The sequence below is a fragment of the Zingiber officinale genome, chromosome 4A (assembly GCF_018446385.1).
Source record: "Zingiber officinale cultivar Zhangliang chromosome 4A, Zo_v1.1, whole genome shotgun sequence".
NCBI lineage: Eukaryota > Viridiplantae > Streptophyta > Magnoliopsida > Zingiberales > Zingiberaceae > Zingiber > Zingiber officinale.
Window position 1 is genome coordinate 8,917,734 of NC_055992.1, and position 54,627 is coordinate 8,972,360.

Genomic DNA, 54,627 nt, shown 5'->3' on the forward strand with positions numbered 1-54,627 from the left:
AGCCAAGCTCGATGTGAAGGCCCGGGTATATGGTTTTGAGCCAAGTGCTCGACGACGAAGGCCGGCCGTTCGGGGGTGTGTAGTCTCACTTGGAGACCGACGAGCACCGTCGTTAAAAATCGAGAGTCGGGGACGACTATAAACCTCCGGCGACCGACCAAGAGTCGGGCAGCGGGCCGCGATTATAAACCTCCCGGTGAAGACTGCTGCGGACCAGATATCATATATTCTATCTCCTCGTTAAATCGAGTTATCGACGAAGGCCTCGAGCCGTTCGGTAGGAGGTTTATATCCGAGCCATAGGCTCGAGCGAAAGCCCCGAGCCGATCGGCCGGAGGTTTATATCCGAGCAGGGCTCGAACTCAAAGCCCCGAGCCGATCAGTGGGAGGTTTATATCGAGCCACGGGCTCGAACTCAAGGCCCCAGGCCGATCGGCCGAGGTTTATATCCGAGCCACGGGCTCGGGCCGAAGATCGGCTGGGAGGTTTATATCCGAGCCACGGGCTCGGAGCCGACCGTAGGTTTATCCGAGCCACGCTCAAGGCCCCCGAGCCGATCGGTAGGGAGGTTTATATCCGAGCCGGGGCTCGCTCGAAGACCCCAGGCCGTTCGGTCGGGTTTATATCGAGCCACGGGCTCGGTCAAGGCCCCGGCGATCGGGGGAGGTTTATATCCGAGCCACGGGCTCGGTGAGCCCCCGAGCCGATCGGCAGGAGGTTTATATCCGAGCCAGGGGCTCGAACTCAAGGCCCCCCGTTCGGTAGGAGGTGTATATCGAGCCGGGGCTCGATGGCGAACCCGGAGGCGGTAGGAGGATTATACTCTGAGCCGGGGCTCGATGGCGAACCCCGGCGAGCAGGGAGGATTATATCTGAGCCGTGGTGCTACGGGCTTGATATAAACCCCGAGCCGGAGGTTTATATCCGAGCCACTCGGCCGAAAAGGCCCCGGCCGTTCGGTAGGAGGTTTATATCGAGCCGGGGCTCGATGGTGAAACCCCGAGGCGGTAGGGAGGATTATATCGAGCGGGGCTCGATGGCGAAGACCCCCGAGCCGAGCACGGGAGGATTATATACGAGCCGGGGCTCGATGTGAGAACCCGAGCCGGGAGGATTATATACGAGCCAGGGGCTTGATGGCGAAGACCCCCGAGCCGAGCAGCCGGGAGGATTATATACGAGCCAGGGGCTCAATGGCGAAGACCCCCGAGCCGATCGGCCGGGAGGTTTATATTCGAGCCGATCATCACTGGTTTTGGACCAGTTCAGCGGACCAGCACATCATATATCTATATCCCCCGTTCGGGGTTGAGCGGCCTTCACTGGTCACAGACCAGTTTCATGACTATCTATCTCCCCCGTTCGGGGTTGAGCAGTCGTCCGTCCGGCATTTATCCGATCGATCGACGTCATTCCGGTCGCACGCGCGGTATCGTCCGCCCAGCATTTGTCCGACCGATCGACATCATTCCGGTCGCACGCGCGGTATCGTCCGCCCAGCATTTGTCCGACCGATCGACATCATTCCGGTCGCACGCGCGGTATCGTCCGCCCAGCATTTGTCCGACCGATCGACATCATTCCGGTCGCACGCGCGGTATCGTCCGCCCGACATTTATCCGACCGATCGACATCATTCCGGTCGCACGGTCATTTCGATCGCACGCGCGGCATCGTCCGCCCGACATTTATCCATCCGATCGACATCATTTCGATCGCACGCACGGTATCGTCCGCTCGGCATTTATCCGACCGATCGACATCATTTCGATCGCACGCGCGGCATCGTCCGCCCGGCATCTATCCATCCGATCGGCGTCATTTCGATCGCTCGCGCGACAGCGTCCGTATAGCATCTATCCATCCGATCGGCATCATTTCGATCGCTCGCACGACAGCGTTCGCTTAGCATCTATCCATCCGATCGACAACACTTCGATCGTCCGGTCGGTATCTTCGCGGCTGCGCACTTGGCATTGGTCCAGTTTCCGACTTAGTCTGCTCGATATCGTGACCATCTCCTGCGATACCATTATTATCGCGATCGCTCGAGGGACATTATATTATTGGTTCAGCAATTTGGCTTTGACATCGAGAGTGGTTCAAATCTTTGCAATAGACTGTCCAGTCAGTCGGACTCACGCCTCCTTCGACTAGACTTGAAGGGGAGGCTTGTGATCCGAATATGTGAAGAGGTCAAAGGTAATTAAGAGGAAGAAGAAGGGCATTTTTGTAAATGGGATGTTTAGGTTTCTTTGGGTGATTAAGGCAAGGACGTGAGAGAGAAAGGGGAGGGCTCATGTTTTTGTGGCGGCCGCCGCCAGGGAGAAACGGGGAGCCCGCCGCCAACCAAGGAGAAGCAGGGATTTACCCCTCTCACGCCCTTCGTCGGCGATCGACGAAGCCGCCGGAGTTATCCTCCTCCTCTCTTTTATCATCTCGGCACTCCCGCTCCGTCATCAGGAGGGAGGGGACGGGTGCGTGCAGGGAGCCGCCGCCAGCCAAGGGGTGCCGGCAGCTCTCCTCCACCCCTTTCCTCAGGTCTCATACCATCAACATCGCCTAGGAGAGGGCATTTTCACCGCTGCCAGGGGGAGAACCGAGCACCGCCGTCGCGTATGGCGTCCAGCGCCGCCTCCCCCTCCTGTGTCGCCTCCTCCAGCAGCAGCCGGCGTATCCAGCCGCCACGGCCGCCTCCGGCGACTGCCACAGCCGTCGCCGACGTCTCTAGAAACCTCCTACACCTCCGACACTGCCGCCTGCACTTCCCGTGGTGGGTGCCGGCGATCATGGCGAATACCACCTCCAAACCACCGCCATAGCCGCCCTTGGCAGCCCGCCGATGTGGATCCGGCCATCGTGCCGGTGTATTTCATTGTTCGTACCATTATTATGCTCGTTAGTCATTCGTATTATCCGGCCTGCGTGCCGTGTGCCGGCTTGTGAGCCGCTGTATTGTTCCGGACCGCTGCGACTTGATTATCGACACGACCAGCTCACTCATCCATCCGAGGGCGCCCCCCTGGGCCAGGGTACGTCATTACACTCATTTCATACTTATTTTATTATCATGTTATTATGCGGTTACTTATATGTCTGTGGGACTCGCCTCAAGCACCGAGGTACCAGAGACCGGGGGAACCCGGTCGCTGGATATAGGTACAGATGACCGGAGGAGGACTTCTGACGATCTGGTCAACATAGAGGACAGCTCATCGACCGGGTCATGGGGATGCGGTCAACCTTCCAGACACGTCATACCGGTAGGTTCGTTTTCTCAGCTTCCAGACAGGATCAAAGGCTATCATCAAGTGCCGCTCGCCCGTGAAGATAGAGAAAAAGTCAGCTTCGTGACGGCCGACGGCACCTATTGCTATAATGTGATGCCGTTCGGATTGAAGAATGCGGTATCCACATATCAGCGCTTGATGAATAAAGTATTCAGAGAGCAGATCGGGCGAAATCTGGAAGTGTACGTGGACGACATTCTCATCAAGTCCGTCAGAGCGGCCTATCTCTTCAAAGACATGGAGGAAATCTTTCGAACGTTACGCAAATATGGAGTCAAGCTAAATCCCCAGAAGTGCATGTTCGGAGCAAAAGGAGGGCGTTTCTTGGGGTACATAGTGACCGAGCGGGGCATCGAAGCAAATTCCAGCAAGACATGCCGCCTCCAAGAAATACAAGGGAAGTGCAGCGTTTGACCGGTCGGATAACTGCTCTGTCCAGATTCATCTCCAAAACCGCCGACCGGAGCCTTCCTTTTTTCAAAATCTTGCGCAAGGCCAATAAGTTTCATTGGGACGAAGAATGTGATCGGGCGTTCGAAGATTTGAAGGCATATCTGAGCTCTCTCCCGGTATTAGCCAAGTCGACTGCGGGTGAGCCACTTTATCTGTACTTGTCTTCAACCGAGCAAGCAATTGGCTCGGCACTAGTGAGGGTGAGTGGAGAAGAGCCTGTGTATTTCCTTAGTCATATTTTAAAGATCTTGAATCTCGCTACTGGGCTCAACGTCCCGCTCTGCTCCTCGCTCATCGCCGGTCATACTTCCTGGCGCATACCATCATTGTCAAAACCAATAGCCCGCTCGGGCGTGATTCTGAATCCAGAAGCGTCCGGGTGGCTCATCAAATGGACGACGGAGTTAAGTGAATTTGACATCCAATACCAGCCTTGCTCGGCAATCAAAGCGCATCCTTGGCGGATTTTGTGACTGACGCAGAGCCGAAGCTATGTGGACAATATTTGTGGACGGATCATCCACTCGGCTCGGGAGCGGATGGAATATTGTTGCTCTCCCTCAAGAAGAAAAGATGCACTTATCCGTCGCTGGATTATAAAGTTACAAACAACGAAGCAGAGTATGAGGCCCTCAGGCAGCACGGCATGTGGGTGCCAATCGGATAACGCTTCATTCGGTTGGTGCTCGTGCTCTCCGTACCTTGAAATCAACGATTGCTCGCTCAAGCTCTCGCTGAAGCCTTTGAGAAGCTTAAAGCCAATTTTAGAGAAGTCATTGCGAAGATACCCAGAGCGGAAAATCAAGCGGTAGATGAGTTAGCCAAACTCGCAAGCTCAATAACGCCGATCGCCATTCAGCAGCCAATTGAACAAGTATTGTTGGTGGCGCACGTCGACCGTATGGAAGGCCTTACGTTTCCAAGCGACTGGAGGACACCCATCACGGAGTTTCTGCGCTTGGGCGCAACACCGTCCGATCAGAATGAAGCACAGCTGCTAAGGAGGAGAGCCGGTCGGTTCACACTCATCGGCGATCAGCTTTACAAGAAGGCTTTCTCACGCCCGCTGTTGAAATGCGTGAGCTCGGAGGACTCGACTTACATCTTCCAAGAAGTACATCAAGGATCCTGCGGAGGACATCCGGGCGGACGATCGCTGGCTAAGAAGATCCTGTTGGCCGGGTACTTTTGGCCAACCTTACAAGCAGACGCCGCTCGGACCGTGTCGACGTGCCTTTCGTGCCAGAAGTACCATAACTTCCATCACCGACCGACAGAGGAAATGAAGGCATCAACAATCTCATGTCCGTTCGATCAGTGGGGAATGGATATCGTTGGTCCATTTCCTATGGCGACCGGATAGCGAAAATTTCTGCTAGTGGCGGTCGATTATTTTTCCAAGTGGTTGGAGGCCGAGCCGCTAGCCAGGATCACCGAACAGATGGTCAAAAAGTTCATATGACAGCACATCATCTGTCGATTCGGCATCCCTCGCCGACTGATTTCCGACAACGGACGGCAGTTCACCGGAAAGTTGCTCGAAGATTGGTGCCAAAGCTATGGCATCGAGCAACACTTCACGTCCGTAGCATACCCCCAAAGCAATGGTCAAGCTGAAGTAGCTAATCGGGAAATTCTTCGTATTCTGCGTGCTCGGCTCGACCATTTGGGAGGAAGTTGGGTGGATGAAGTGCCGGGCGTTTTATGGGCCATCCGAACGACCCCGAAGGAAGGAACTGGAGTCACGCCCTTCCATCTGGTGTATGGCGGCGAAGCAGTTATTCCTGTCGAAGTTGGCGTCGAGTTCGCTCGGATCCAGAATTATGACAACGCAGCGAGGGGAACATGCCGGATTTGGTGAAGAAGAAAGAGCCAAGGCATCCGGTGATGGCGTCGTCAAAGGATGAAGCGAATTACAACCGTAGCGTAATCCCAAGATCATTCGGTCGGCGATCTTATGCGGAAGAAAGTGAAGCCGGTCGGCGACGTCAGTGGCACCGTTGGCGGGCCCCTTCAAGGTTATCGAAAAGCTCCGCTCGGGCGCTTACTATTTGGAGGATGAAGAAGGACGACAGCTGGATCGGCCATGGAGCGCGAATCATCTCCAGCCTTATCGAGCTGGATGAGAGGTGCACCGATGCAACTCATTTTGGTGTATATGCTAGTCGCCTATGTCCTTGTAATGCAGGAAGCAAAAATGATTCCAAGGATGGCTAGTGTGTCCGCCGAGCGGCTGTATTAAAAGTAGCCTTAAAGACCGTCGAGCTCCGACGTTAAATATCGAGGCAATGGCGTCTATAAATAATCGGCGGAAGACGTCGAGCTCGGCGTTAAATATCGAGGCGAGGCGTCTATAAGCGTCCGGCGGAAGATCGTCGAGCTCGGCGTTAAATATCGAGAGGAGCCGGCGGCTATAAACGTCCGAGCGGAAGACCGTCGAGCTCCGACGCTAAAGACGAAGCGGCGTCTATAAACCCTCCGGCGGAAGACCGTCGAGCTCCGGCGTTAAATATCGAGGGACGAGCCGATAAATAATCGAGCGGAAGACCGTCGAGCTCCGGCGTTAAATATCGAGAGACGAGGCGTCTATAAATAATCCGGCGGAAGACCGTCGAGCTCCGGCGTTAAATATCGAGAGGCAGAGGCGTTTATAAACGTCCGGCGGAAAATCGACTCAGGCGTTAAATATCGAGGCAGCGAAGTCTATAAACCCTCGGCGGAAGACCGTCGAGCTCAGGCGTTAAATATCGAGACAGGCTGGCGTCTATAAACCCTCAGAGCGGAAGACCGTCGAGCTCCGACGTTAAATATCGAGAGACGAGCCGGCGTCTATAAACCCTCCGAGCGGAAGACCGTCGAGCTCCGACGTTAAATATCGAGAGACGAGCCGGCGTCTATAAACCCTCCGAGCGGAAGAGGTCAATAAAAAGAATGCAATTGTCCAAGAAACTCGCCGTCAATATCGTTCGATCGTCTCTACGTTCCGCTCGGCCCAGTACCCAAAGGTACTTCATCAGTGTCTAATGAGCGATCTCTGCTATCAAAGCGGAATGTTGCATATTGGAAATATTACATATTTAGTCGAGCGGAAGCGCAACGCCAAATACTTGCATCTCATAATAGGCGACCGGACAACACACATTAACTAGCAAAAGGACAAAGTACGCGAAAGGGAAATGTTGCATTAAAATTAAAACTTTAGGCCGAGTGGCGTAAGTACAAAAAAGGATCACTTTTTGGCCTAGCGGCCCAACTACATCCACCGACGTCTACTCAATGTAATCATAAAGGGTCTTGGGGATGTTATCCAGAAGCACCACTTGATCGCCGGCCGGAATAGTAGTGGACTCCGGAAGAAGGCCCTGAGACTTCAGATATGTCATGGTGGCGGTCATAGCCAAGTCGAAAGCTGTGTACATCCGCTCGCAGATTTTCTCTGAGAATTCGGGCGAGCGGATGTAGCCCTGTCTCAGAGCAGCAACTCGACTCGGCTCGGACTCTTGGTACTCTTTGAAAGCCAATTGAGATGCAGCGAGGGATTCCTGCAAGGTGGTCAGCTCGTCCTTATGCTTGGTGGCGTCAGCCGAGCGGCTCACCTTCTCCCTGTAGAGCTGCTCTGTCAACTCCTTTATCTTCAGCTACAGGCCCCGAGCCTCCACGTTCTTTTTATCCAGATCGGAGATAGCGGTATTTTTCCAAGTGGTGGCCAATGTTATTTTTGTGTTGAGCGACTTGACTTGTCGCTCGGACTCGGCCAAGGCATGGGCCTGATCGGCCGTCTTTTTTTGATCGGCCGCCAACAAAGCTTGAGCTTTCTTCAGCTCCTTTTGCAGCTCAGAATATGAAGGGCCGTGAGAGCCGGACGGACCGACTGCCGCCTTTAGTTGTCTCAGTTCTTCATCCACCATGGCTAGGCAGTTGGAGACTGCAATCTCCTCCACCCATCTCTGGCAAAAGAAAATTAAATTTGTTAGTGGCCGATCGGAAAGAATACATACAAAACTTCGGAAAAAGCGAACTTACCCCCGTGGCCTCTTGCATGTGGCTATTGGCCAATTTTCGAAGGGGGATCAACGCGATGCGCGCCCGAGCATCGGCCCACATCTCAGCTAGGGGCCCTTTCAAGGTAATGGTGTGCTCGGGCGCGGTTGGTCGGTCGGCCTCTGGCAGCAGCTCTTCAGTCGGGAGATGAAGGGTTACCCGAATCGTGCGGCCATGACTAGGGGTCGTCCGACCGGCGGTCGGAAGGGGATCAGAAGCCGGCGCAGAAAACTGGGAATGAATGGTTGAGCGCTGGACTGAGTGACGAGCGGGCGGAAGGGTGCTGACCGGAGTAGCCTCAATTGGAGCAGCCGGCTATGGCTTCGACCTCTGGCGCCTTGCCCCGAGCAGTCGCAGTGACCCGCTCGGATGGTTGGACCGCGGAGGTAGCCGACCGAAGGGGAGTCTCCACTCGGCGCCTCTTTTGTAAAGGATGTTCTTCCTCCCGAGCGGAACCTTCCTCGGGGGCAGTTGGTTCTCCGGGAGGTGGCTCCGTTGGCCACGTTTTGTTGAGAAGCTTGAGCAGCCGACTCAGCCTGAGTGCCGCTCTCTCCTTCATGGGATCCGACCGGCTGGATACCCAGCGCTTCCATTTCTTTGGCCGTCGTGGCTTCCAGAGCTGCCTCCTTTCTCTTCAAAACGCCGGTCATCACCGAATCCATGACGATGTCCGCTGCAAAGGAAAGAAAAGAAATCAGTTAGCAATCAAAGCAAATGCCAAAGTAAAATTCTTACCGAAGACGGTCGGAAGAGGAGTCCGTATGGGACTCAGGCCGAAGATGTACATCACTCCTTCGTGAAGAAGCTTATTGATGTCAAGGCGCAGACCGGCTAGCATATTTGCAGCATGGAGGTAGTCCGGTCGGGTCTTGAATTTCTTCAGCTCGGGAGTGGGGGGTAGGCTGACCTACCACTGGGTCGGGAAGTTGGCCCGATCGGGCATACGGATGTAGAAAAAATAATCCTTCCAATGTTTATTGGAAGAGGGTAGTTTGTTGAAGAAGACTAAGCCGGGCCGAGCTTGGAACATGAAAGTACCCGGCTCAGCTTGTTTGGGATAATAGAAATAAAAAAAGACCTCCGGTCGGAGGGGGATGTTGTGAATCTTGAACAAAACAACAACACCACAGAGGAGACGAAAGGTGTTGGGTACCAGACTGCCGAGCGGCACATCGAAAAAATTACAAACATCTATGATGAATGGATGTACAGGGAAACGCAGACCGGCGGTAAACTGGTCGCGGAAGACACAGAAAGCTCCGCGCGGCGGCTAAACGAATTTCGAAATCATCTGGGATCTCAAAATTGTCTGTCAGAACATCGAAGTCCCGCTGTTCGAATCGGGACTGCATGGTAGTGTATCATGGACCGAGGGACTGGTCTTCAGGATGAGAAGAACTAGCCATGATCCGAGCGGGAGAAATCAAAAAGGAAGAGGTAGAAGAAAGACGGTATCAAGTGAAAAGAGCACCCTGGAAGCGAAAACTGGGGAAAGAAATGCGAAGAAAGTACCGGAGACGAGAAAGAAAAGGAGAGAATCTTACGGGAAAAAAGGAGGATCGAGGGAAGAACACCGAGGATCAACGAAAGCAGGAGAACATGATCGCCGGAGCTCTAGAACGAGACGAATAACTGGGGGCAAGCGCAAGGAGTAGTGAGGCAACGGTGGAGCAAACGAAGATTTTATAGGGTGGAGGCCGGGCGGCCTCCACCGTTGGATCCAGGTCACGGGAATCAAAGCACACATCGCGCCGTCCATTTTGAACCGCCTCGATCCCATCAAAGCACCACATCGCCGCCGCCGTACGACGACGACAGTTCGCCACGTGGCGTTTGGTCATTCGATGCATTTAATGAGCGCATGCTCAGCCTTAATGTTGAAGATTGGCACGGGTTACGAGGAGATCCGAGGAAGGTTGCTGTTGACCAACCTTACAAGGCCATCCCTGCGGGAAGCCGATCGGAAGAGGAGTGCCTGAAGATGCCACTCGGCTAGGCTAGTAGTCCAGTCAGTCGGACTAATCGCCTCCTTCGACTAGACTTGAAGGGGAGGCAAGTGATCCGGTTGTAAGAACAGGGGCCCCCGTCCGGAGGAGTCAACGCCACGTGGAAGTCAAAGTAGCAGATGGCCGGGCGGAGAGGGGCGGGTTCGACCGGCCGGGCGCCCGGCCGGTGTCTAGTTGATGGTTGAAGGTGTCTCGCCGAAAGTCAGGGTTCTGGCGCTCAGCGGACAAGATCGCAGGGCCGATCGGATTGCACGCTCGGCCATGCGACATCCGGCCGGTCGGACTCTCTCCAGGGAGTAAGGACAAAAGGACAAGGGACATCTTTTTCTGACAGCGGGTATGTTCCACATGTAGGCCATACTGCAAATCTTATGACAGAGGATTCCGCTGTCCCATCGAGGACATGCTTGGACTGTAGCAGTATGGGTCAGGTAAGCTCACTGACAAGTCCTTACTGGGGTATGGGCCGCTGACACGTGTACACCTCGGTAGGTGTACACTCGCTTCTCCACCGCTCTATATAAAGAGCCTTATACTTCGCCGGAGGTACGCGTTGGACACCTTTGGAGCCACTTTTTTCATTATTTGCTTGCCTGACTTGATCGTCGGAGGGTCGCCGCCGGGAACCCCTTCCCGGCCCGACTTCTGTGCAGGATCGCCGGAGGTTCGTGCAACCAGTCGAAGATCCACATCAGCCACCGGAGAGCGCCACGTGCCCAGCGTCCGTTGATTCAGCATTCGGACGGGATCAGTCAGTATAAAAGAAACGACCTCTAATGGTCCTACTCAATACACTCTAAGTGTACTAGTGTAATTATATAGTTAAGATAAACTAATATCCAATTACACTACGACCTTCCAATAGTTTGTTCCTTTCCATCTTAGTCGTGAGCTACTGTTTATAATTTATAAGGTACTGATAACATTATCTTCTGCATGTGACACCACATACTATGTTATCTACAATATAAATTAATTGAACAACTACAAATAAATGTAGATAATTTGACCAAATGTGGTTCTTTATTCAAAATAAATGTTTACAAAAGCTTAGGCTTTCAGTATACACTCTAACACGGTGGACCTGCAACAAAGTCGGACCGGGAAGGGGGTTCCCGGCGATGACCCTTCGATGCTCAAGTCAGGCAACGACGAGATGAAGCAGAGGCAAAATAACGAGACTGTGGCTACAGTAGATGAGAAAACACATACCTCCGCCGAAGTCTGGAGGTCTTTATATAAGACCCCGAAGAGGCACGTGCACGCTTCTCGAGGTGTGCACGCTCCTCAAAGCATACCTTAGAATGGTTATGTCAAAAAAGCGTGTCTGACGCCATACCTTAACCGTCCGAGCATATCTCTGTCATGACAGTGGAAACTTCCACTGTACGATCCTCGGTACGACCCGACCGCCGACCATGCTGTTTGTCGGCGACAGGTATCTCAAGAATGATATCACTAGCTGTCCTTTTTGTCCTCTTCTAAGTCTTTTGTCTCTTATTGGGCCGGACGGGATGGTCGCTCGGCCTCCAGGGCGCTCGGGTGTGTATGCGCATCGGACCGGGCGAGAAGGCCGCTTGGTCACATACTCAGACGGGAGTATGAGCTGGTTGATTTGCAGTTCGGCCGAGCGGATCGGCCGCTCGGCACAACGGTTCCTCTATAAGGGAAACTCGTGAGCAATATGTTAATTTCTAATGATTTATTGGATTATTATTGTGTTCACTTTCAATTGTGAACGATGAACTAGTATCAGTAATTACCCACTTTTACCATCCATGTTGTCCGCATCTGTAATACTGTCTTCCAGGATTCTTAGTTGATCTAGAAACACATACAATTATTATTTGTCCGTAGTCCCTACATGTTACATGTTAAAATATCGTATTGTCGATGTTGCTATAACTTGATGATGCCATGAAATAGCAACCTAATAATCAAATTTTCATTAATTGGATTATATCTCAATAGCTAACATTCTGATCTATTGTATTTCAATAGTTAACATTTTGAAACGAAAGAGGAGAAGAGAAGCTACGAAACTTTGAAACCATACATTACAACAACATAAATTCAATGCTCGAGATTGCCATACACCCGACGACACATCCATTAAATTTGCAAGGGAGAATAAGTAATATTCATCAAACAACTAGTTGATCAGAAGAAGCTAAGTTTCACAAAGATTTAAAAATAAATAAATTTGCAAGGGAGAATCCCTCAGCTCAATCTCGAACTGGCACTCTTTTTGATTTAAATCATCTATAAAATATATCACACAAAATAGAAAATATGATTGAAATAAACAAAGAATAGAGATAATCCAAACATGAAGTATGTCACAAAAGAATAGATAACAAAATTGGAGATTTTACAAGAGAGAAGGATTTTCTAGCGAAAAACCTAAAAAAAAAACCATCACTCATCAGAAAGTATATCGGAGAAGAATTTTCATCAACAAGTGATACGTTGGTTTAGCGGAGAGGGATGCCCTAGTTTGTCAGTAAGTGATGAGAGACGGGAAGGAGAGGACTTGCGTCGAGGGAGAGCTCGCTGACCGGGAGAGGACTTGCGGTGAGCGAGAGCTCGAAGGGGTCTCGCTGTGAGAGAAAGCTCGCTTCCGAGCTTCGGCGAGAGAGGGGGGGGGGGTCGGAGAGGGAGGCGGTGACGCTTCGTCTAGGGTTTTGCGGAGAGGATCGCGTTCCTTCACCCTTGGCCGTCTATGGTAAGCGGAGAGGAAGGAAGTTTGAGGAGGAGAGGAACGCGAGGAGAGGGAGGCGACACTTCGACTAGGGTTTGTGGAGAGGAAGGAAGGAGAGGAGAAGTTTGAGGGTATGCTGTGCTTTATTTTTTTTTAAATTTTCTTTTACACACACGCTGTTGATGTGGAATTGTATTTTTTTTGCCAACGCTACTGATGTGAAATTCTTCGCCGCACAGAACCGTAAGTTAAGCACCGCAGCATATGCTTCCTGTATATATACCCTGGGTGTCGAATTTGGACGACCAAGGTAGACTACCCTCATAGCCAAAACACTTGGGATTCAAATTAGGCACCCAAGATAACAAATTCACACACACATATATCCGTTACATCGCTTACCTCGTGAGCACTAAAAATATTTTTTTATTCTATTTTTTTTTAGTATTTAATGTTATAACTTAATTCTTAAAAACAAAATCTGATTAATATAATTAGAGATAAAAAAAAACAAACAGAAAACAAAATTAAAAAAATTATAATGATATGCAGGCGCGGTCTGTGCCGACGCCCAACATGTGTGTATATAATCCAAGTATCCAACTCGAAAGAATTAATCTGGGAGGTGATTGACCCGATCATAAAAAAGTTTTTCACTAATCATTAGACTAAATTAAGAAGCACTTATAGAAACTCATCCAAGTGATCGGTATTTTTAGAGTTATTATTCCACTAAATAAAAATTCTTACAATGTACCATAGCTAAGATACGACCCTTGGATATCTGATTTAAAGATTTTAATCATTGCACCATTGCTTGGGTGACCCGACCAGAATGTTTATAGATTTATACGGTACATTATTATTGTGGAGCGTCTAGATCAAGTTCATCAGACCAATAGACCATGGGCCTTGGCCCATAAGAGATTGTGCTAGACCTGGCTCTGGTTCGGCCTAATATAACTACGACCGGACCGGTTGTACGGCGAACCATGCCACTGGACCAACCTCTCATTCCTCCACCAGTTTGAGCTGATTCTGCTCGAGTTCTACTTTCCTTGACGAGATCTACCTAAAACCTATCCCTAAACCCTCAATCTTGTTCACGCACAGGAAAAAAAGGAGGAGGAAGAAGAAGAAGAAGAAGAAGACGCGAGGAAGAGGAGGTGGGCAAGAAAGGATGTACCTCTACAGCTTGATGCTGCAGCGGGCTGGCGGGATTGTATGTGCCACTTATGGCAATTTCGTCGGCGGAAAGACGCAGGAAATCATTGTGGCTCGGGGCAAAAATCTGGATCTTCTTCGTCCCGATGACTCAGGTAAGCTGCAGACCTTCTCTCCGTCGACGTCTTAGGCGCCACCCGCTCGCTGGCTCAGTTCCGCCTCACCGGCGAAAGACTACGTTGTGGTTGGCTCTGAATCTGGACGCCTCGTTATCCTCGAGTATTCACGCGAGCACAACCTTTTCCACAAGGTTAACCAAGATACATCGGATAATCTGGCTGCCGCCGCATCGTCCCTGGCCAGTTCCTCGCCGTCGACCCCAAGGGTCGCGCTGTCATGGTCTCTTTACGTCCTCAATCGTGATGCTGCAGCCCGCCTCACGATCTCCTCTCCTCTCGAGGCCCACAAGTCCAACACTGTCACCTACTCGGTTGTCGGGGTTGACTGCGGCTTTGATAACCCCATATTTGCCTCCATCGAGTTAGATTACTCTGAGTCTGATCTTGACCCGACCGGACAGGCTGCCGCCGACGCTCAGAAGCACCTTACTTTCTATGAGCTCGACCTCGGTCTCAACCATGTCTCCCGCAAGTGGTCTGAACCTGTCGATGATGGTGCGAATCTCCTCGTTACTGTCCCTGGAGGTGATGACGGCCCCAGTGGTGTCCTTGTCTGTGCCGAGAATTTTGTTATCTACAAGAACCAAGGCCATCCAGATGTTCATGCTGTTATTCCTCGACGTGCTGACCTCCCCGCTGAGCGTGGTGTACTTGTGGTTTCTGCTGCCACCCACCGCCAGAAGTCCAGACACAGTACGAGGACATCTTCAAGGTCACACTTGAGCACGAGGGAGACAGGGTTATTGAGCTCAAGATCAAGTATTTTGACACCATCCCTGTCACTACATCCCTGTCTGTCCTGAAGACTGGCTTTCTATTTGCAGCTTCTGAGTTTGGCAACCACGCCCTTTATCAGTTCCAGGCCATTGGTGAGGCTGAAGATATTGAAGCATCATCTGCTACACTGATGGAGACTGAGGGAGGATTCCAACCGGTCTTCTTCCAACCACATGGCTTAAAGAACCTTGTCAGGATTGATCTTATCGAAAGTCTCATGCCCATCATGGACATGAAGATACTGAATCTCTTTGAGGAAGAGACTCCTCAGATCTTCACACTCTGTGGTAGGGGTCCTCGTTCAACACTTTGGATTTTATGACCAGGTTTGGCGATCAATGAGATGGCAGTGTCACAACTTCCAGGCACACCCAGTGCAGTCTGGACTGTGAAGAAGAATGCCAATGATGAATTTGATGCTTACATTGTTGTGTCTTTTGTGAATGCCACACTTGTGCTTTCAATTGGCGAGACTATTGGGGAAGTCAGTGACAGTGGGTTTCTTGACACCACACCTTCACTTTCTGTCTCTTTGCTTGGAGATGATTCTCTAATGCAAGTCCATCCCAATGGAATTAGGCATATCAGGGAGGATGGTCGTATAATGAGTAGAAGACACCTGGTAAGACGACCATTGTGAAGGTTGCCTCCAACAGGCTCCTGGTGGTTATTGCTCTGAGTGGAGGGGAACTTTTCTATTTTGAGATGGACCTGACGGGATAGTTGATGGAGGTGGAGAAGCATGAAATGCCTGGGGATGTGGCGTGCTTAGATATTGCACCAGTTCCAGAGGGGAGCAGAGGTCTCGCTTCCTTGCTGTGGGATCTTATGATAACACAATAAGGATTCTGTCATTGGATCCTGATGATTGTATGCAGATCTTGAGTGTCCAAAGTGTATCTTCACCACCTGAGTCACTCCTATTGCTCGCTTCCACTGGAGGGGAGGAAGGAGCAGAACATCCTGCTAGTGTTTTTCTTAATGCTGGTTTGCAGAATGGTGTCCTGTTCCGGACAGTTGTTGATAGCGTCACTGGTCAACTCTCTGAGACCCAGCCCCAATTCTTAGGACTAAAAGCTCGTAAGCTATTCTCAGCCACCGTAAGAGGCCGACAGGCAATGCTTTGTTTGTCCAGCAGGCCCTGGCTTGGTTATATACATCAAGGACACTTTTTGCTAACTCCTCTCTCTTATGAGGCACTTGAATATGTTGCCTCTTTTTCTTCAGACCAATGTGCTGAATGAGTTGTTGCAGTGGCTAATGAAGCCCTGAGAATTTTCACAGTTGAACGATTGGGAGAGACATTCAATGAAACAGTTGTAGCTTTACGATATACTCCTAGGAAATTTGTGCTGCAGCCCAAGTGTAAACATTTAATTATCATTGAGAGTGATCAAGGGACATTTACTGCAGAAGAGCGAGAAGCTGCTCAGAAGGAATGCTTGGAAGCTGCTGGGATTGGTGAAAATGGAAATGCAAGCAATGGTGAACAGATGGAAAATGGTGATGGTGATGATGAGAAGGAGGATGCTCTGCCGGATGAGCAATATGGTTATCCAAAAGCAGAGTCAGATAGGTGGGTTTCTTGCATCAGAATTCTTGATCCAAAAACAGGAAATACAACTTGCCTGTTGGAGCTTCAAGACAATGAAGCAGCATTCAGCATTTGTATAGTGAATTTCCATGATAAGGAGTATGGGACTCTTTTGGCTGTTGGTACTGCAAAAGAATTACAGTTCTGGCCTAAGAGAAGTGTTGCTACTGGGTTCATTTACATATATAGGTTTACTGAGGAAGGAGAGTCTCTTTAGCTTGTTCACAAGACACAAGAGGGGGTTCCACTTGCTTTGTGTCAGTTTCAGGGGAGGCTTCTGTTGACAACTTGGCTTCTGTTACAATACAAGTTGTCAGAGATTTTGGGAAAATGCTGAATTTATAAACTAAATTCAAACTTATCTGTTGAGAGACTTGAACTGATAATTTCAAGCTGTCGGTTGAGGGCCGAGTCCTTTTTGGCGAGTCCTCTATTAAGAATCCCGAGTGCCTAGTGACCGAGTCCAACTGCCAAGTGGCCGAGTTGGGGAAGCAAGTCGACCGAGTAGGGAAGCATGTAGCCGAGTCGATCAAATGTCCGACTGAGTAGTCGGGATTCCAAATAGAGTGCCTGTGTAGAGTGCACAGGAATTGAGGAGCCGAGGTCTGCGTTTAATGCAGATTCCTTAAAACAGATTCGTCCCACCTCCACGGTGCTTTGAGGTTTTTGTGGGTCATCCGTTTCCCAAGATACAACGGCTAAACCGCAATCTCCACCAAGCACAGGTAGTTGCGGCGAACTGAAAAATACCCGAATGCTATCACCAGTATTTGTCAAGCGAGAGATGCCAGATAGAGAGGAAGAGAGAGGGGGAAAGGTGGATGGAGTATTTTACCTTTTCTCCTTATTCATTTTCCTCTCATGCTCAAGGCCTTTTATAGGATGCCTTGCATGAGGTTACTTTTATAGGTGGCAAAAATGTTGGTTAATTTGTTTGGGCATGCATAAGTCGTGCTCGCACACGAGTTAACTTGATTCAGTGCAATCCGGGTCTTGGATCTATATCCCCTTGCGCACCGACACACAAGAGAAAACTTCTACTCAAGCATTTGTTCACAATATACATGCTTGAGAAATAATATAAACCAACCATTAAGCCTTGAAACTTCCAATCTGGGACTAAAGTTCCATGCACAATGAAGCCTCCTTCATCCACTCCACCACTTTCCATTCACATTTTTTTTTTCCAACAGCTTCTTGTAGGTATTGGTTCAGTACTCAGATTGTACGATCTAGGGAAAAGAAGGTTGCTCAGAAAATGTGAGAACAAGCTCTTTCACCATTCTATTGTTTCTATCCATACATATCGTGATAGGATTTATGTTGGTGATATCCAAGAGGTATGCTTTATTTTGTGTTTTTACTACTTTTATGCATTGTGAAATAATTATTTATTTGTCTCTTCTGTTTTTTGGATACTGATCATGAAGGAACTCTTGCAAATTGTGGTTTGACTAAGAAAATCATTTAGCTACCATCGAGTTTTTCTTTCTTTTTTTTGGGGGTTGAACCATCAAGGCTTTTTTTAATGGCTTAATCATGCTCACTTTTGAGCCTTTGTTAGAAGATTTTTTCTGTTTATACTTAATGATCCTGTCCGAATCGCTGAATCAACGGACGCTGGGCACGTGACGCTCTCCGCGTTGCTGACATAGATCCCCGACCAATCGTATGGTCCTCCGGCGAACCTGCAAGGAAGTCGGGCCGGGAAGGGGTTCCTGGCGACGATCCTCCGACGCTCAAGTCAGGCAAGCGGACAATAAAGAAGTGGCTCTCAATATCGGAGAATGCGTACCTCCGGCGAAGGGTGAGGACCCTTTATATAGAGCTGTGAAGAGGCTCGGGTACACATACCGAGGTGCATACGTGTCCTCTGTCCATACCTCGGTATGAGCTTGTCAGAAGAGCTTACCTGACATCATACTGCTACAGTCCGAGCACATCTATGATGGGACAGCGGGATCCTCTGTTGTAAGATCTTGCGTATGGCCTGGTCGTTGAACATACCCGCTGTCAGGAGATGTTCCCCCGATGTTTCCTTTGTCCTTTTGTCTCTTCTGTTCCCGCGCCGAGCGGCCAGTCGCTCGATAGGCATAGGTCCGACCGGGTGTAGGTATCGGTCCGACCGGGTGTTCGGCTGAGAGTGTTCCACAGCAACGATGCTTTATGCTTCGGCCGAGCGGGCTATCCGCTCGGCCAGGTGACCCTTTTCACTATGAGCGTCGGAAACCCGCCCATGGTCGGGTTGTCTTCTGTCCGGCCCGGGAAGCTCCTGACCGAATGTCAGGTCGGCTCGGCATCCTTCCGTTCGACCCTGCATCCTTCCGTTCGGCCCTGCATCCTTCGTTCGGCAGGGCATCCTTCTGTTCGGCCCGGCATCCTTCCGTTCGGCCCGGCATCCTCCGTTCCGCCCGGCATCCTCCGTTCGGCGCGAACTTGGGGTTGACCTCCACGTGTCTTTAACCCTCCGCCCATGAGGGTCCCCCGTCCTTACCACCGGATCACTTAATCATGCTTGGCAATTTTGGATTGATGACTCTTGTTTCTGCACTTCCAGTAGCTGTAATATTAGAACATGTATTTGACAACATCTTCATCATACGCTCCTTTTGTTTTATAGTGCCCAGAAAACTAGAAATGAATTTAAAGTAACTTCATTTCAAACTGAAGCTGAATGTGTGGAAAAAACTTGGCTTGATTTTCACATTGAGGTCTAATGCCAAATATTTGGCCTAAAATGAGTGGGTGCGAGGCTATTTGCTCACTCTGTTGCCAGCATATTGCTTCAGATAGTTGTTTCCAATTCTGGCTGATTTCCAATACTAGGCTATGCAAATGCGTTAGATAAGTAATTCTGGAGATTTACAAATGTTTCGAGAAGTACTTTAGGTTATTGGCTGTTCTGCAAGCAACTTCGTGAATTTATTTTACAATGTCTACTGTTGAAGGTAGTATCTGTTTAATGGACCATTATGAAGCCCTGTAGTTTTGTTTACATATTTGGCAAATAAATTTATTAAGCACCCAGTTGTGTAACTTGGTATATTTCTTTCTGAAATAGAACTTGTCACTGTACCAGACTATGTCTTGACATACACATATCATAGTTAATTATAATCTCCGCAGTCTTAGATAAATGAGTAATCAAGGTATCGTTAAGGCAATATTATGCGCTATGACTTTTTTTCCTTCCAAATAATCCTTCATATCACTGAGTTTTAAATTGCTTGTCAACTGCTTGCTTCATGTGAGTTTTAATTTCAAACTTTTGCAAGAATTTATATGTTATTCTTGCTCGATTTATTCCAATCGAACATAGTTACTGCAAACCTATCTTGGTGATGGTGTTCTTTCTTCTTATACTCTCTTGTGACATGATTTTCACTCTGCTATTGAAGTTTCTCTTGCTGTGTGTGCCATTTTATTTCTAGGATGGACCCCAGTGTTTGGCCATTGTGAATTTAGTTTCGAGTATAATGGAGCAATTTTCTTGCAAGCCATGGACTTGGCCATGCCCATGTAAGTATACGTTCCTGTGATGTACTCTCTTTACATGTTTTTTTTTTTTACATCAACTAATTTGCTTGTATTCTATATAGCCTACGTAAACATGGTCATGAATCAGTAATGGAGCTGAGTTTGTTGCTCACCTTTATATGTGCAACTATATACGAACATGTTTGAGCATTTAATATTGTATTTCTATGCATGAATGCCAATTGCACATGGTTATACTCAATTCAAGCATGAATTTTTCCTTCAATTACGATTATTTTGCCAACTTATTGTCATTTGAATCTTCTCTTGCAGTCTTTTCATTAGGGCAAGTACATAAGGGATGAAAAATCAACTTTACATATTTGCGGATGATTCTGTCCCAAGGTGGCTCACTGCAGCACATCATATAGATTTTGGCACCGTGGCTGGAGCCGACAAGTTCGGAAACATATACTTTGTTCGATTGCTACAAGATGTGTCAGATGAGATCGAGGAAGATCCAACAGGGGTAAAATAAAGTGGGAGCAAGGGAAGCTGAACCAGAGATCCTCACTCATTCTAGGTTCTTCATCAACACAGTTGTATGTTACTAATCTTAAGTATACTGGGGCAAAATTTCAATGAGTTGATGGTTCAGCAGCCAAAGTTGAGAGTTGTGGATTTTGGCATGATTCGATCAAATCTTTTTTCCTATTAATCTTAAATGGATTTTTCCCCATTAATTGAATAAAATTAATATTCTTCTTTTAATATATTTGTGAAAAAAGGAAAAGGGGGCAAGTAGGTGAGCCGAGAGGGGGTGGGTAGTGGGTTAGGTAACAAAGAGGGTATTATCAATTTAAAAGTGCCTTTTCCTTCTTCGTGGATCTCCCTATTTCTCACTCTGCGCCAGCGTACTTTCTCTTCTTCCTCCGTTCGAGATGGGCGGACGCGGTCTGTGCCGTCTCGGCCAATGCATCTCCCGCCGCCTCGCCCGATCTAATCCCCGCCTCTTTGCCACCGCTCCCTTCCTTGAGCCGGCGGAACTCAAGAAGACGGCCCTCCACGACTTCCACGTCGAGCACGGCGGCAAGATGGTGCCTTTCGCCGGGTGGAGCATGCCTCTCCAGTACAGGGACTCGATCATGGAATCCACCCTCCACTGCCGTGCCTCCGCCGGCCTCTTCGACGTGTCCCACATGTGCGGCCTCAGCCTCCGCGGCCGCGACTGCGTTCCCTTCCTCGAGACTCTCGTCGTCGCCGATGTGGCTGGCCTGCAGCCTGGCACCGGGACGCTCACGATCTTCACCAACGAGCGCGGCGGCGCCATCGATGATTCTGTGGTCGCCAAGGTGGGGGACGATCACATCTATCTGGTGGTGAACGCCGGATGTAGGGATAAAGATCTGGCGCACATTGGCGCGCACATGGAGGCATTCAAGTCCAAGGGAGGGTCTGTGGAGTGGCACATTCATGATGAGAGATCGCTGCTTGCCCTTCAGGTATCTGATATCTTCTTTTTTTTTGGTATAATATTGGTACAGATTGTCATGGAGAATCTTGTTTAGTAAACATTTATTTCTAGAAACATTATATGAGGAATGGTCTCACAGAAAGAATAGTTCAGATGTTACCTGATCCGGGCATGTTTCTATACAATTGACTAATGTTTAAAAATGGGAAGCTTTCTGTTGTTCTTGAAGGCGTTTTCAACCAAAGAACGATCAGTACCTAGTGTGCTGAAGAGTATCCAGATTATAAAAGTATGGATAATGGAATTTTATACCATAAGACTGTGCAAGTAAGATGTTCCGTTTCGGCTTCTAGCAACGGTATAGAAAGCTGTTAATTCGATGGTCTAAGTGATATCAAAAGGGCCTTATTTTGGGGGATAAGGATATGCATGGAATGCAGGGAAAATGTTAATCTAAATAGTTGTTTAACCAATTTTGAGTTACCAGCAGAATAAATAGAAAATAAGATAGGAGATGTTTGCAAAATAGAGAAATACATGTTCAATTCCATGCTACTATTGTTGGCTGCTGTTGCTGGTTTTCTAGTTTCCACTCACGACATAAATCAAACTCGAATACCTTTTCCTTGTTCTAGAAGTTTTCTTCTTATGCTGATTACTTTAATACTAATTTGAGATTCACTATTTCATTCTCATGCTTTGTTCCCCCTTTTTTTTAGTAAGATAAACTTATTTCATCCAAATAAACTCTTTCGAGTAACTACAACTTAAGAATTGATTAGTTGATGGGTAGAACCTCCTTTCCCTGTTAAGTGGACTTTTGATGGGTAGTTTAAATTGATTTTCATAAAATTTGAACCATGTTCCTTCACACAAGCTTCAATTTATCACCAAATTTGAGAACTTTTGCTGAGTAGGCTTCCTCTCCAGTTTTTTCCATTAAATAAAAAATAATTCTTTCCGTGAGTTGGCTTCCTCTCCACTTGCTGAGTAGGCTTCCTTCTCCTTTGACTTTCTTTTCTTCTAGAATACTTGGGACTATAGAAAACGTAATGGTTAAGCTAATTCATTATTTCTGACAAGGTTTTCATTGCGACTGAACTCAGGGCCCCATGTCTGCACCGGTTCTCCAATTGTTAACAAAGGAGAACCTAAGTAAATTTTATTTTGGCGAGTTCCGCACTACCAACATCAATGGATCTCTTTGTTTCCTCACAAGAACTGGGTATGTCTTTATTAGTTAATTGTGTTTTGGACAATATTTTTTCCAATTTCTAATGTCTTGGATTTGTTAATGGATATAATTTTTCAAAGTTTATTAGACTTCAATGATTGGCTAAGTGTCCATCAACATAAAAGAAAATCAAGTTAACTCTTGTTAATTTTATATACTCTAACATGGAAGATGACATTGATTAAAAGTTACATTCTTTCTTTTGTCCTTTCTCTTACTAGTGCCTTAGCTCCCTCGAGTATGGTAACTAACTAGTGAAGTTTTGATAGCAAATAACTGTATTTTGATCCTTTTACTACAAATATTTATGCACATCAACATTGAGACAAGTAATGCAAGCTTCTAATGCAATGCATATGAAGATATTTAACTTAAATGTAATTAATTATTTTCACTTCTTAGAAACCTAGTTCACTCAAATCTTAGGATACCATTTGTAGAAGGCAAATTAGTTCTTGACATGAATCTTTTCTTTTATAGGTAACCTCTTTGATCTGATTGACAATTTGTTTGCATGGAAAACAATTAGGTCGGGTATCCTTTGTCGAACCACCTGCCAATTGACAATTTATTTGCATAAGAAACCAGTAAACTTGGGGATGCATCTTTAGTTGAGCCACTTTTTCTATCTCATTAAATCATTTGTTGTTGATTTAGATAATTGGGGTGGTTTATTATTTTAAAAATTGTCAGATGATGCAGCATAATTGTGCTGATTTCTATCATTTGTGTGTATATCAAAGATAAGCTTCATGGGAAACATGGAAGAATAATAATTATCAGTACTGTGGCACTGAGTCGAACTTCATTATATTCAAGATAGCAATTTGATCCTAGATTGATTTTTTGACATGATCTACCTCTATCTCCTACTAAGGAAAGATGTACATTATGTTATGCTAAGTTATGTTTTCATGATTCATCAAAGTTTTTGTCCTTTCATCCATTACTTTATAAATGATACATTTAGTTGAGCCTCAGTGATATTGACATAAGATTCGGTTGGATAATTTTAATCTTAATTTGAAGGATTGGAAAAGAAAGATCAACCTAATATGTAATGCTCCTGGATCATAATGACACTCTACTTGTTCAGCTTGTTGAACTAACAATTGCTTGAGTTTCTGATCTCCCTCTAATTGTCAGTTATACAGGTGAGGATGGTTTTGAAATATCAGTTCCATCTGAGGATGCTTTAGATCTTACAAAGGCAATTCTGGAGAAATCCGAAGGTAAGGTTAAGTTGACAGGTTTAGGTGCTCGAGACAGTCTCCGCCTTGAAGCTGGCCTTTGTCTGTATGGCAACGACATGGAGCAAAACATTACACCTGTTGAAGCTGGCCTTTCATGGGCAATTGGCAAGAGAAGAAGAGCAGAAGGTGGTTTCCTGGGCTCAGAGGTGATCTTAAAGCAACTCCAAGAAGGTCCAGCCATCCGGCGCGTCGGCTTCTTCTCGACAGGCCCTCCCCCTCGAAGTCACAGTGAAATCTTTAGCAGCTCTGGGGAAAAGATCGGAGAGGTGACCAGCGGAGGCTTCAGTCCCTGCCTAAAGAAAAACATAGCAATGGGCTATGTGAAATCAGGTTTCCACAAGGTTGGGACCGAAGCGAAGATAGTTATTCGAGGAAAGTCCAACGATGGAGTTGTAACAAAGATGCCGTTCGTGCCGACCAAGTATTACAAACCATCCTAGATCACTGGATCATTATGCGTTTGCAATTTGCTTGATTTGCCCATTTTTCAACTGTTGCCAGCAAGCTTTATGGATAGCTGGTATAAGAATTCCAAGTTCATGGCCTGCTGAAATATGCTTAGTGCTTGTATTTGTGCGACCTCTCTAAACTTGTGAGGAGCAGGAGTCAATAACTCAATCTCAATGAAGAGGCGCTGCGGTCTTCTCTGCTTAATGCAAATCTCATTTTAGGGGGACAAAAAAATGAATGTTTGTAACTTTTAAAAATTAGTTATCGGACTCCGGTTTCACTTCTATTTACCCGAATCGCCCAAGTCTTTCCACTGCCGCGTGACATTATAGATCGTATCTATATCAGTGAAATTTCTTACACCTCAAATTGGGATGTAAGAAAGAGGAAAAAAAAATTATTTCAATTTTATCCTTATTTATTTTTTCATATGCAAATTTATTAAAAAAATAAAAGGATATTTTTATAAATTTATATATTTAACCTTCATTTCTATCTCTTTCTTCTCAAATGAACTTTTCCTCCCTTCCAAACAAGGATAAGATAAATATATTATTTTCCTTTCCTTTTCTTTCCTTCCCTTTTTATTAATGAACCTTGTCTCAGAGGGTTAGAGGTTGTAGGGCAGTATGATTTGGATAGACAGGTAGGAAAAAATTATTATTATGTGATTAAAAGATTACGAATTCGAATCTTAAAAATAATTTTTTTATAAAAAATAAGGTAAGATTGTATATCATGAATCTTTCTTCGAAATCCCGCATGATAGAAATTTCGTGTAAGTTTTTTTTCTCTATAAATTTTTTCTGATATTTTGGCTCTGTAGATTACTCAGCAGGTTAATTAAGAATATGCTCAACTCTATCCAATTTTTATCAAATTAAAATCGATTTGAAAATTTCATTATTGATTTCGTACGAAAAATTAAAAATCGTACCTGGTGGGCCAACCATATCAAATCTCTACCTTCTTACCGGCCTGCCTGCCTGCCCATCGATTTCGGCCTTCCCCCTCTTCACTGCTTTCCTCCGGCGTTTCCTCCCGCAGGTTGATTCCGGCCGAAGAAAGGGATTAGGTGGTGTTTCCTCTCTTCCAAAGGTTCTCGTTCGTTTCTTTTCCTTGTTTGCCGTTTCCTTTTTAGCCTCTGAGTTGCTGATCTTGCCTTTCGGTACCCTTTCCCCTTTCTCGGATCGACTTGGTTCCAGAAGTTTCTCTGTTTGTCTTTTTTCCCCCCTTTTTTATTTAGTTGATTTATCTTGTCAAAATTCCTTATTTGTTTTCTGGTTAGCTTCTCCTAAGAAATGTATTCTCTTGATCGAGATCTCGTTGGTTGACGTTGATGCAGGTGAGAATTCGATAGCATGGAAGGGATTATTGTTCGGAGAGTGATCCCTTCGGATAACAGCTGTCTGTTCAATGCTGTGGGGTGGGTTTCTGCTATCTAAATTCCTTTTTTTTTATTCTTTGAACAAAAAATTCATTGTTGTTCTAGATCTGTGAAGAAATAAATATTTTTACAGGTATGTTATGGAACATGACAGACACAAAGCTCCATATTTGAGACAGGTTTTTCTTCTTTTTATTCAATTTTAGTCATTTTTTCTTTTATCTCGTTTTCTGAACTACATTTTCGACTAAAAGTATTTTTTGCCTGTTAGATTTCCTACCATATTAGATTTCCTATCACAAGGAGCTAAGATTCCATGTCAAGACTGACCTTGAATGTTATCCGTGTTCAGTATATTGAATGCGTTTGAGAAGATTTTATTGTGGTTCTCTGCAAGTGTCCACGCCTTCCATCATGCATTTTTTATGTAATCAGAATGGTTTCTAATCGTCTGGCGTAGGCTCTTTAGTCAGATGCTCTCTGTGACTTTAGGCATACCTTTCTCATTAATTTTTTTATAAGGAGATAGTCAACGTCCAACAGTTAAGACTTTCATGATTTTTGTTAAGCATTAACATCATAGTTAGAACTGGATTCTTCATGATTCTTATTGTATAAATAGTATGATTTACATGTAAGATGATATGGAGATTTGATATGCTAAACGACACTTTGTGCGCGACCGTGAGCGAAATCCAATGTAGGCTATCTGACGCGACCAAAATCCAATTTTTTAATCTCTCTCTCATTTGCATGCAACAACTTTTCTCGCGCATTTGCATGCAGCAACTATAAAATTCTCATTTCTCTCTCATCTGATTGCATGCAACAATCACTATGCTGCTAAGTTTTAAAGGTGATGTAGTTGCTACAACGTTGTAGCAGCTACTACACAATAGCTGCAACACCTTGTAGCAGCTTCTGTATAGTAGCTGCTATAACGTGTAGCAGTGTTATTGTGTAGCTACTATGTTGTAGCAGCTACTGCAATGTTGTCGCAGCTTCTGCACCATTATAGCATCTTCTGCACTGTTGTAGTCGCTTCTGTACCGTTGTAACAACTACTGCACCGTTGTAGCAACTACTGCACCGTTGTAGAAGCTTCTGCACAGTTGTAGCAGCTACAACGATAGCAGTTACTGCACCGTTGTATCAACTACTGCACCGTTGTAGCAGCTTCTGCACCGTTGTAGCTGCTCGTTGTAGCAGCTTCTGCACTGTTGTAACAGCTACTGCATACTAACTGCTACAAGTTGTAGCAGCTACTGCATAGTAGTAGCTACAACGCTGTATCATCATTACCACGATAATTTTTTGCATGTAATAATAGGAGAGAGAAGATAAAATTTCATTTTAATTTAAAAAGAATGAGAGAAAAGTTGTTGCATGCAGATGAGAAAGAGATTAAAAAAATTAGATTTTAGCCGTGTCAGATAGCCTACGTCGGATTTCGCTCATGGTCGTGCACAAAGCGTCGCTTAGCATATCAAATCTTAGATGATATGTATCCTAAATATGAATTTCGATTTTAAATCTTATTTCTTATGATTCTAAAAGTAAGTTGGAAATTAGATCAAAAGATGAATCCAACATCCATTGCCTAGTAAGTCATTAAACTAAACCAACAGATTAAAAATTAAATAGATTTTCAATAAAAGGAGAAAGGATTAATCTTATGGTATAAACTATAAGTAGAAAGGCTAGATAGTGGAATCTCAAATTAAATGATAACATAGAAGAATAAAAATCTTAACATGGAGATACAGTTGAAGACAGTCAAGTTACACAACACCAAAAAAAATTGGAACATATCCTCTAGTTTCAAAGGAATTCTATGACTAGAAATTTAAAACGGATGGATTTGATTCAAGTCATAATCTATATTGGATTTCCTAATTTCTTAATAGAGGATCAAACAGAAGACATTGAAGAATTATAGATGAATATACAGTTGAGGTAAGCTGAGTTGTAGATAACACAGAAGTCGTATTTTGTGGTGTAGGAAGCTGAATTTAGACTGTAAATGATTTTATAGTCCTTTTCAGGGTTTGATATAACACCTATGATGTTAGTTGTGCATGGCTTGGAATAAAGGTGAGATGCTAACCCATCAAGTAGGCACTGCAGTTGTGCACGACATGGACAGCTCTGCAGTTCTAGTTCAAGATAGTGAAGAGTCACATTTTCCCTTCAGTTTGTTGCAATCATCTTAAATCTATGGCAGCTGCATTGTGTATGGTATATAACAGCTAGTCTATAATTAAAAATTTCACCACAAAATATGTATCATCGGAAAAACAAGGCTAATATCCTCTATGCTGTTGTAGCTTTGATATTGTATCGATATACACTATCAAATATGCAATCAAATCCAATGCTAAGAATTACTGTCATGTTGCTGATGGGATTTTCTGATATTATTGCTTAATTAGATTTAATATTGCATCAACCTTTTGGATTGGTTATGTTTCTTTTGCATTTTTAGTAACAGTGTCAGATGTGGTGAAGGTAGAATAGAAAAGGAAAAAAAAAATTATAAGATTTAAAGCTGATGGGAGTCCTGGTCTGGCACGGTGTCAACACACGATACATGTTGGCACTAATCAAGAGTGTGGATCTGGGAGAGGAGGAGCTCTTTGCTTTAATTTTGGAATTCTTATGTAAAAGTGATGCTTGTGTTCACTTGCTATAAAATTTGGCTCACTATTGCTCCAAAAACTCCTCTCATTTAGTCACACTCATCCTTTACTTGAATAGAATTAAGCTTGGTGCATAAACATTTATGAACACCCTTTTTGAAAATCTATTCAGTAATAATTGGAAATTTTAAGGAAAGGTTGGTGCAATGATAGTATATTAAACTTTTTCTTCCTATGTTTAGTGTTTTGATATTGATTATATTTAGCGAATCAGTTTATAAAGAATGGTTAATGTGGTATTCTGAATCAGCAACTTTTCTGTATGGGGATCTATGGGCTATAAAAACAAATGATGAAACTATTAGACTGTCCATTCAAATAGTTTATTGATATCTGCATCATCATCATTGTAATTACGAGCCTAACCTTCAATCTCTTTCTTCTTTTTCTGTTTCGTTGTAGGTCATAGCTGCAGTTGTGGGAAGTGATCCAGGAAAATACACTGAAGCCTTTTTGGGAAAGCCAAATGATGCATATTGTTCATGGATTCAAGATCCTGATAAATGGGGTGGTGAGTGCTTGTGATGTTCTTAATCAAAATAAAGTACTGCAAGCTACAAATGACCAAATATCTATCATCTTTTGATGTTCTCCCACTATCTTTTTCATATTTCATTCAGATTTTGCAACTTTGATAGCATTTTATATCATATAAACAGTCTTGCTAAACCAAGGAATGCTCTATTGATTCAATTTTGTAGTTGATTCAACTCCTGGGGTATTCTACACAGAGGGCATGGGATATTTGATGATTTTGAAACTCTAGTAGCTTTGGTTGAATATTTCCCTATTTTTTTTATCCATATAGCTTTGGAGTAGACACTTCCTTGAGATCTTGCATTGATAGGAGCTTCATGCACGGGACTACCCTTTATAGCTTTTGGAGTAGCTTTCCAAAAAATAAATATATAGCCCTTTTAGTAAATTTTGTGCTCCTTTTTGACCTTCTTCCTCAATGCCTTGTTTGGCATGAACAACATGCATCTAGTGTATTATTATTATAAGATTTTAATACTTAAAATGTTCCTATGTAAGATGTCCCGCTTTTCACTACAGGTGCTATAGAATTATCCATTCTCTCTGAGTTCTATGGACGTGAAATTGCAGCTTATGATATCCAAACAACTCGGTGTGATGTGTATGGCCAGGTAATGTATCATCATAAGATTTTAATCTACTACTTTTTCTTTTCTGTAGCCAAGGGATTTTATGTTTTCCCCCTTTCTTTGTGACTGGGAAACAGGGGAAGAACTACAGTGAAAGGGTGATGCTGATATACGATGGCCTACATTATGACGCATTAGCTGTATGTCAATTTTGTGGTCGTCTCAGAAAAAGACTGTCACTTTCCACATTTCAGCATAATAGCTAACCTAACCTGCTTTGTTGTAATTCAATATATGTGTCTTGCAGATGTCTCCATATGATGGGGCGCCCGAAGAGTTTGATCAAACTGTTTTTTCTGTTAGAAGTGACCGTTCCATTGGACCTGTGGAGAACTTTGCACTTAATCTGGTTAAAGATGCCCAAAAGTAAGTGTTTTCTGTAAAGTGATCATCTTCTTCTCTTCAGCTGCAACAAAATTGGCCTTAGATGAGCATATCAAAATCACTGTGCTTCTGTTGTAATATTATAGCTACTTGAGGTGGATACTCAATTTGCATCATTTAGGCAAGCATAAATAAATTCATTTGAAGCTACAATAACCTAAATAATATGTACTGAAAGCCACAAGATGCACAATTTTGTTAGCATTCTCAAAGCTTGCTATAGCGATCAAAATACTAATGTTTTATTTTAGTTTCTTTTGTTTGAGAGAGGAATAGATTTAAACTCAAGGCTTTGACGACTTCAATGGCTAAGATGGACTAGGCTAGTTGACACCTTTAAACTTTTCACTGTATATTTGATAGATTTTCTTATCTAGTTCAAAAGTTATCCATTGTTTTCTTTCATTGGGAACTTTTCATGCACCAGCATAATGCGTGTAAATGATAATATTCTGAGGGTTTTGGCCACTTTGTATCGACTCCAAGTGGATGGGTTTGCCTTTTAATAGAGCACATTCAATATGAAATGAGAAATGGGTTGATCTAATTTTTTAGATCGACTGATAGTAACAATGAATTCCTAAATAGCTACCTGTGGATTGTCCACCACTTTAACTCAGCAAACATTTGATTGACTTTGGGACTTTACAATTAACTGAGTTTGATCATAACTTCATGATTCTTCTAGATTTTTCTGTGATATATTTCATTACTTCCTAGCATCTGATTTCTGTAAGCAAATATTTATCTTCCAGGAAGAGGAGTTACACAGACACTGCCCACTTTACCTTACGCTGTGGAGTATGCCAAGCTGGTTTGGTTGGCCAAAAGGTTACTTATCAACGAAAAAGTCACTTTATTTCAGAAATTACCATTATTTTTCTAATGAGTTGTTTTGGAATATCCAGGAAGCTGTTGAGCACGCTCAAGCTACGGGCCATGTAAATTTCCAAGAGTATCGGTAGAACTTTGCATAAAGGCATTTGTAAACTAGAGTTGCTTTCAAATTATTCCTCCCCATTGTTTTATTAGATGTCTTAGTAAAATGTATGCCATTTGCGCTGGTCAAAATCAAGAAGATTGTAAGATTAATACATTTACTGTAATCTGTTTGATAACTCATTACTGTATATTTGTAACAATTTTATTGTGTAATCAGATGAATTATTTTCTGAAAAACGATATTAGTATTGCTGTCTGTCAATCATTTGCTTTTGGTGGTGTAGGTAATATTAATCTGTAGCTACATCATTTAGCACATCTCCACAGATGGTGATGGCTTCTCTTTAGGAGCACAAATATGGTGTTTGTTCTATGCCTACTCTGCCTCTTCTTGCTATTTATGCATTACCTTAGCATTGGTCCTTTTTTTTTTATACATAAAAAGGCATATCTGGTTAACTTGAGATTTCAGTTTGGAATTTAGTACTGCAAGATCGTTTGCAGTAGATTGATGATGTTATTGCTGGCACCTCTTTTCCAGATTTGTATCCAGTTTGTGAATAATAAGAGTGTCGAATTGCATGATCTGACACTTGATCTTAGTTACATTAAAAGTACAAGGGAGGTCTTTTAAAAAATTATTGAGTCCTTAAAGCAAGTTTAGCTTGGCAATCTGTTAAGATCACAGCAGAAAACACCACACCAAGTTCAGATACGAAAACAATTGATATTAAGGTGCATGACGTTGGCATGCAAACCTAGTTTTCTGACTTAGAACACAGGTTACAATAGCATCCGAAACACAGTTTCTTATGGTAATTGCCTTTTGAGCAAGAACCACATCATTATGGTCGCATCTAGTTGGGACATGGAGCAGGAATATAGACATCTTCCAGATTCGGGTCCAGGGCACACAGTTTGATGACTTGGTCCATGTTATTGCGCAACAACAAATGTTTAGAGCCCGCCTTCAGATTCAGCCTCCACCGATGATACAATCTGCAAAAAGATTTTGGTAGCTTATTGACACCGGTGTCAGGAAACTCCAGATATCGAAGATGCCTCAAATGAACAATTGCGTCAGGCAAATTCCCTGGGAGTTCAGAAAGCATCAACAGCCGCAAACGACTCGAATCTTTCAAAACCTCCCGGAGAGAATCCATGAATTCAGAGTTTGAGATGTGCGAGGACAATCTGCCATCGACGACGAGGCTGCGAAGAATTTTCCGCTTTCGTAAAACCTTTGAAAACCTGACGAAGTTGTCTGCAGTGACATACACATGGTGAGCCTTCGTTGGGATTTCTATTTCCTCGTCGGCATCCTCCTCGAGCCGGAAAAACTCACCATCACAGATATGATCTGCAAGCTCATGCATCATGGCATGGATCACAAACTTGTTTTTCTTTCTCCACGCGTCCACGAAAAACGATCTGCTCGAGAGATCGTCGACGAGGTTGTAGGAGGAGGAGGATCCGTTCCTAGGAGTAAGACCCAGCGCCATCCAAAATCTCAGCAACTGGTTTTTGTCGAAGCAATAGTTCTTGGGAAACAGAGCACATGAAACGTAGCACTGTTTCAGGTGCTCGGGCAGCTGCTGGTAGCTTTGTCCGAGGACTGACATGAGGTCGCCATCTCGCGCGACCAACGAAGTCTCCGCCGGCGGCCAGTTTCCCCTGCCAAAGCGATCCTTCAGAAAGTCTCTGATCCTCACTGCCGCCAACGGCAGGCCTCCCAGCTGCCGTGCTATGTCGCAGCACATTTGCTCCATGTCTGGCTGCAGGAAGGTCCTTTCCACGCCGAATGCGCTGTCTTTGAGTAACTCCAAGTACTCCTCTTCCTCTAAGCCATCAAGTTTTATCATCACTTTCGTCTCCAGCATCCTCGCGATTTCTTCGAGCCTGGTCGTCACGACAACTTTGCTTCCTTCTTTTCCACAATTCAGGGGCGTCAAAAGGTATCTCCATGCGGTGGTGGACTCCTCCCACACATCGTCCAAGACGATCAGGAACCTCTTGCCCTGCATTCCCGCAGTCAGAATCTTCCTCAACTCTCCCAGGCTAATTATTTCGCGAAGATCGCTGGGTCTCTTCATGGAAGCGGACTCTATAATTTTGATCGTAAGCTTCTTGAGGTCGAACTGAGTGGACACGCAGACCCACGCCATGATATCGAAGTGTCTCTTCACCACTTTGTTGTGAAAGGCAAGCTGCGCGAGGACCGTCTTCCCGATCCCCCCCGGCCCGACGATAGAGAGAACAGAGAACTTGCTGCAGTTCAGAAAGGATTCCCCGTGAGCCGTCGTCGTCTCGAGTAAGGCCTGCAACATCGTCTCCTCTTCCGCAGTTCGTCCTCTGATCGGTATGACGCCGGTAGGGTGCGACATCCCTGCCCCAAAGGGGGGGATCGACCATCTCTTCAGTCCGCCAGATGCTTCGTGTCGCTCCACCACTTTAAGAACATCGCCGATTTCATGGATGAGGTCGGCGAAAGTCTTGGCGACCTCGCCCAGCTGTCTGATGTCGCCTCGGTCGATCTTTCGTCGCGCGGGGAAGAGGATCGTCGCTCTCATGATTCATGAAGTTATCAGATTCGTCGTTTGTGCCAGCAAACAGCAAAGCTTTCTGGATGAACTTTCTAACAACCTCTGGCATCAGACAAGACGAAGCGGGAGAACTGACCTCGTACTTGTTCCCAGAAAGTTGGAGCTCCAAGCTGTCGATCACGTCCTCGGCCACGCAAACCGCTTCCTTGAAGCGCCACAGCCAGTCCCTCAAGCTTTGGCTCTCGAACTGCAGCTTCTCCAGTTCAGCGATGGTTCTAACTTTGCTGAGATTGATCTGCAGTTTCTTTAACTTCTGCTTCACGCTGGTTTGCAGGTAGTGATCGATGGCCAATTTCGTCAAGCGAGTGATGAGAGGAGATGCTAGCCATCCTGCTACTGTTATCTCTGGACCCATCAGGGCTGAGATCAGGAACAGAGATGCAATAGTTGTTCTAATCTAAAACAAGTTCTAATCTGAAGTGAAGTGAAATACATGGTCTACTAATTTCTGTCAATTTTAGAAATTTAAAGACGCGTTTTTTTTTGGAAAGAACAATCTGAAGGTGGCACATCACGAGCAGTCCTAACGTTACTCCGGCAACTTGAATTAGTCAGAGTTGACTGACTTGTGCTTTCTATGGAAAGGGATCCTCCCTGACTACGTTGACTTGAGTTTACTTTAATGATTAATGGATGGAGGAGATAAGCAAGTCATTTTGTGACGCATAGAATGCAAATTTACACAATTTGCCATTCGATTAGATTTCAGCAATTTCTAAAATCGCACGCAAGGTTGAGATATGTCCAAAAAAAAACAAAGAATATCTTTTTCGCTTTTTATTTTCTTTCTCCTTTACGTAATATCTTTCCTCTTAAATTAAATTAAATTAAATTAAATTAAATTTTAATAGATAATTTTCTAAATTTATTTATTTTAAAATTTACAACTTTAATAAAATTTTTTAAAAATATATAAAAGTAGATTTATAAAAAAATCAAAAGTAAAATTTTTTTCTTCTATTTTTTAATATCTAATTAATAAAACAATAAAAATATTAAATTAAATCAATAATGATAACTAATTTTATTAATAAAAAATAATAATAAATTGCTTGGGTGTTTGGTTTTTAAAAAATAAGTACCAAAGTTTAAATACTAACATTGTAACATATCAATAGATAATAAATATGTAGGATAGATAATAGAGATTAAAACTATTAAAATGGGACCTAATTGAATTTATTTAGAATAATAATAATAATATAATTAATAATTACTATGGAAATAAATTTATAAGCATATATAGAATTTTAATATATTTTTTAGAATTTAAAATAAACTTATGGATATTTATTAGGTTCTATTTGGGTTATATTATTTAAGTTAAGAGTTGATTGAATTGATTTACTTAAATTTTAATTAAAACCTTAAGTTCTTGTTACGACCACTGTCATCCCCTCCTTGCCTCAACCACGTCACCACATCCTCATAGTCGCATATCCTCGCCTCCTCCTTGCTCCGACGCTCTCTATATCCTTGATGTGGGATCAATAGCGCAATCTTTCTGAAGTCATAATTTTTTGACTCGAAATTCAGAATCAGGCTTTATCAGTGGTTATGCGTGTAGAATTTAAAAATCTACGTTTTGGACCCAAAATCCATAATTAAAGCCCTCATCGAGCCTCCAAACATATTTTTACTATTTTTGATAGTTTTCACTTTTATGACATTTAGGGTATTTTTGGTATTTCTTGTATATATGGGTTATGATTTGTGTATAATGCGTCCTGTTTTGTTAATTAGATTTCTGTTAAATTTTTTTGGGTAAGTTTTCTTTGCTTTCTATAAAAGATTTTTTTTTCTTATTTTTGAGTCTTAGGGTATGAGGTCTATATAAGTATCATGTTTCATGTTTTGTGTGAGTTTTTTATTAATGTTATTTTTAGTTGATGTCACCTCTTTGGAACGTGATGTTTTTCCTATTTCTTGGTATTCTCCTTCGAATCATTAGGCTATAGAAGCTCGTTTTCGGTATTTGTAAGTGAATCAACGGATTCTATATATATTCATGTGTGAATCGATGGCACTGATAGTTGTCTATTGTGTCAGTCACCAACGTTGACGCCTATCGTAGTCGTACTATCACCCAGTCTAAGCAGCTACACACTGTTGCCTTTCACCTATGCATCTATGTGTCTTTGCGCCCATCACTGTGCCGATTGCTGCAGCACGGGTGTTGAATTTCCCTCTCCTCGCTCGACACTGATCGTTGACATTTTTTGACCCACTCGAATAGGCTGCCACCACTTGCTTCATGTTCCCTCTACTAAGCAAATGTTGTTGTGCCATCTTCACCCCCAAGTTCCTCATTGTGGCATCATCGTGTTGTCGCAGAAGATGGGTACTGTAAGCATCGCCGATCCACACTACTTTCGACGCTGTCATTGTTGCCGCCTCCGCCCTTATTGGTTGCTGGTCACCCGCTGCCACCGCTGAAGAGAAAAATTGGGTAACGATTATTCGTCGATGAAGTTAACGTTAAAAGTAATTAGATATTGATGCAACATATACTATCTATGTCACGCCCCGGGGGAGTCCCTGCTAGAATAAATTTCGGCAGCATCTCCCCTGTATGAGTGACAATATGAAACTTTACTACATTATCCAGATACCTCGGCCAACACGGCCGAAACATACATATAACATAAAAGTAAAATAAGCAAGCATCCATGCAGTTAATAGTAAAAAACTAAACAAATGCAACGATAAGGAAAAATCAAGTAAAAAATACTACTCAACTACACCCATAAAACTCAAAACTTATATCCTACTCCACTACACCCATAAAACACAAATCACAACGATAAAATCAACTCACCTCTTCTGTCGTCCAGGCAGACATGTAGCAAAACATATTCAATAAAACTCATCGACAATAAAACCATACAATATCCAAGTGTCAAAAACCAGAAATAGTCTAGATAGTAATAAGAAAACCAAAAGATAAAAAAACACACATCCTCGCGATCTGCAGGGGACTAGCGACTGGAACTCCTCCGGACAGCCTCAACCTGAAAATAGTAATAACCATGGGGTGAGTCAACTCCTCAGTGAGTAACTACTGATATGTATAATAAAGAAAATAACAGATAGCACTAATCATGTGTATAGTCTCCTGATATAAGAAGGATAAATGCAAACTGAAAAAAATAGGAGAACAACTATACTGACTAGAACCTGGTGTATGGATAATAAACCGAGAGGTATAGAAATCCTATATACATGTCAAACAAATATATCCATCCAATATGTAGCAAATAAATGTAGCAAACACAAACAATAAATGCATCAATGCGTATGATGCCAATGACATGTCCTGGTCACCCCTACTGCCAGTCAGCCATCTCACACACGATGGTGAGACCGAGTGGGTATGGCTATGACAACCGTGCACTCTGCCATCACTGCTCCTGATGAGTGACCGAGTGGACGGGATGCTGTCGGAGTACACCTATTCTCCTACCCCAAATCATAAGTGGGGGAGCTCAATGCTCTCATCTCTCTGAGACAATCCAAAAGAGGGATTCCTGACGTGCTATCACGCTGCATCATGCTACCCATGAGTGGACCAGCGGAGCACTGACAAAGCAAACTGCCACACCCTGCCTGATATACCACTAACCCATGAGTGGCTGTGTGTGCAGGTCCATGAAACTGGTGATGAGTTCAACAATAATGGAGCTACCAATCGCACAACATGCAATCATGCAGATAATGCATGACACTAAGCATGAAGATCCTGACCATATCTACCTCCATAAAATATGTACCAAAAATATACATGGATCAAATCAGAAGATCTAGGTACACAAGTCAGATATGGTATCAAATAAGTCCGGTATATCCTATGGCATGGTATGTCATTACCTTTATGATCATAAGTAATCTAAGAGTATAAATATGAATGCAAATAGGAAACAATCAAAGCATGCACAAGAAATGGACAATGACATACCGATGCAGATACAAAACATAATCATTACTATTTGTTAAGAAATTGCACATCAAATGACAAATCTAAAAGATAAGTCAAGGTACCTGCCTCCAATAGAAAGGTCCAATTTGGTAATCAAGATACTCGTCTCACGTCAAAGTCCTGTGTCACCAATATATTTAGTTTAGTTAATTCTATCATGCATCCATTAACTAAACTAAATCCTAATCAAATTAAGAAATTCCAAATTGTATACACTATACCATATAATTTTAGCTAATTCCGATATATATCCAGTAGCTAAATCAAATTCCTAACTAAATCTAATCCATTGATCAATTAGGGTTAACTTCATTAACCCTAATCGTTCCACCTTCTAATTAGGACTTACTATAACATAATCCATCACAGATTCAACACAAAAACTCACCTAAATTTGTACTTACCCACTGCTAGAGGAGGTTGCTGCTGGATCCCGTGGTTGGAGCAAGGTGGAATTGTTGATCAACAACACAATTATCCCTTGTATCTCTGATTTCCCTGTCGGAACAGTGCTGCTTAGCTAGAATTCAGGCCGGAAACCCCAAATATTGTCGTGGGGGTGAACTAGGGTAGAGAGGCTGAGGAACCCGAGAGAAAGAGATGAACCAGAGCAGCACTAGGGCACGGAAATAGCAACACACAGTGAAGTCGGCGTCGGCGAACGATCGGGTGGCTGTGAACCCAATCTAGGGCACAGCGGTGGTTGGCGTCACTGGAGGGGAGAGGGATGGGGAGGCAGAGGAGTCGGTCGACTCTTGCTCAAGCACCAACGAGGAGGGAGAAAGGGAATGCATCGAGGAGAAGCGACTGTCGGGGAAAGAAGAAGAAGAGATGGCCGACGGTGTCATCGGGTGGAGGAGCCGATGGACTTTGGCTGAAGGAAGAAGGAAGAGAAGAAAGAAGGTTCGGGATCGGGCTTGGTTTTGTACACTCGGGGAGGAGGAAACCGACATCGACAGTTGAGGAGATTGAAACCGTCGGGGGAAGAATCGGGCGGAGGGAAATGAAAAGGATCGACATCGGGGAAAAAAAGGCTCGGGTCCGCGTGGGAGGAAAGAAAAAAAATAAGAAAAATAAAATAAAAAAAATCAACATTTCCTCGCTTATATAGGGTACCTTAAACGGGGCCTTCCCAGGACCCAATATTTATCCCCGTAAACTCGTCATACGAGCTCCGAAAAATTCTCAAAAAATTTCTAAAAATTCGTAAAAATTTTGTTATGGTGATTCACCCAGTTTCAGTATTTTATATTCTCCCCCACTAATAAAAATTTGATCCTCAAATTTTCGTTATCTACCATCAGCAAGTACTAACAACAGATAAAGAGTATAAATGCTGAACAGTAAATTAATCCACATATCTCATGTGAAAAGGTAGGGGTATCGAGCTCGGATCGTATTCTCGTGCTCCCAAGTAGCCTCCTCGTCCAAATGATGTTGCCATCCGACTTTAATCAGTTGGATAGTCTTGTTCCACAGCTGACGCTCTTTCTGGTCCAGAATTTGTACCGGAACCTCCTTGTAGGTAACGCCAGGCTGAATGGGAACTGAGATATCTGTCAACACATGTATCGGGTCGGGTATGTATCTCCTCAACATAGACCGTGGAATACGTCGTGGACACCTGCCAGGGACGGTGGTAGTGCTAGCCAGTAAGCCACCGCTCCAATCCTCTCCAAGATCTGGAAAGGGCCAATGTATCACGGAGCTAGCTTACCTATGAGGCCAAATCTCTTCACCCCTTTCGTGGGTGAGACTCGCAGAAATACATGGTCACCAGTAGAGAACTCTATGGGTCTTCGTCTCCGATCAACATAACTTTTCTGACGGTCCTGCGCCTCTGACATCCTCCGTTTGATAGTATGGACCAACTTTGCCTCCTGCTGAGCTCTATGAGGCCCTAGCAACTGGGCCTCCCCAACCTCATCCCAGAGGGTGGGTGCCAGACAAGGCCTACCATACAACGCTTCAAAGGTGCCATCTGGATAGCCGAATGAAAGCTGTTATTGTAGGTGAACTCTACCAATGGCAAATGGTCCTCCCAACCGCCTCCGAAATCCAATACACAAGATCTTAGCAAGTCCTCTAGAGTCTGAATGGTCCGCTCTGACTGTCCATCTGTCTGCGGATGGAAAGCTATACTGATACGGAGCTGAGTGCCCAAGGCCTGCTGCAGACTCTGCCAGAATCGAGACGTGAACCGTGGGTCTCTATCTGAAATAATACTCAAAGGAAAACTATGTAATATGATGATCTCCTGGCAATACAGATCTGCCAATCGATCCAGAGAATCAGTATTCCGGATCGCTAAGAAGTGCACGGATTTGGTTAATCGATCAACGATTACCCAAATCGCGTCATGGCCTCATCGTGTCCTAGGCAAACTCACCACAAAGTTCATGGTAATATGTTCCTATTTCCACTCAAGAATAGAAATCTGCTGAAGTAATCCGGCAGGTCTCTGGTGCTCAGCATTCACCTGCTGACAGACAAGACATCTAGCTACAAATTCCATGATATCTTTCTTCATACCGTTCCACCAGTAGGAACGCTTCAAATCTTGATACATGCGGGTCCCACCTGGATGGATCACAAATCGAGAGTGATGAGCCTCCTGAAGTAGCTCCTGTAAGACCGGGGAGACTAAGGTACGTATAATCTACTTCAGAAATATATAATACCCTCCTCATCTCATATGAACTCAGTCTGCTGCTCGAAAGCTATTTGGATGCCAATGAACTGAAAATGTTGATCACCAGCCTGAGCCTCTCGGATCCTCGTCCTGATCGACGACTGAGCAACCATGGTAACAAAAATACCCTGCTCTGTCTGTCCCTACTCCTCAAGGCCTAACTCGGAGAAACCCTGAATCAAGTCTGTGACTAAAGCCCGGTGGCAAGCCAAAGTCCCTCTGGACTTCCTGCTGAGTGCATCAGCAATCACATTAGCTTTCCCTGGGTGATAGCTAATGATACAGTCATAATCCTTCAGGAACTCCATCCATCTCCTCTGCCGGAGATTAAGTTCCTTCTGGGTGAAAATATATTTGAGACTCTTATGATCCGTAAGAATCTCAAAGGTACAACAACAGATGATGCCGCCAAATCTTCAAAGCAAAGATGATGGCGACTAGCTCCAAATCATGTACTGGGTAGTTCTTCTCATGCTCCTTCAACTGACGAGAAGCATAGGAGACTACCCTGTCGTGCTGCATCAAAACAACACCCAAATCCTGAAGAGATGCGTCGGTGTAGAGCACGAATCCGTCCTCTCCGGAGGGTAAAACCAAAACCGGAGCCGACACTAATCTCCGCTTTCAGCTCCTGGAAGCTGGTCTCGCAACCTTCTGTCCAAGTGAACTTCACGCCTTTCCTGGTCAGGCGTGTCAACGGCATAGCAATCCGAGAGAAACCCTCGACGAACCGTCTGTAATATCCATCTAGTCCCAGAAAACTGCGGATCTCCTGTACTGATTTCGGCTGCTCCCAACTAGTGACAGCCTCGATCTTCTGAGGGTCTACTGAAATACCTCTGCTAGAAACCACGTGACCCAGAAAACTGACTGAAGATGGCCAGAAGGCACACTTGCTGAACTTCGCGTATAGCTGATGTCATCGAAGAGTCTCCAAGACTGTGCGAAGATGCTGTGCATATTCCTCCTCGAAACGCGAGTAGACCAATATGTCATCGATGAAAACGATAACAAACTAATCAAGATATTCCAAGAAGACACGGTTTATCAAATCTATAAACACCGCTAGAGCATTGGTAAGCCCAAATGGCATACCAAAAACTCATAATGGTCGTATCTGGTACGGAATGCTGTCTTCTAAATATCTGATTCTTTGACTCTCAGCTGATGATATTCGGGTCGTAGATCAATCTTAGGATACACTGAGGTACCTCTGAGCTAATCAAATAAATCCTCGATCTGTGGTAAGGGATACTTATTTCTGACGATCACTGCATTCAGCTATTTATAATCGATGCACAAGCTCAGAGAACCATCCTTTTTCTTGACGAATAATACCGGAGAACCCCACAGAGAATTACTAGGGTGTATAAATCCCCTGTCTAAAAGCTCCTAAAGTTGAGCCTTTAGCTCGTTCAACTCTTTTGGTGTCATACGATAAGGAGCTTTCGATGTCGGCGCGATTCCTAGAATCAACTCAATAGCAAACTCCACTTGCCTTCTAGGAGGCAAACCTGGTAGCTCCTCTGGAAATACATCCGGATACTCTCGGACTACTGGAACGTCGAAGAGCAGCTTCAGTATGGATCAAAGATAACATAAAACCCTGACAGCCATGTGACAGCAGCTTCTGAGCCTGAATCGTTGAAATGGTCGATATGCCATCATCTCTGATGCCAGTGAAATCCCACGAGAGTTGGTTCAGAGGCCGGAATGTGACTACCCTCGTCTGGCAATCAACAGTGGCATGATATGCTGACAAACAATCCATGCCAAGAATAATATCAAAGTCGACCATTTCCAGTACTAAAAAATGTACCGTAAGTATCATGTTGCCAAAGTCTAACGGCCAACCTCTGACCTCCTGGGTGATGTCCAAAGCATCACCAGATGGTAGAGACACGGTTAGTCGCTGCGGTCTGAAAGTGGGTAATCTACCAATCTCCCGCATAAAGGTACAGGATATAAAAGAATGCGAGCTACCAGTATCTATCAGTATATCAGCAGATAAGGTATAAATGAAAATCGTACCACGAAAAACGAATCCGTCGGCCCGCTGCACATCCTCTCTGGTGACCGCATGAATACGTCCAATCTCTGGCGGAGGTAGGATGGATATGTATAGGAGATAGGAAAATTATTGGGATGTATACTATAAGCCTAGCTTTTGTATGAATATCTATTTTGAAATGAGAATTACTTTGGTCAAATGTCTACATTTTATATTTCTATATATGTCAATGCAGTTGTCCATTTAATTTATATTGTAGATAACATGATGTGTGGTGCCACAAAGAAGATCATGTTATCGGTTCCTTATAAATTATAAATAGTAGTTCACAACCAAGATGGATTAGGGCAAACCATTGGAACGGTTATAGTGTAATTTGGTATTAGTCTGTCTTGACTATAAAATTACACTAGTACACTATGTGTGTATTGAGCAGAACTATTTGAGATTGTTTGATTTATATTGACTACATAAAAGTACAAAACCTCTGTTATTATGGATGTGCGTCCTCTTAATCCCTATATAATAACAAGCACGTATATTTAGTATTTATTTCTTTAACTTATCAATGGGTGAGATTTATTCATTAATTCAATAGGCTCAATGAGTTGGGAGATAGTACTATTTATATGGTGTGTTATTGATTATAGATGGAATATGTGTCCTAATTATTTAGGTTGATAATGTCCCCTTGAGGAGCTCATAAGGATTATCATGTAAACCCTGCAGGTGGATTTAGTCCGACATGATAATAAAGTTGAGTGGTACTACTCTTGAACTCAGATGTTAATTAACTGAGTTGTCAGTAACTCATTTAATTAACAGACATACGATATCTTAAACACGGTTACACGGGAAGATTAACACACTCATAATAAGAATGAGCACATATTATAATATGGGATTGGTGTAGTAATTCAATAATAACCCTTTAGTGGTATGAGTTATTATTGATGGACTTGAGTTGGGTGTTCGGGCGAACACGAGAAACCCAAGCCCATCAGGAGGCCTAAACCAATTCCTCCTCTATGTCTTTGTTGTAGCCTCAATATATAAAGCATCGCATCCATCTTTCCATAACCGGGTTTGGTTTAACTTTGTTTGGTTTAACTTAACTTGATTTGGTTTAACTTAACTTGGTTTGGTTTAACTTAACTTGGTTTGGTCTAACTTAACTTGATTTGATTTAACTTAACTTGGTTTAGTTTAACTTAACTTGGTTTGTTTTAATATAGTTTGTCTAGATTTTTTCTAAACAAAATTTTGTTAATTTTTCTTTCCTTGTAATGACGGCAAGTCTATAAAAAGGAGTAGGATGTGACCCCTAAAACCTAACTTTCTATTATTCCATAACTCCCTTCCCTCCTTGTGGTTGTTGCCCCCTCTCCTCTTCCTAGGGTCGGTGGCACAACCCACTCTCCTCCTGCTTGTGGCCGGCGCCCTTTCCCTCTCCTAGTTTAGGGTCGAGGCCCATTTCCCCCTCCTCCTCCTTGCTTAGGGCCGGCGACCTTATCCCCTCCTCCTCCTTGGTGGCCGGCACCACTTCTTCATCTTAGTGGCTGGCGGCTTGAAGAAAGAGAAGAAGAGGAAGAAGAGGAAGAAAAGCAAGAAGAGGAAGAAGAGGAAGAAGAAGAGAAGGAAGAAGATTAGAAGGTGCCATATCCTAGAGACTCCTTTTGTGGCCGGCGTTTTGGAAGAGAATAAAAGAAGGGTAGTGTCGTCTTGGTAGATCGTCGCCCACACGACGTCCAAAAAGAGCAGAGGAATACAACAGAAGATCAAGAGGTCTTTAGTTATGAAGAAAGGTACAACTAGTTCTTTAATTCCGCTACGTATCTAGTTTTGTTCTCTTCGTATCGATTTTGGATATCGATTTTGAATACCAACACAAGATGCCAGCGATCTTGTACTTCGATTAAGGTGTGCTTTGATCATTCAAGAACTTGCTTGATTGATCAAACACATGTCTGATCGAACGTGCGGGTTGCTAGGAATAGTTCTGTACTTGTACAATTTTTTGTACGAGAAGTTTAAACAGAACGGAATTTCAACACCCTTCATGTTCGCTGGAACATAACAGAACTTGTACACACAACAACCTCGACATGCCCGAGGGTTCAAATCACACACAAGCACACAAAATCCATAATAGTTGGATCTAGGATGCCTACAATCACAGAGTTAATCTATCTAGCACATCCTACTATTATCCGGCCTAAACTTATGTATGAGCAGTGCATAATTTAATTGAAAACCAATCACACAGAACCAGAAAACTCGCTCTGATACCACTTGAAGGACGCTGGAATTTCATTTTATTTAAATTTTTCGTACAAAAAAATTATACAAATACAGAATTATTCCTAGCAATCCGCACGTTTGATTAGACATGTGTTTGTATAAAGTCTCAATAAATAGGGAGAACTGAGTTGACAAAATCTGCACTACCAACATAGATGAGGAGAATTTCTAAGTTTACATGTCTATACACACTTAGTATTGTAGGTGATTCCTTTTAGGCACCAAGATTGAGAGTAGATATTCTTGTTCTTTGTATTTTACCTCTATAGAAATTATTAGAAATATTATGAATATCTCATTTGATAATTTCCTCAACTGTTGGAATAAAAAAGTTTATACCATTTTAATCTTAAGACTTAAGTTTCTCTTACTTGCCACAAGTGACGAAGAGTCTCTTTCTATTTTCATAAATTTTGATGATCTTCTGAGTTAAGATTTTATCCTTAAATTGATCTGAGTTATTTTCAAGCATATCAATTTCCAACTTCTGTTTCTCCTCTTGAAGCAATTGTATGAAATTAGGATGCACTGTCTTTACTTTTTCTTGGCCATTGCACCTTAGATCTTTGAACCTAATGGATTGCTTTATTCTTGAGTTGGCATTAAGCTACGGAGTTAACGTGGCCTTTGCCACTAGTGAGGACTGTAACTGTACAACAATTAGCAGATTTGATACGTTGGTTCTGATTTCAGACTTATTGATATGTCATGAGTGTTTGGTGCCTCACATCTCTTTTTTCTAAGATGTTTTAAATTCCCACTTAGATAGTCCTTGATTCCATAGATGTTGTTAGTAAAGGACCCTTGAGACTTTTAATTACAAGCCAACAAATACACAGAAGAAATTATCCCTTAAATGGCTTCCATCAAGTTGTGGGCCCCTTTCTTTTCATCTTTCAGTTATTATGATCATTTTAATGACCATTTATTATGATCTAATTGTTTATATATATATATATATATATATATATATATATATATATATATATATATATTATCTTTTTGTTATGTTTCAATTCGATCCTCACTTTCTTCCTATCTATATATATATATATATATTCAATTCGATCCTCACTTTCTTCTTTTTGTCAGGTTGCACAAAGCTATGGGTGACAAAATAGTACAATCTTGTGCATCTATTGCCCAAAATTTGTTGTCACATGGATATATGCAATCTACGTAAATATTTTTTCATATTTTAAATAAAAAATATTGCTTACAATACAAATACAGGACCATTTTTTTGAATGCACACATTGCAGTAACGTGTGAAGAAGGAAGCTCTGATATCTAGAACTCATTACAATCACATCTACAACTCTATTTCAACTAATAGGAAGATACATAAGTCAATACCTCTATTTTTGTTCTCCTATGTGAATGTAATGCATAGTACTTAATTCTTCATCTCCTAATTTCAATCTCCTTCATAGCAAATGACGTCAAATATAATGACCTACATAATTAGATACTTCCTCTATATAATTATAAAACTATTGTGCAACTTTCCTCTGTGTATTATCTATCAATCCTATTATTGGGAGTTCTCGAGTATCTTTGAACATTACATTCATACTTTCAGAAGAGTTTGTGATCAGAATTACATACCTTCTATTAGAAGGATATGCATCTGTCCATTTTGTAAGTTTAGCATTTTACAGTCATCTATAAATGTCTATATGCTTCTCTAACATCCTCTACATGATTTGATCATACTTGAAAATTGTATTTGCTCTAGTTGCAAGCCAAAACTATCCTAATGCAAGTCTATCTCAAGTGTCTGTTACTATATTATAAGACTGGTGATAGTAATATAATCCATAATGAGAAGTAAGATAAATTTTATTGAAATCCAGATAATATTCCAAGACATCTATCAGATATTATTATTATAGTTGATAGATCAACTATAAGAAATATCATTAGGTGATTTAGAAACCACTTCCAAATAGCCTACACTCAACTGATCAACAATTGCAAAGACAATTGATGTAAGTTTTTCATTACCATCTACTGTTGTGACCATCAATAAAAACATTTAGATATTTGTCACTCAAGTGTGTTGCATTAATTCCCATTAGTTTACAAAAGTATTTGGAAAACTTTGCCACATGCACCAAAGGCCTAGAAACAACGTTGGAATTTTTTGTCAACGCTAGTTTTCAATGCAACATATGTCTCTGGGTCTTTATTTTTTAGCTCCTATAAAAGCATAGGGAGGTCACCATAATTCTTTTCGAAATCACCTATCACCTTTGTTAGAGCTTTTTGACGTGTATTGTATGTCTTTCGATATGATCTGTCTACTATAAATCGTGCTTTGATATATTGCTGAATTATTCTGGGTTTATATTCATCTATAGATAGAAAATGACTTTCAATCTGAGAAACTATAAAAGAAGTTGTGCATACAGGATGATCAATCATTCCTAAGCTAAGATCGTACTGGTGTTCATCTAAATATTTTATAACAGTCAACTCTATTTCTCCACTTGCAATTATTGTCCATGTACAGTTTTCTCCATCACAAATTTCTTTAACTCTGATTTTCCTTGACTCCTTTTTTAAAAAAATTAACTGCTTCTTCATAGTGTTGGTTGCTACTCGGAAAGCCTAGAGGTTCCACTGTACAAAAATTTTGTACAAAGGTCTGAACCTTTTCCTAGCTATCATGTGTTCTTTTAAATTAAATTTTGGATCGCCTGCGGAACTTAACACGTTTGATCCAAAACTTAATCTATTTGTTCTTTTAGGTTTTGACTTGGATCTCCTGCGGAACTTAACACGTTCGACCCAAGTCACCTTAAGTTATTAATTCCATTAAATATTAATTTCCATAATCGGTTCCCAGTACTGACGTGGCGAGGCATATGACCTTCTTGGATATGGGAGCAACCACCACCGACTAGACAAAACCTTTTATAGAAAGCTAATATTTAATTTCCTAAAATAACTTTAGGTTAACCGAAAAGAACAATCAAATCACAAGGAAAAGAAAAACAAAAGAACACAACATCGAAAAACATATTCGAAATTCTAGAATCGTAAGCCTCTTGTATTTGGTATTATTTCCATAAATAACTAGTATGATGTGGAAAGAAAAATTACTAGTTATACCTTGTAGAAAAACCTCTTGATCTTCTACCGTATTCCTCTTCTAACCTCGGACGTTGTGTGGGCAACGATCTTCCGAGATGAGAAACCACCAATCACCTTCTTCTCCTCCTAGCTAGGTCCGGCCACAAAAATAAAGCTTCACCAAGGAAGAAGAAAAACACCAACCAAGCTCCAAGAGATGCAAGCTTTCTCTCCTTCTTCTTCTTCTTCTCCAAGTAGTATCCGGCCTCCACAAGAGCTCCAAGCAATAGAGAATTTCGGCCACCACAAAGAGGAAGAAAGGGAGAAGATGTTGGCCGGCCACACCAAAGAATAGGAGAGGGAGAATAATAGAGGTTGTATCTTTTGAAGGCACCCTCACCCCTTCTTTTATATTCCTTGGCCTAGGCAAATTAGGAAATTTAATTACAATAAAATTTCCTTAATTTTTCTTGACATGAATTAATTTGAAGTATTAAATAAAACTTCCTTTTTATCCATGTAATGGCCGGCCACAATCAATAGAGAACAATTAGGAGAATTTCAATCAACAAATTAAAACTTCCTAATTTATCTCCGGAAATTTTAAAAATAAAATTTCTCTTTAAAAATCTCTTCATGGTTGATAAAAGGAAATTTCTATAATTTTAATTTTATCAACATGTGGATAATTTTAAAGAGAAAATAAAATATCTCACCAATCTACAAATAAGGAAAGAGATTTAATCTCTTTCTTTAATCTTTTGTAGATCTTTTACAAGAGAGATATTTTAATTTTAATTTCTCTTTAATAAATTATTTCTTCCACATAATAAAAATTAAAATTAAAATCCCTTTTTAATTTAATTTGGCCGGCCCTACTAGCTTGGGTTCAAGCTAGGGCCGGCCACCCAATATTATACCTAGGCCGGCCCTAGCTTGTTCCCAAGCTAGCTTGGCCGGCCCCTATTGGGTAGATAAGGTGGGTATAGGTGGGTATAGAACTCTATAAATAAGAGGCTACGATAGGGACCGAGAGGAGGAATTGGTTTTGGTCTCCCGATAAAATTACGTGTTCGCTTCGAACACACAACTTAATTTTATCAATAATAATTCATTCCACTAGAGAACTATTATTGAACTACCGCACCAATCCCAAATTACATTTTTGGGCTCCTTCTTATTATGAGTGTGTTAGTCTCCCTGTGTTTAAGATATCGAATGTCCACTAATTAAGTGAGTTACTGACAACTCATTTAATTAATATCTTAGTTCCAAGAGTAGTACCACTCAACTTCATCGTCATGTCGGACTAAGTCCACCTGCAGGGTTTAACATGACAATCCTTTTGAGCTCCTCTTGGGGACATTCTCAACCTAGTATCTCTAGGACACAGTTTCCTTCTATAATCAACAACACACACTATAAGTGATATCATTTCCCAACTTATCGGGCTTATTGATTCATCGAACTAAATCTCACCCATTGATAAATTAAAGAAATAAATATCAAATATACGTGCTTGTTATTATATTAGGATTAAGAGCACACACTTCCATAATAACTGAGGTCTTTGTTTCTTTATAAAGTCAGTATAAAAGAAACGACCTCTAATGGTCCTACTCAATACACTCTAAGTGTACTAGTGTAATTAAATAGTTAAGATAAACTAATATCTAATTACACTACGACCTTCCAATGGTTTGTTCCTTTCCATTATGGTCGTGAGTTACTGTTTATAATTTATAAGGTACTGATAACATGATCCTCTGTGTGTGACACCACACACTATGTTATCTACAATATAAATTAATTGAACAACTACATATATCATAAATGTAGATATTTGACCAATGTGATTCTTATTTCTAGATAAATGTTTATACCAAAAGCTAGACTTTTACTAAACAGAATAGATAATAAATGATAAAATAGGGAAGTTATCTATTCTGGTATGATGGTTGACAATTTATAATCCAATAACTCCCACGATGCAACAAATGGAAATTAGTAACACATCTTCTAATTTTAAGAGAAAGCAACCTTCGGAAATGAACCAATTATATCTTTGGCATCTAAAAGCTAGGTTATACTTGAGTAGGATTCATTGGTAGCTAATGAACTTTTGAGTTCATTGGTAGTGGAAATATTTCCAACCTGCGAGTCTTACTTGGAAGGAAAATAACCAAGAAGCTTTTAAGTCCAAGGGGTATGGAGTCAAAGATATGTTGAAATCGGTTCATTCTGATTTGTGTGATCCTATGACTATCCAGACAAGAGGTAGTATTGAATATTTTATCTATTTTATAGACAACTATTCAAGATACAAATAAATTTACTTAATGTACCATAAGACTAAGTACTTTGATTAGTTCAAAGAGTACAAGGTTGATGGAGAAATGTTAAAGTAAAAAGTCACTATGGAAGATCGTAGTGGCAAGTACCTCTTGAGAGATTTTAGGAGTCACTTATCAGTAGTTGGATTTCAATCCCAACTAACTGCATCTGGTACACCCCAACAGAATGGTGTAGTAGAAAGAAGGTAAAGGACTCTTATGGAATAATTAGATAGATGATGAGTTATTCAGAAAATTACCAAATTTGTTTTAAGGATAAAACTCTGAAAACGAAAGTGAACATAGTACCTTCCAAGTTAGAACTCTCTACTCATATAGAATTGCTGAATAGGCGTAAGCCTATTTTGAAGCATATTCGGATTCGGGTAGTCCAGCACATATGCTGAAGAGAGACAATAATAAGTTGGACAGGAATTCACTTGTTTGTGGGTTATCCTAGAGAAATGAAAGTAGGTTTATAGTCTTAAAAATCAGAAGGTTATTGTTAGCATCAATGACCAATTTTTAGAAAAGGACTATGTAATAAACCTCATGCCCATAAGTAAATTTGTTCTTAGCTTTTTAGAAAAGGACATGTCAAGGGCATTTATATGTGTGTGCATGATTGTATTATAAAATACAGCAGGAGCTGTATTTAGTTTTATTAGGATTTTATTTTTGATCTAGATACATGTACATTCCTTTTATGGAATATAGGATCAAAATTGTAAAATTCTATTTATGTCGCGGATCGAATCTTGCAAAGCGTGGAACCTTCTAAGGACCAGAGGCGCAGCGGAACAAGGAGCAAGATGGATGCGACAGCTAGACCCGGTGGCGGTGGCCAAATATGGCAGCAGCTTGGGATGACAACACACGGAGGACAACTAGAGATAAAAACCATAATAGTTGAAAATTAGATTTTCTATTTATTGCTTTTATATTGTGCTGTGTGTGCATGTTAGTTTACAAGTTTAGTAGGCTAGCATAGTTAAAATTCCTCATTAATAAATAACTAAGTGGAAGAGGGATTTTTAAGTAAATCCCATGGTCTCCATTACTGGTTTGTAAGTGATGCAAACAAGTTTGCGCGTTGGCTCGAGTGCCTTCCTCCATACGGATGAGCTTGTTTGTGGATCACTAGAACAGACTTCCATTTTTGGATGACTATAGGAAGTTAATTAAGAGCGTGTGATCTTCCCCAACGGAAGGGGCATAATCTTATTAATGGACTTAGTGTCAAGTAATGGTATACACTTAGACACATCTAATAGTATCCTCCCCATCGGAGTCACTGTTATTATTTGTGTGACCAAATGAAACCAACTATTAATTTGTCATAAAACTAGGTTGACAAGATAATAAAATTAAAGGGTTAAAACCCCTCTTACAAATGATTGATTTTGTATACGTCCACACTAACGTGGCATACAAAATTAACGGTGTTTGAGATAATTTTATTTGTCATAAAGTTACGTTGACAAGATAGTTAATGGGTAAAATCCTCCTCTTACAAATGTTGATTTTGTATACGTCCACACTAACGTGGCATGCAAAATTCACGGTGTATTGAGGTGTTGGTAAATTTAAATAGTATTGTTAGAGGAATCAATATTATTTAAATTTAGAAGTCTTGACCAAATATTTGATTAAAGATAGACCAACTATTAATTTTATTCGTCATAAAGTAAGGTTGACGAGATAATAAATGATAAAATTTCCTCTTTGAATTTGTATACGTCCACACTAACGTGGCATACAAAATTCATGGGGATTTTTAAGGAGTTGGTCTTAACCAAATATTTTTGTGATTCTTAGGATGATGGTCAATCCCTAGCTGATATACTTTAGGATAGACTTAGTGGTCCCAATTATAATTGATTGGAAATAGGATTTGGACATTAAGGTAGACTGTCCTCTTAGAACTAAGAACAATTTAGGTGTATTTAATTCATTAGTTGAAACATGTCTAGTGGTGTTATCTACCAGAACCTGGAGTGTAGATACAAGATGCCATTAATCATGTATGCAATTCATTGCAGGGTTCCAGGAAACCCGACAACTAAATGAAAGGTAAATCACCGTCCACATGGACACTACTGTAAAAGTGGTAGCTATTGCAGTGGGAGATGTTTATCCTTTGATAAGAATAAAATATGGATTTTAAGTAATTGTCTTTACGTACCAAGTTTAGAAAGAACCTGATTTCAGTTTCTAAACTATTATAGATATTGTGTCTATTTTGATAACAAAGTTGTTATCAAGAAAAATAGGGAAGTTATCTATTCTGGTATGATGGTTGACAATTTATAATCCAATAACTCCCACGATGCAACAAATGGAAATTAGTAACACATCTTCTAATTTTAAGAGAAAGCAACATTTGGAAATGAACCAATTATATCTTTGGCATCTAAAAGCTAGGTTATACTTGAGTAGGATTCATTGGTAGCTAATGAACTTTTGAGTTCATTGGTAGTGGAAATATTTCCAACCTGCGAGTCTTACTTGGAAGGAAAATAACCAAGAAGCTTTTAAGTCCAAGGGGTATGGAGTCAAAGATATGTTGAAATCGGTTCATTCTGATTTGTGTGATCCTATGACTATCCAGACAAGAGGTAGTATTGAATATTTTATCTATTTTATAGACAACTATTCAAGATACAAATAAATTTACTTAATGTACCGCAAGACTAAGTACTTTGATTAGTTCAAAGAGTACAAGGTTGATGCGGAGAAATGTTAAAGTAAAAAGTCACTATGGAAGATCGTAGTGGCAAGTACCTCTTGAGAGATTTTAGGAGTCACTTATCAGTAGTTGGATTTCAATCCCAACTAACTGCATCTGGTACACCCCAACAGAATGGTGTAGTAGAAAGAAGGTAAAGGACTCTTATGGAATAATTAGATAGATGATGAGTTATTCAGAAAATTACCAAATTTGTTTTAAGGATAAAACTCTGAAAACGAAAGTGAACATAGTACCTTCCAAGTTAGAACTCTCTACTCATATAGAATTGCTGAATAGGCGTAAGCCTATTTTGAAGCATATTCAGATTCGGGTAGTCCAACACATATGCTGAAGAGAGACAATAATAAGTTGGACAGGAATTCACTTGTTTGTGGGTTATCCTAGAGAAATGAAAGTAGGTTTATAGTCTTAAAAATCAGAAGGTTATTGTTAGCATCAATGACCAATTTTTAGAAAAGGGCTATGTAATAAACCTCATGCCCTCATGACCGTCTGAACCTTACTATCACTAGTATCATAACTGAGTTAGTTTTGTTTTTACGAATCAATCGATTTCATCTTATGTGAGAGAACTTCATTAGAAAATGAAACCATGTATAGATGTAACCGCAAATAACAATCACTTTTATTAAATACATGAATATTTCTACAACACACTAGCCAAGTGAAGAAAGTCAATAGATTATCATTACATGTTCCTAAATTTGTAGTTACACATTTTAAAATTTAACATTTCACAAACAAGCAACTTTACAATTTGTTGATTGATTAAGGGTATTGTCAATGAAACTATGAAAACAAAAAAAGGCTAACAATAAAGTCAAAATGTATAACATTAACAACACAAGATAATTGATATTTTATTAAACTACATTGGTAAAGTTCCATATTAATTCATTTATGCCTTATGTGCTAGTCATTATTCCAAAGGCTAGTAGGCACCCATGATTTACTTTCTTCGTATTGGCCCTGAGACGGGTTGGAGGGGGCACTGGGGCGCTGGGGCGAGCGTATTCGCCTTTTTTTTGCCATCATATTAATTCATTTATGTTCCCGAGGCAGGGTTGAGTTGGCTGGTGTGGGGTAGAGTGGCTACCATAGGTGTCACGCCCCCAAAGAAATCCCTGCCCGAAGAAATTTCGGCAGCATCTCCCCTGTACGGGTGACAATCTGAAGCATTATGACATACAAAATATACATCATCCACATACGACTGAATATATAAATAACCACGCAGTTTATATCATCAACCCACTCGGCTGGAACAAAATAAACACATCTATGTAGTTTAATAAGCCTACACGGCTGAAAGTAAACACACAACAGCGTATGCACAGCGGAAAACACAAAACAATGCGAATATAAGACCAACAACGACACTAACAAAATATCTGCAACCACCAGACTAGACTAAAAAAAAATCCACAATGACTTGTTCAAAAATAAAATACGCAAAATTAACATACCACTCAAACAGTAACAAAACCAAAAAAGAAGACAATCCTCGAGTGTGACGTGGGATCGACAGCCGAGACTCTCCAAGCATCCATGACTCATCTACCTGTTACCTGACGAAAGAAAATCAATTTACGAGGTGGTGAGTATTGGAACTTAGTGGGTAAACATAAGATAGTGCATGAACAAAATAAACCAATAGAGAATATCAAAAAAATACAGTCTCATAAGAAAAATAGCAGATACTAAAACAGAATCATAATAAATATTCATACCTGAAACCATATCATAGGCTAAAAAGAGAAGGTCAGAAGTAGTACTAATCTGCTACAGTACTGCTCATAACTACAGAGGAAATACGTAAGGTATATACAGACTTCCAATAAGTAAACCAAGGACTAAACACCTACAACGAGGGTACATCTCAACCTAAGAAAGCATAGCCGCATAAGTGAGCAACAGCAGTAAGCAATAACAGCATATATAAACAGCAGCAGCCAAAGCAAATATAATAACATTGTATGCACGGATGGTCACTCCCGCCCACCTCTCTACACCATGACCCCTGTATGGTCGAGAGGCCGGGTCAGTGATAGACAGTACACCACTCCAGCTATCACTCTCACGAGTGGGCGAGGGGACAGTTGCATAGTAGCTAACTAGCTACATCTGCGACGGGGGTCCTTGCTGCTCGTATTCCAGCTACCACTACCCATGAGTGGTCGAGTGCGTCACGACAGGACAAGCGACATCAA

At 42.3% G+C, this 54,627-nt stretch overlaps 3 protein-coding genes and 1 pseudogene across 4 annotated transcripts; 3 read left to right on the plus strand and 1 right to left on the minus strand.

The window, feature by feature from the left end:
* The first annotated feature begins 13,315 nt into the window (after positions 1-13,315).
* LOC121969492 lies at positions 13,316-20,327 on the plus strand (annotated as a pseudogene).
* A 229-nt stretch (positions 20,328-20,556) lies between these two features.
* On the plus strand, positions 20,557-24,383 carry LOC121969493 (aminomethyltransferase, mitochondrial-like). Its single transcript, XM_042519630.1, has 3 exons — positions 20,557-21,184; positions 22,263-22,381; positions 23,537-24,383. Exons 1-3 carry the CDS (start codon positions 20,624-20,626, stop codon positions 24,081-24,083), a joined length of 1,227 nt encoding a protein of 408 aa, XP_042375564.1. The 5' UTR covers positions 20,557-20,623; the 3' UTR covers positions 24,084-24,383.
* Positions 24,384-25,027: 644 nt separating this feature from the next.
* On the plus strand, positions 25,028-30,908 carry LOC121969494 (OVARIAN TUMOR DOMAIN-containing deubiquitinating enzyme 2-like). 2 transcript variants are annotated; one of them, XM_042519633.1, is made up of 9 exons: positions 25,028-25,168; positions 25,439-25,519; positions 25,614-25,659; positions 28,582-28,690; positions 29,236-29,327; positions 29,423-29,485; positions 29,593-29,711; positions 30,485-30,560; positions 30,638-30,908. In XM_042519633.1, the coding sequence occupies exons 2-9, from the start codon at positions 25,455-25,457 to the stop codon at positions 30,692-30,694; spliced, it is 627 nt and encodes a 208-aa protein (XP_042375567.1). In that variant the 5' UTR covers positions 25,028-25,168; positions 25,439-25,454; the 3' UTR covers positions 30,695-30,908. The 2 variants fall into 2 exon arrangements, with proteins under 2 accessions (XP_042375567.1, XP_042375565.1); XM_042519631.1 differs by having other exon boundaries at positions 25,035-25,191.
* A 620-nt stretch (positions 30,909-31,528) lies between these two features.
* LOC121972221 (putative disease resistance protein RGA3) lies at positions 31,529-33,055 on the minus strand. Its single transcript, XM_042523914.1, has one exon. It carries the CDS (start codon positions 33,053-33,055, stop codon positions 31,529-31,531), a length of 1,527 nt encoding a protein of 508 aa, XP_042379848.1.
* Positions 33,056-54,627: the final 21,572 nt, after the last annotated feature.

Excerpts from the sequence above, each read along its gene's own strand:
- LOC121969493 (XM_042519630.1), top strand. The coding sequence starts at position 20,624 with ATGGGCGGACGCGGTCTGTGCCGTCTCGGCCAATGCATCTCCCGCCGC. Across the intron at positions 21,185-22,262 it reads GATCGCTGCTTGCCCTTCAG|GGCCCCATGTCTGCACCGGT; the intron begins GTATCTGATATC and ends GACTGAACTCAG. Across the intron at positions 22,382-23,536 it reads TGTTTCCTCACAAGAACTGG|TTATACAGGTGAGGATGGTT; the intron begins GTATGTCTTTAT and ends TCTAATTGTCAG.
- LOC121969494 (XM_042519633.1), top strand. The coding sequence starts at position 25,455 with ATGGAAGGGATTATTGTTCGGAGAGTGATCCCTTCGGATAACAGCTGT. Across the intron at positions 29,486-29,592 it reads TACATTATGACGCATTAGCT|ATGTCTCCATATGATGGGGC; the intron begins GTATGTCAATTT and ends TGTGTCTTGCAG. Across the intron at positions 30,561-30,637 it reads CTGGTTTGGTTGGCCAAAAG|GAAGCTGTTGAGCACGCTCA; the intron begins GTTACTTATCAA and ends TGGAATATCCAG.
- LOC121972221 (XM_042523914.1), bottom strand. The coding sequence starts at position 33,055 with ATGTCGCACCCTACCGGCGTCATACCGATCAGAGGACGAACTGCGGAA.